General features: G+C 45.9%; 2 protein-coding genes and 2 pseudogenes across 6 annotated transcripts; 2 read left to right on the plus strand and 2 right to left on the minus strand.

Annotated features, from left to right (window-relative positions):
- Nucleotides 1-17,940: 17,940 nt before the first annotated feature.
- LOC100502533 (cryptochrome 2) lies at nucleotides 17,941-22,041 on the plus strand. Of its 3 annotated transcripts, none has more exons than XM_008679542.4 (5): nucleotides 17,941-18,905; nucleotides 19,475-19,690; nucleotides 19,763-20,469; nucleotides 20,555-21,392; nucleotides 21,595-21,959. In XM_008679542.4, the coding sequence occupies exons 1-4, from the start codon at nucleotides 18,554-18,556 to the stop codon at nucleotides 21,377-21,379; spliced, it is 2,100 nt and encodes a 699-aa protein (XP_008677764.1). In that variant the 5' UTR covers nucleotides 17,941-18,553; the 3' UTR covers nucleotides 21,380-21,392; nucleotides 21,595-21,959. The 3 variants fall into 3 exon arrangements, with proteins under 3 accessions (XP_008677764.1, XP_008677763.1, NP_001183937.1); XM_008679541.4 differs by having other exon boundaries at nucleotides 20,555-21,375; NM_001197008.1 differs by having other exon boundaries at nucleotides 18,316-18,905; nucleotides 20,555-21,173; nucleotides 21,595-22,041.
- On the minus strand, nucleotides 19,157-44,024 carry LOC100277665 (CMP-sialic acid transporter 5). 2 transcript variants are annotated; one of them, XR_004857558.1, is made up of 9 exons: nucleotides 43,770-44,024; nucleotides 34,220-34,268; nucleotides 33,914-34,140; nucleotides 32,701-32,899; nucleotides 32,483-32,626; nucleotides 23,048-23,122; nucleotides 21,952-22,963; nucleotides 20,595-21,397; nucleotides 19,157-20,495 (listed from the first exon to the last, which is right to left on the minus strand). XR_004857558.1 is itself a non-coding variant. In NM_001416009.1 (7 exons), the coding sequence occupies exons 1-7, from the start codon at nucleotides 43,824-43,826 to the stop codon at nucleotides 22,802-22,804; spliced, it is 984 nt and encodes a 327-aa protein (NP_001402938.1). In that variant the 5' UTR covers nucleotides 43,827-43,922; the 3' UTR covers nucleotides 22,383-22,801. The 2 variants fall into 2 exon arrangements, 1 of the variants encoding a protein (NP_001402938.1); NM_001416009.1 differs by lacking the exons at nucleotides 19,157-20,495; nucleotides 20,595-21,397 and having other exon boundaries at nucleotides 22,383-22,963; nucleotides 43,699-43,922.
- Nucleotides 44,025-44,046: 22 nt separating this feature from the next.
- Nucleotides 44,047-45,565, minus strand: LOC103655492 (uncharacterized; annotated as a pseudogene).
- A 2,904-nt stretch (nucleotides 45,566-48,469) lies between these two features.
- On the plus strand, nucleotides 48,470-51,981 carry LOC100502001 (uncharacterized; annotated as a pseudogene). The gene is given in 4 exon segments (NR_169063.1): nucleotides 48,470-48,915; nucleotides 50,304-50,965; nucleotides 51,275-51,356; nucleotides 51,823-51,981. The product of NR_169063.1 is annotated as an uncharacterized protein (transcript).
- The last annotated feature ends 19,528 nt before the right edge of the window (nucleotides 51,982-71,509 follow it).

The raw sequence follows: 71,509 nt of genomic DNA on the forward strand, positions 1-71,509 counted from the left end.
ATTAATTCCTCCACTTTTATTATATGTTACAAACTGGGTGTTACAAATCCTACCCCCCTTAAAAATAATCTCGTCCTCGAGATTTAGGAAGAACTAGGGAAAAGGTGGGGAAAATCTATGCGAAGCTCTTCTTCTCTTTCCCAAGTTGCTTCATCTTCACCGTGGTGACTCCATTGCACTTTGCACATCTTTATCACCTTATTTCTTGTAACTCGAGTCAATGTATCAAGAATCTTGATCGGGTACTCCGTGTAAGTTAAATCACCCTAAACCCTGAGCTCTTCCATTGGTAACTGTTCCTCAGGGACACGGAGACATTTCCTCAGTTGAGATACATGGAACACGTTATGCACATCCGATAGAGTAGCTGGTAGCTCGAGTTGGTATGCCATCTCCCCAACTCGCCTAAAGATCAATAATGGTCCAATATAGCGAGGAGACAATTTGCCCTTAACTTTGAATCTCCTCATTCCACGAAGTGGTGACACCTTGAGGTACACATAATCTCCTTCTTCAAATTCCAGTGGTCTTCTTCTATTATCAGCATAGCTCTTCTGTCTGGTTTGAGCTACCCTCAAATTTTCTCGAATTATACGGACTTGTTCTTCCGCTTCTTGAATCAGTTCAGGCCCAAAGAACTGTCTTTCTCCAGTCTGGTCCCAATATAGAGGAGTCCTGCACTTTCTCCCATATAAAGCTTCAAAAGGTGACATCTTCAGACTAGCCTGATAGCTATTATTATATGAGAACTCAGCATAAGGTAGACTCTTATCCCAACTTCCTCCATGCTGAAGGGCACATGCTCTCAACATATCTTCCAATACTTGATTAGTCCTTTCAGTCTGTCCATCAGTCTGAGGGTGATAAGCCGTACTAAAATTCAACTTCGTGCTCAGGTTCTCATGAAAGCTTCTCCAAAATCTTGAGGTAAACTGCGAACCTCGATCAGACACGATCTTCTTTGGTACTCCATGTAAACACACAATCCGAGCCATATATAACTCTGCTAGCTGAGAACCTTTATAAGTAGTCTTGACAGGAATGAAGTGAGTCACTTTAGTCAATCTATCCACAATCACCCATATAGCATCATATCCTTTCTGGGTGCGAGGCAATCCAGTAATGAAATACATACCAATCTCTTCCCATTTCCATTCGGGTATCTTCAGTGGGTGCAATAGTCCAGCAGGCCTCTCATGTTCAGCCTTAACTCTTTGACATACATTGCACATAGCCACATGTGCAGCCACATCTCTCTTCAATCTATACCACCAATACTTCCGCTTCAAATCCTGATACATCTTAGTACTACCAGGATGAATAGAATAATCTGAATCATGGGCCTCCTTTAAAATAGTCTCTCAAAGGCTTTCAATATCAGGAACACACATCCTATCCTTGAACCATATAGTGCCTTGCTCATCTTCCGTAAATTCCAGAACTCGACCTTCAGTAATCAGATCCTTAATCTCTTTTATTTTAGCATCATCAAGTTGACCTTTACGGATTTCTTGCTCCAAAGTAGGTTCCACATCAATAGTAACTCCTTCAGTATGAGCAACTATCCCCAGGTTAAGTCTCCTGAAATCCTCAACAATCTCATCGGGTAGCTGGGCAACAACAGCTGAATGAACATGCTCATTTCGACTCAAGGCATCTGTAACCAAATTTGCCTTGCCCGGGTGATAGTGAATCTCTAAATCATAATCATTAATAAGCTCCAACCAACGGCGTTGCCTAAGGTTGAGATCCTTCTGAGTGAATATATACTTCAAACTATTATGATCCGTGTATACTTGACACTTGGTTCCCATAATACAATATCTCCAAATCTTAAGCGCATGCACGACGGCTGCCAGTTCTAAGTCATGTGTCATGTGTTGGGTAGTTCAATTCATGTTTCCGTGTAGGTGATCACATGTCCTTCTTGCATGAGCACACATCCCAATCCTTGGCCACATGCATCACAGTAAATATCAAGTCCTTTCTATAGGTCTGGCATAACCAACACTGGTGGTGACATTAATCTCTTCTTTAATTGTTCAAAGCTATCTTGGCATTTCTCGTTCCACTTAAATTCTCTTCCTTTCTCCAGAAGCGAAGTCATAGGCTTAGCAATCTTAGAAAATCCTTCAATAAATCTCCGATAATATCCCGCTAGTCTCAAGAAACTTCGAATCTCAGTAACTGTAGTGGGTACTCTCCACTCCATTATCTCTTTAACCTTAGCAGGATCCACTGATATTCCTCCATTAGAAATAATATGACCAAGAAATGGCACCTTGCCAATCTAAAACTCGCACTTGCTGATTTTGGCATATAGTTGGTTATCTCGTAGCTTCTATAGCACCAACCTCAGATGTTCCTCATGATCGCTATCACTCTGGGAATAAATAAGGATATCGTCGATGAATACCATGACAAATCTGTCCAAATACTCCATAAACACCTTATTCATCAAGTTCATAAAATAAGCTGGTGCATTGGTTAATCCAAATGACATAACAGTGAACTCATATAATCCATATCGAGTCAAGAATGTTGTCTTAGGAATATCCGATGGTCTAATCCTCATTTGATGATAACCTGATCGGAGATCAATCTTCGAGAATACCCTTGCACCTCTCATCCGATTAAATAAATCCTCAATGCAGGGTAATGGATACTTGTTCTTCACAGCGACATCATTGAGAGTCCTACAATCCACGCACATCTCTGGCGATCCATCTTTCCTCTGTACAATTAGAACCGGTGCTCCCCAAGGTGAGGAACTCGAACGAATGTACCCAGCCTCTTGTAACTCTGTTAATTGCTTCTTAAGTTCCTTTAGTTCTTCTACAGACATCTTGTATGGCTGTTTAGAATTAGGAGCAGTCCCAGGTAAGAGATCCATGACAAACTCAACTTCCCTATCTGGTGGCATCCCTAGTAACTCCTCTGGAAAGACATTCGAAAAATCTCTAACCACATGGATATTGTCACCCACCAACTTCTCATCTACTAAAAATGTAGCTAGTCTGATGGTGGTAGTTATTGCAACTTCAACTTCAAATCTTTGTCCTTTGGAACTGGTGAGTTCTACGGTTCCCTTAGCACAGTGTATATACTGCCTTTGCCTTTCTTAACCATGACATACCAAGGATCACGTCTATAGTGCCCTCTTCTAACACTATAGGGGTAGCCCATCGGGGTTAGAAATACAGGGTAAGAAAGGAAGAATTGTAGACAAGGCGAGTAATTACGAGAAATGTTACTGCGGGGGATTTATTAGCTAAGTAGATTATTGTGTCACCCACTAAAGCTGATACATTACCTTATGGTGGTACATGCTAAGATGCCCAACTATAATGTTTCAATCAATCAAAAAAGCAAATCAAGCATTTATCATCAGAACAATCAACCAATCATTTTTAAATAAAAGAAAATAGTTTTAAATTTTGTCTTAGGTTCTCTATCTCTTAAAAAGATCATAGTGGTAGGATTCCAAGGTGTGAAATCCATCTTGTCTTAGAGTAGAAAAGATAAGATTAATCAGAGTAGAATAGCAAAAGGTGAGACAAGATCAAGATGAGATGAGTATAGAATGAGTCATAGTAAGGTAAGTAGGAAAGGGTTTGTCCATTTCTATCTAGGTCTCATCCTACAGTCAACATTTCCTCTGATACCACTTCTGTCACACCCGGCTTTAAGGAACAAAGTCAGGTGCATCTCATACATGTGCCAAGAAGACAACATATATAATAACAGAGTGTATAGAGATAAATGTCACAAAACATCAGAGTATTATAACATATCGGAAGTCTAATTACAAAATAAAAGATAAATATAAAACAAACTAAGGATCGTCGGCGCCAATGTCAACTGAGAAACGCCACCTAGATCAGATCAAACTCCTCGCCTTGTGGCTCCTCCTGAACCACCTGCTCTTCTCCTGTGGGGGGGTGTGAGACAGCAAGGGTGAGCTCACACATGATCATAGCTCAACAAGTTGTGGGGAACCAGTGGACATGAACTCACAAAGGTGGGAGATCATGTGATGTGTAAGGCTAATCAATGACAGGGGTTAAAGCTGAGCATTGCTTTTAAGTAGTTGGTCAAAATTTTATTAGCAATTACTAAGTGTAAGTAAATACCAAACCTTGAGTAAAGTAATAGAAAAAAATTAATAATAAACCCATGCATATGCAAATGACAAAATTGAATTTAAGTTCCATAATTTAATCATCAGAGAGTCATGAGCTGCTCATGACCGTGAGCTCGGCTAGTATACCAGTTTTACACTCTGCAGAGGTTGTACCCTTTACCCACAAGTCATGTTACCCATCTGCCAAGGGGTCGCGACTCCCATACACCTCTATCTAGGAAGCGCGGCAGGGCAACACTACGAGGCCTTTACAAAGTTCCACTAGCTTTCGAAAACCCGCTACAGTTTATGGGAAGAGCACTTGCAAGAATCCCCCGTCTGACCGCCATCGCAGCTAAATCAACCCGAGAACCTCCTTGCATGCAACTCCCCTACTGCCCTTGCCCCTTTCGGGTAAGGTAGTCTTCCACTAGCTTTCCTAATTAGTCAGCCAAGGGCGTCCCATTAAACCCTTGTGGTGGCACGTGTTTCTCAAGTTAAGCTCTATGTTCCAATTAACATTAATGATCTCAACATGAACATAAATAGAATAACAAAAAGAATTGGAACATAGATGTAATAAATGATTATCCCAAAACCATGTAAAGCAATAGCAAACTACCCAAGTGATTCAGGGGTAAATAAGGTAATGAGATAAACAATCTAGGGTGACCTATCGGGTCCCATCAAAATTAACCTATGCATGAATAAGTGACATTAAAGAACATTATTGGGTAAAAAGTGGTCAAGGGCACAACTTGCCTTCAATGAGCTCCTGCTCCGCTACTTCTATCTGCTGCTCACCAGGATCCTCAGTCACGGTCTCTTCTACTCGCCATAATACAAACAAGCACAGTGTATAGATGAAATTAACATCACACCAAACATGTACACAAAATACACAGTAATAATCTACATATTAAAATAAAATCCTAGGAACAGGAATCATAATTTTTTGAGTTATAGATTTTAAGTTATGGATTTTCAAAGGTTTTATATGTTTAAAATGTATTAAGTGAGAGATTAAATTTCTTACTGTTTTCATGACAAAACAGAGACTCTAAGTGGTAGATAATACAATTACAAAATTTTAGGAACTGGAATCGACTCATTTGGACTTAAAATGGATTTTCTATGAATTTATCAAGTTCTAGGACTTATTTATATAATAAAAACATATTTTCTAATTCCTTTATTCAGTTTGTCATGGCACTGGACTGGGCGTCAAATTAATAAAAGTCCAGGGGGCTCGGGACAAGAAACCCGAGACACAGCGCATAGTGACTATGGACGGCGGGTTGATTTTAATGAAACCAAGGGGCTATTTTGCAGTTTTGGCTCGGCGAAGGGGTATCGGGCTATTACGGCCGCGAGATCAACAGCGGACGGCCGAGATTGAAACCATTCCATCTGAACCGGTACACAACCGCAGCCGTCCGATCCCTAGCGAATGCACCGGATTTAAATTAACTATATTGAATCGCGCTCGCTAGATCCGAAACGGACGTGCCGGATCAACTCTGCGAACCGGTACACCTACGATCTAATCGTAGTCGTCGAACACCAGATCTATGGCTCGCGTGCTATCTCCTATCTTACAGCCAACGCCGGCGACCGCGCCTGGCACCACGGCGGCGCGCCATGGCCGACTCACCCTTCTCAACCTACGGTGCACGACTGCTAGGTATGCTAGGTGCGAATTGAAATTGGGAAGAACGCGAACATGGGGAAGGGACCCATACCGTCAATCTCGCAGTGCAGCGCCCTGTCCACCGAGATGCGCGGATCCGCGGCAGAGGAAGAAGCACGGTGAGCAATTGAGGCTTATGCGGTCGCCAAATCCACCCGAAGACTCCACGGGTGGCTTCTCTCTAGCTTGGTGCAGGTTCTGGACCCGATCTCAGGCTTTGGGCGTCAATGGGGAGGAGGGTTCGCGGCGGCGCGGATTATCTGGCTGTCGGGTCACCGATTACCCACCCGCGCACGGCCTAGGCTCCGGTGAGTTCGCGTTTGGTTGACTCAGGGCGCCGAGCTGGTATTTAAGGACGCGGGCGTTGCTTGCTGGGTCAGCCGAGGCCAGAAATCGCGGTTCGGTCGTTGAGGTCGTTCCGCCATGCGCGCGAGGTAGGAGGAGGTGAGTACTGTGCTGTGGGCCCGGCACGCCAGAGGGTCACCCAGCGCACGCGCGTGGCACCCGGTTGTCTGACGGAGCGGCCCCAGCGATCAGCGGCACACGCTGTGCGATCAGCGCGCTCAAGGGCGTGGGCAGAGTGGGCTGCGCGTTGGTATTAGGTGATGGGCCGATCTGGGGAAGTCTGGCCCAGTTAGGGGTTTTATTATTTTTTTTTTACTTTCTTTTCTTTTCAAATTCAAACTTCAATTCAAATTCAAACTTTGTGGCACTTTGTACACTGGCTAATTATTTATTTTGATCATATCAACTGTGATGATGTTATTTTAATGATAATTTTATTTGTATTGAATAATATTCCTTTCTCTCCTCTATTTTCATGGTTTTATTTTCAAGTTAAACTGTAAATTCTATGGATCCATTGATATGCTATTAATGATACATTTATTTTATTAAGCACAAATGCACAATCAAATAAAAACTCTGCATGATGCAAGATTTATTTAGGTGTCTTGGGGGTATTTATTTAATTGTGTAAGTGGTGTGTTCACATATGATGGTAAGTAGAAATAACACACACACATATAGATGAAGGAATTAATTCCTCCCCTTTTATTATATGTTACAAACTGGGTGTTACATAACGTTGGAGAAACTGATTCTTGTGTGCATGAGGAAAAACGTGCCCTTGCCACTTCTCGCGACAACCTTGACAAGTTATACCGCGACGCCAGCAACTCGTTGACCATCTTGTAGAGGAGTCATCGTTTCACCATGGAAGACTTGGATAACCATCGTTATAAGCTGCAAGAGTCCCTGGATGATATGATTCGCCTTAGGCAATTGGTGTCGAGCAAGGATACTATCATCAAGGATCTGCGCGCCTCCAAGAGGTCAGTCGTCCAGGAGCTAGAGGTCGTTCGGTTGGCTGTCAAGGCTGCTAAAGAGACTTCTGCTACTCTGAGGGCCCAGCGCGACAAAGCTATGGACAAAGCTATTCGCGCGGGGCAGATCCTGATGAGGAGACCCGGTGTGGTTGTTCCTGACGACATAGTGGCTGACGTGAATGTCGCTCTAGATTCCTCGAGTCGCCCTTCTTCGTCGGTCGCTCCTGAGAAAAACATTACCAAATAGAAACACTGAGTATTTTGTATACGTGGTTAGTGTGCTCGGATATTCCGTTAGAAAACATTTTTCAGTACTGAATGCCGTTATTGTTTTTCCGTTGTTAGAATCCAATGGTATCTACAATTGCAAAAGTAAATTCAGTGCGATGGTTTTGAAGTCTCTTCGCATTTTTACGAGGCTTAGAGGTCGCCCTAGGATGAGTGATTGCAAACATGTTTGCGTCGGATCGAGTAGGCACGAGTGTACTGTGCCGATTTAAGTCATGGCCAACTTAAATCGACTGCTCTGTTGGTAGGGTATAGTAGTCACCCTGGGTTACGTGAGCATGAGCATGTCGCACCACCTTAAGCCGTTGCTGACTTAAGTCGATTGCTTCGTTAGTAGGGTATAGTGGTCACCCCGAGTTAAGTAAGCGTGAGCATGTCGCACCGCCTTAAGTCATTACCGACTTAAGCCGATTGCTCCGTTAGTAGGGTATAGTGGTCACCCCGAGTTAAGTAAGCGTGAGCATGTCGCACCGCCTTAAGTCATTGCCAACTTAAGCCGATTGCTCCGTTAGTAGGGTATAGTGGTCACCCCGAGTTAAGTAAGCGTGAGCATGTCGCACCGCCTTAAGTCATTGCCGACTTAAGCCGATTGCTCCGTTAGTAGGGTATAGTGGTCACCCCGAGTTAAGTAAGCATGCAGGTTGACAGTGAACAATTTGAGTGCCTTTGAAGTCTTTTTATTGATGATATATTTCCCAGTTTACAGAATACATTGTCGTCCCAATAGCTTTTGAGATATAGCTAGGGGTAAAATTTCCTGAGATGTTCTATGTTCCATGAGTTCCCAATTTCCGTGCCATCCATTTGAGTGAGACGATATGATCCAGGCCGAGTGACTTCTGCTACTATGAACGGTCCTTCCCATAGTGGCGAGAATTTGTGTCGTCCCTCCCCCGTTAGAATTCGGTGGAGGACGAGGTCTCCCACTGCAAAGGATCGATGTTGTATGGCCTTGTCATGATAGCGCCTCAGAGTTTGCTGATATCGGGCTGACTGAATCACCGTATTCAATCGTTCTTCTTCTAGTACATCAACATCCTCCAGCCTAGTAGCCTCAGCTTCTGCTATGTTTTCAAAGATTAACCTTGGTGCCCCAAACTTGAGATCAGCGGGTAGCACTGCCTCTGAACAAAGACCATAAAGAAAGGCGTGTTTCCATGCAGAGCTCGACTAGGTTGAGTTCTCAGGCTCCAAACAACATACGGCAGCTCTCTGATCCACTTTCATGTGAACTTTTCATTCTTGTCGAAGACTTTCTTTCTGAGCGCTTACAATATCATCTCGTTGGCTCTTTCCACTTGCCCGTTGGCTCTTGGGTGTGTCACCGAGGTATATTTGATCTTAATGCTTTTTTGTTCGCAGAAATCAAAAAATCTGAGCTCGTGAAATTGGATCCCAGGTCGGTTATGATGTTATTCGGTATTCCAAATCTGAATATTATGTCTTGTATGAATTCCACTAACTTAGCTGATGTTAGAGAAGCAATGGGTTTGAACTCTATCCATTTAGTGAATTTGTTGATAGCAACCAGTACATGAGTGTATCCTCCTTGAGCTTTCTTGAAAGGTCCAATCATATCCAATCCCTAGCATGCGAACGGCCAGGTTACAGGTATGGTTTGCAGTTGTTGCGCTGGTAGATGTTGTTGTTTTGATAAGTACTGGCAGGCTTCGCACCTCTGGACTAACTCGGCTGCATCACTCTTTGCTGTTGGCCAGTAGAAACCTGACCTGAAGACCTTCCCAACCAGGGTCTTGGATGCTGCGTGTACCCCGCATTGCCCAGCATGGACCTCATCCAGAAGTTGTTTTCCAATAGCTGAGAGAATGCATTTTATGAGGACTCCTGACGCGCCTCTTCTGTATAGTGTTTCCCCAATGAGAGCGTAATGAGCCGACTGTCTCGTAATGCGTTCGGCTGCATTTTTGTCATCTGGTTCCTCCTCATTCTTTATATACCTGATGATCGGCTCCCTCCAATCATCTGGCTCTGGTTGGCTCAGAATATTAAATTCCTCTACCCGATCCAGTGAAATGCTTGGGTGCAGTACTTCTTGGATGAAAACTCCAGGCGGGACCTGAGTCCGACTAGATCCTAGCTTGGACAATGTATCAGCTGCCGCGTTGTGGTCTCTCTCCACATGATGAAATTCCAGACCTTCAAATTTGTCTTCTAGTTTCCGGACAGCAGTGCAGTATTTTCCCATGGAATCATTTGAGCAATCCCATTCTTCGTTTATCTGACTTATGACCACAAGCGAATCTCCATATACCATCAGTCTCTTGATGCCCAGTGACATGGCAATGTTTAGTCCATGAATCAGAGCTTCGTATTTTGCTGCATTGTTGGATGCTGGAAATAACAATTGAAGAGCGTATTTGAGTTGTTCACCTCCAGGTGCAATAAAGAGGATCCCTGTGCTTGCTCCCTACAGCTTTAACGAGCCATCAAAATACATTCGCCATACTTCTGCGGTTTCTGGGTTATCCGGCACCTGTTGCTTGGTCCACTCTGATACGAAGTCAACCAGTGCTTGAGTTTTGATGGCAGTGCGAGGTCGAAATTCAATGTCATGAGATCCCAGTTCACAGGCCCACTTGGCTATTCTTCCGATGGCTTCTTTATTATGGAGAATATCCCCTATCGGAAATCTAGTGACTACTATGACTTTGTGGTCGTCGAAGTAGTGACGGAGCTTGCGTGCAGTTAGAAGTACTGCATATAATAGCTTCTGAACTTGAGGGTATTTCTTATTCAAGGGACCCAGAACTTCACTGATGAAATAGACAGGATGTTGTACTGGGTATGCATGTCCTTCTTCTGCTCGCTCGACTACCAACGCGGTGCTCACCACGTGAGTCGTGCAAGAGATGTATAATAGCAGATCTTCAGCCGGTTGAGTCGGCGTGGCTCGGCGCGGCGGTTTTAGTACTGGTGGTGTTGTTAAGAATTTTTTCAGCGCATCTAGGGCTTCCTGTGCTTCTGAAGTCCACTGGAATTTGTCTACCTTCTTGAGCAACTTATAGAACGGTAAGCCTTTTTCTCCCAGCCTTGATATGAATCTGCTCAGAGCTGCCATACATCTGGTAAGTCTTTGTACTTTCTTTTGTGATCATGGTGCTTCCATTCTCATGATAGCCTCGATTTTTTCCGGATTGGCCTCAATTCCCCGGTGGCTGACAATGAACCCGAGCAACTTTCCTGCCGGTACTCTGAAGACACATTTTTCGGGATTAAGCTTCCATCGATATCGTCGTAGACTGTTGAAGACCAGCTGTAAATCTTCAATGAAATTTTCTGAATCCTCTGTCTTGATCACCACATCATCCACATAAGCTTCCACACGCTTGCCCCAGTGGTCGGCTAAGCATGTCTGAATAGCTCTCTGATAAGTCGCTCTAGCGTTTTTGAGGCCGAACGGCATGGAGGTATAGCAGAAGGCTCCGAACGGGGTGATGAATGCTGTTTTTTCCTCGTCTTCTTTTGCCAAGCTAATCTGATGATACCTAGAGTAGCAATCCAAGAAAGACAACACAGAACATCTGGCGGTTGAGTCCACCACCTGGTCTATTCTAGGAAGTCCGAAGGGATCCTTCGAACAATGTTTGTTGAGATCCGTATAGTCGACGCACATGCGCCAATCCACTTTATTCTTTTTGAGTACAAGAACGGGATTAGCTAACCACTCAGGATGTAACACCTCTCTAATGAATCCGGCCGCGACCAAGCGAGCCAGCTCAGCACGGATGGCTTCTCTCTTGTCGGGCGTGAAGCGACGTAATTTTTGTCGGATTGGCCTTGCCTGGGGGTACACCTTCAATTTGTGCTTGGCTAGTTCTCTCGGGACTCCCGGCATATCCGCAGGTTGCCACGCGAATACGTCTCGGTTGTCTTGCAAAAACTGGACGAGCGCGCCTTCCTATTTGTCATCCAAGCTAGAACTGATGATAGCAGTCTTGCGCTCGTCGGCGAACCCAAGATTGATTCGCTTGGTTTCTTCAGTCGGCCGTATAGAGGTCACGGCTTGAGCTTCATTCGCGGGTACCGCGAGGTCTTCTTCAGGCTTTGAGTTCGCCTGCGCGGAAGAAGTCGTCGATGGTTTGGTGGTGAGGGTCACCTGAATGGCCACTCGGAAACATTCTGCGGCGCCTTGGAAGTCAGCGCGCACAGTTATGATCCCTTGTGGTCCTGGCATCTTCAATATCATGTATGTATAATGTGGAATGGGCATGAACTTCGCCAATCCAGGCTTCTCGATGATGGCGTTGTATCCACAGTCGAAGTTTGCCACCTCGAACCTCAGGAACTCGGTCTAGTAGTTTTCCGGAGTTTCGAAGGTGACCGGCATATAGATGTGGCCCAGTGGATATTCTCCTTCAATCGGCACGATGCCGAAGAAGGGTGTGTCCGACTCGTGGAGCTCTTTGAGGGGAACTCTCAAGCCTTGGAGCGTCCGGGGAAGGTGACGTTGATGCTACTTCCCCCATCCACTAATACCTTCTTTACCCTGCTCTCTCGGATCACCGGATCGACGAGGAGCGGGTACTTGCCTGGTGGTCGAAGTTGAGCCACTGATCTGCCCGGGTGAAGGTGATCGGGTGCTCAGACCATTGGTACGGGGCGGAAGGAAAGGTAGACGCCACCAATATCTGACGATCGTTGAGCTTTTGTTGTCTCTTGCTTTCTTGCAACCCGTGTCCGCCGAAGATGACGTTGACTTCTCTGTTGACACGCGGGAAGGCTCCACCTCCTCCCTCCTCCTGCTGCTGGGGTTGTCGTGGTTCTCCTGGTCCTCCTCGCGGCGGGGGAGGAGGTAGAGGTTGGAAGGGTCGGCCATTCCCCACGGAATGCTTGAAGTCTCTGTAGTTCCGGAGGGTGTGGCGCATGTCTTTGTGGTACGGGCACTGGGCGTCGAGGATGTCATCCAGCGTGCGTTCGCCTCCGCAAGGTCCTCCTCGGGCGCAAGAGGCGGGCGGTCTAGCGGCGTGGACCTCTTCACGAGGCCTCTTCTCCCAGCGTTTGTCGGGTTGCTGGATCGGGTCGCGTCGCGGTGCTGTCGATGCAGGCTTTGCTCCTTCGATGAGGTCTAGAGCTCGTTCATCGGCGGTGATGTAGAGGTCAGCTTCCCGTAATAGCTGCTCCGAAGTGGTCGGCGCCTTTTGTAATATGGCTCGGACGAAGGCTAAGTCATTGGATCCCTGGTAGAAGTCCTCGATCACTGCTGCTTCCGCAACCTCGGGGATACGATTTCTCATGGTCTGGAATCTTTTGAGGTACGACCGGAGAGTTTCGTCCCCCCGGCGCTTGATGGATTTGAGGTCCCATGGTTGCACCGGTTTGTCAGAAAGGGATTGGAAGTTGGCGGTGAAGCGCCGACTGAAGTCGCTCCAGTCGTCGATGCAGTGTTAGGGTAGGTGTCGCAGCCATTGCAGCGCGTCTTGCCTAAGGACGATAGGCAGGTACGCGGTCATCACGTCCTCAGTTGCCCCAGCGGCTCGGGCAGAAGTGGTGTAGACAGCCAGCCAGCCTCCCGGATCCTGCTTAGGTTCATATTTGTCGACGTTGGAGACCTTGAAGTTAGGGGGCCATTGAATGGCCCTGAGGCGTGGAGTAAGCACCGATACTCCACAGTTGTCTTCTTGTCGTCGGTGATGATGTATTTCCTGGGGAGGGGAGTGGTTGTCGTGGTGCCTCGACCGTACCCGGGTGGTGCCACCAGTTGAAGCCGTGGCCGACTCGGTCCTGGTGACCTGACTCTGTGCTGGGATGCCGTGATCCCGGTCGTACTCTTCCCGGCGATGAATCTCGTTCTTGTGCCGTCGTTCGCGTGAAGCGTTGATGGAGCTTCGTGCGTCCCGCCGGCTGTTGATGGCGTGTTGTAGATCGTTCGGCGGATGAGCGAGGGGTAGAAGGTGCTTGGCTGCTTGAGTGAACAGTCGCCGATAGCCCTCGGCGTCGGGAGTCCGGGGGAGGCCATCAGCTATCCGAGCCAACACTCCACCGACTTCACTCGGCGTGTTCATGGCTCGGGCGAATCGGGGTTCAGGTTGTGTCCGATGAGTGGATTTTCCCGACGTTGCCTCGTTTCCTGCTCGGCCTATTCTTGAGCCTGCCGACGGTCACGTCGTCGAGAGTTCCTTCTTTCTCTGAGGACCCGTTCTTCCGGAGTTTCTCCCACTTCTGAGACCTCGTCTCGCGATACGGGCTACGCCGGATCTCGTTCTCCGGCCTCGTGATGTCGTCGAATATTTCGGCATCGATTCCTCCGCCGGCGAGACTCCCGATGAAGAGGTTCTTCTCCTGGTGCAGTTGGTTCATCGTTGGAGATAGGATTCGATTCCACTCTTCCCCCGATGAAGAGGACGTAGGGGTAGAATGGAGCAGCTGTCGCGACGATCTTCTTTCTGTCCTCCTTTGAGGATGGAGGCACAGAAAGAGCAGCTTGACGACCCTTGGCCTCATTCACTTCTTTTCTCCTTGTGATCCGTGTCCATTTTTCTGTCGGAGAGGTGGACAGCGGTGTTCTCCGGGTAGACGGACCCTCGGCTCCTAACTTGCTGAAGGTGATCTTTTCTCGGAGCGCTGGAGGTTGCGCTTTTCCCTGTTTTGCTCCGATTTTCTCGGAGATCTTTGAGGAAGACTTTTTCTCTGGTGGATCCGCGATGCGATGCAGAGTTCCCTCCTCATCTACTACAGACGAGAAGGTTCCAAAGCAGTACACGGACCCGGGACGGAGGATGATCTTGTGCTGGAAGGTGACGGCCATTGAGCTAGCTTGGGTCGATGACACACCCCCTACCTGGCGCGCCAGCTGTCGGTGTTTTGGGTCCGACCGCGCACCCAGGGTTGCCCCTCAAGGTGCTTCTTGGAGTAGGACGGTGTTACCGACTGTAGCTCAATGGTTCGTGCTGGATGCATGAGAAGCAGTGGACAGTTGTGTACAGGTTCGGGCCGCTTTGAGATGTGTAACACCCTACGTCCTGGCGTGAGTATTTTATGTGATGGGTTACAAGGAGGTTCTCTAGTGTTGGAGACATAGAGAGTCGGGTGGATGGCTAAGTAATGAGGTAGGTGTCTTTGAAGGGGTGCCCCCTAATCCTTATATACTCGACCGTGGGGCATTACATGTGGATATGATAACAACGTGTGCCTAAATAATAGTGAACTGATTGAGTCTATCTTCCTATAATTCAGTCGACCCATCCTCGCTCGGTTCCGATGTACGGGGCTTCTGCGCGGGAAGGTCGGGTCACTGTTGTGATCATTGCTTGAATTCGTCGGGCCATCTGGGCTTGCGTCGATCTGATTTTGTGACGATCCGCTTCATTAGGCGTTCTTTCCCAGGCCAACTAAGGGATGACCTTGCGAATTATTGGGCCCACGGGCCTTTCGTGAGGTCTTTTATCCTTCTGGTGGACCTGGGGGATATCCGTCCCCCACACTAGCTCTGTCTCGGATACGGGAAGGTCCGTGGCGCTCGTGGATCATCTGCATGTTGTGGGGGGAACACGGGGCGCACTTGAGTACTCCGAATTGGTCGCCGGAGTTGTGGCGCCGCCGTGCACCGCATATCACGCGAGTCCCACCTCGGTGTCTGGTAAGCTTTCCCCCATCAAGTTGTCCAATGCTTTCGCACCATTTTTGCGCTAGGGTTTAGGGCAGATTCGTGTGCGTCCACGCACTTGGGCGCCGCGCCGGCGAGGTCGCAGCCGCTAGGGAGGGAGCGCCGCCCTGCTAGTCGCCGAAGGTGGAAGAAAACTGGCCAACCGTTAGATCCAGTAGGAACGCGTACGATTAGATCCGCGGTTGATAGCGTTTTAGCCGCCAGATGTAACTTGTGCGGCCAGGATTAGAATGCCAAATACCCCTTAACCGCATTATATCTGAGCCATAGGTTTTGGGATGGTTGGGTAGGATTAGATCGTGGGGTGGACGTGTGTGGGCCGCAGATCCATGATCCAAGGGGCCGCAGTTGATCGTTGTTTCCTTTAAGCACTAGCGTGACCTGGGACGTTGCTTGGTGATCCCGCGGTCCAAATAGCAAGATACCCCTTTAGCCATACATAATTGCAGAAGAGACCATGTCCTTTTTATGTATACACCTACCGTCCACCCGGGGGAAACCTGTGTCTCGGGATTGTTTCGCAGAGACCCCTGCCTTTCTCTAAAATCGTGTGCCCAGTCCAGTGAATCGATTAATTAGATAAATAGTCAGAGAAATTGAATTTTAAATACAAAAATAATTCCAAAGAACTTATATAATTCATATTAAATTCATTTTAGCTCCAAAATAATCGATTCCAATTTATATAATTTTATAAAATTGTTGTTTATCGATTAGTACCACTGTTTTGACATGAAAGTCACAATAAAATTTATATCTTATTTAATCTTGTACAAAACACATAGAATCTCTGGAAATTCATAACTTAAAATCTATAACTTCGATTTGATCTGTTCAAGTTGCGTTAGTCTCGTATAAATATTTACTATGCAATCACAGCATTTATTATACCATGTCTCGTTATTTTATAATTATATCGGTATTTAACTAATGTTGGTTAGTCTGGTTAAACTCCTTATATATAAACTACTGGAATATGATCTATATTTAATTTATAACTTAGATTAAAGTTGAGATAATTATTTATAGAATAACCTCTTATATGATTTATATTAACCAATTTATATAGTTTAATATTTTAATAAATCCTCTATAAAATCATAACTCCTTAACCGTAACTCCGATTTTAATGATTCTCGATCTCGCGATCTCGTAGCAACGCGTAGATTATTATTACTTAGTTTGTATTTATGTTTGGTGTGATGTTAGTTCTGTCTATACCATGTTTTTTGCATTGCTACGACTAGCAGTGAGGTCACGAGGATCAGAAGAATCACCCTGGTAACTGGAATCTCAAGTGTCAGGCAAGTTGTGCCCTTGATCACTTTTGTTATCCAATAATATTCTTTATTATCACTATTCAATGCATAGGTTTAATTTTGATGTGACCCAATAGGTCACCCTACTCTATTTATCCTTTTACCTTGTTTACCCCTAAATCACTTGGGTAGTTTTGCTATTGCTTTATATGGTTTTGGGTTAATATTTCATTATATCCATGTTCCAATTATTTCGTTATTCTATTTATGTTCACGTCAAGATCATTAATGTTAATTGGAACATTGAGCTTAACTTGAGAAACACGTGCCACCACAAGGGTGGAATGGGACGCCCTTGGCTGACTAATTAGGAAAGCTAGTGGAAGACTACCTTACCCGAAAGGGGCAAGGGTAGTAGGGGAGTTGCATGCAAGAAGGTTCTCGGGTTGATTTTGCTGCGATGGCGGTCAGATGGGGGATTCTTGCAAGTGCTCTTCCCATAAACTGTAGCGGGTTTTCGGAAGCTAGTGGAACTTTGTAAAGGCCTTGTAGTGGATCCCTAGCCATTCACCTCGGTAGTGTCTAAGGGCCTTGCAAACCCTGGCGACATGGGATTTACTATGGTTTGGTATTAATTTTGTTCTATTATTATTTATTATGGTTTGGTATTTACTTACATTTAGTAATTGCTAATAAAATTTTGACCAACTTATTAAAAGCAATGCTCAGCTTAAACCCCTATTGCTGATCAGCTTTGCACATTACATGAACTCCCATCTTTAGTGAGTTCATACACATTATTCCCCACAACTTGTTGACCGATGAACACGTGTGAGCTCACCCTTGCTATCTCACACCCCCACAAGAAAAGAATAGGTGGTTCAAGAGTAGCCACACAACGAGGTGTTCGATTCGATCTAGGTGGCGTCTTCTAGTTGACTTGCGCCAAGGATGATCCTTAGTTTGTTTTATATTTATATTTTATTTTGTAAGACTCCCGCTATGTAATAAGTACTCTGGTTATATTGTGACATTTATCTCTATACACTCTGTTATTATATATGTTGTCTTCTTGGCGCATGTATGAGATGCACCCGGCTTTGTTTCTTAAAACCGGGTGTGACATCGCCCTTTGATTATCTCCAACAGCTCTTCTATCACGTCCTATATCATATCTTTATTTTAAACTTTAATCTGTAAATAGTGATATCTACAGTGCTATTTTACACGGTCAAATGTACGATCTGCTGAAGATAGCCTAATTAGCCTCAATATTAGATGACAGAGTACCATGTTTTATAGAATATTATTTTTAGATAATTTTTAAACCTTAGAAAGTTTTTTATACATAATAGAAAATAAGTTTATTTTTTAAAAATTACTTTTACATCCGATCGGACGTGGCAAAAAAAAGTTACAAGCGATAATGCCAGTGGCTAAGGGGGTGATTGACAGTGCTCTAGGTTCCAGGCTCAGTGTTAAGTTATGTTGTATACTATAAATTTAAACATTTTTAAAAATATATTTTTAACCTGAATATAAAACAAAATAACTTATTTATGTCTTCTAAAAGTTTATAACTTCAGTTTTATGATTTTCTAAAGTTCCTAATAACATGCTTCATAAACTTGACCAAATTTTATGAGTTGAACGGGAATCTAATGGCCCACGCAAAATGGGAAAACAAAAGGAAAACAAAAATGGAGAGGGAATATGTTATGGGAAAGGCCAAGCGCAGGCGAGCACGAGGAGATAAATGGCAAAGAGGACGAGGCAAGAGCAAATCCGAACCAACCAATCCCAATATCCGCAGGCCTCCCTCTGCACTGGACCACACCACACCCTCGCCTTTCCCGCAACCCAGAGCCCCTCTGCCAATCTCTGCACAACATCATCGATTCCCCAGGCGAAAAAAAATACTCTGGACCCTTTTTTTCAATCAGATTTTCAATCAGAGGAGGGTAGATTGGATTTGTCAGATTATCCGATCTCCACTGCAGCCTCTCTGAAGAGAAGAGGCCCATCCAGTCCAGCCTTTCCGCAGTTCCTGGAGCAATCCTGGCTCAGTGCGTGAAGCAGCTTGATTCGCCTGCGCAACTGATAGTCATAGAAGGGAGCCAAGAGCTTGTTCTTGGCTGCTTGACCGATTCTTGATTGAGCTGCTGCGGATCTTGCCAAAGGGCCAAGAGCTTGCTGTGTCTGGAATTCTTGGTCAGCCGTGCCGGATAGGGTGAGGGTGCCATGACAGCATCGCAGTCCTCGATGAGCGGCGGCGGGGAGCCGGGGGTGCGGACGGTGGTCTGGTTCAGGCGAGACCTGCGTGTGGAGGACAACCCGGCGCTGGCGGCGGCCGCTCGGACGGCCGGGGAGGTCGTGCCGGCGTACGTGTGGTCGCCAGAGGAGGACGGGCCCTACTACCCCGGCAGGGTGTCCCGGTGGTGGCTCAGCCAAAGCCTGAAGCACCTCGACGCCTCGCTCCGCCGGCTCGGCGCCTGCCGCCTCGTCACCCGCCGCTCCAGCGACGCTGTCGTCGCGCTGATCGACCTAGTCCGCAGCACCGGCGCCACCCACCTCTTTTTCAACCGACTCTACGGTTCGATCCCCCCTCTCTGTCTCTCTCTGCTCTGCTCTAGGTGTTGTTTTACGCCTTGCTACATGTTGCAGCTGTTCTTGGCTTCTTGCCACAGTATATGCAAATCGTCAGCTTGACTTCGTGTCAAAAATCGATTTTTTATCATGGTATTCTAGCCTTGCTCTATCGGGTTTGGTTGAACGGGATCCCGTACTTCACTATCTAAATAGTAAATCACAGGATATATATACAGAATTTTAGAGAAGAGGATCTTTCCATGAACAGTTTCGCTTTCGTATATCTGCCATTAATGGATATCTCATATACTCCACACGTAAACCAACTCCAAGCTTAGTTTAGCAATTAGCATCCTGCCTTACTGACTTTGGTCGCCGTCGCCGTCGCCCTCCTTAATTCCAAAAAGTCCTTGCACCCAGCCAATTGTACTCACCAAACAAAACAACCTGCATCTTTCTTCTTTGGAGTTTCCTTTTCTCCCAAGAACCATCAATAAAAATAAACTTTGGGGCCCGGTTGACACGAACGGTCCTCGATTCCTCACCGATCGCTGTCTCGTGCCCGCCGTGCAGACCCGCTATCGCTGGTCCGGGACCACCGCGTGAAGGAGCAGCTGTCGGCGGAGGGCATCACTGTGCAGTCCTTCAACGCCGATCTGCTGTACGAGCCGTGGGAGGTCCTCGACGACGACGGCTTCCCCTTCACCATGTTCGCGCCATTCTGGAACAGGTGCCTGTGCATGCCGGACCCTGCCGCACCACTGCTGCCGCCCAAGAGGATCAATTCAGGTATCCAAATGCATTTGCCTACAGAGTTCTAATGGCCACACTGGATGACGTGAAAAATGCTGAGCTCCACAGGTGACCTGTCGAGGTGTCCGTGGGACGAGCTCATCTTTGAAGACGAGTCCGAGAAGGGCAGCAATGCGCTGCTCGCACGAGCGTGGTCACCAGGGTGGCAGAACGCTGACAAGGCGCTAACGGCCTTCCTCGACGGTCCGCTGGTCGACTACTCCGCGAACCACAAGAAGGCCGACAGCGCCAGCACGTCCCTGCTGTCTCCGTACCTGCACTTCGGCGAGCTCAGCGTCCGCAAGGTCTTCCACCAGGTGCGGATGAAGCAGCTGATGTGGAGCAACGACGGCGACCGCGCCGGCGAGGAGAGCTGCACGCTATTCCTCCGCGCCATCGGCCTGCGGGAGTACTCGAGGTACCTCACCTTCAACCACCCCTGCAGCCTTGAGAAGCCCCTTCTGTCGCACCTCAGGTTCTTCCCCTGGGTCGTCGATGAGGTGCACTTCAAGGTCTGGAGACAAGGGAGGACTGGCTACCCTCTTGTCGACGCTGGCATGAGGGAGCTCTGGGCCACCGGCTGGGTTCACGACCGGATACGTGTCGTTGTCTCTAGCTTCTTCGTCAAGGTGCTCCAGCTGCCATGGCGCTGGGGCATGAAGTACTTCTGGGACACCTTGCTGGATGCTGACCTTGAGAGTGACGCACTAGGCTGGCAGTACATTTCTGGGTCTCTCCCTGATGGCCGTGAGCTTGACCGCATTGACAACCCTCAGGTACCTTTGCTCTATTCAGTCTTTCCCTGAGCAATAAAGCAGCACAAAGATGATTATATGAAACTGAATTCTGCAACGTGTTCAGTTTGAAGGGTACAAGTTTGATCCGCACGGGGAGTACGTACGGCGATGGCTACCGGAGCTGGCGAGGCTGCCGACGGAATGGATACACCACCCCTGGGATGCACCTGAGTCTGTGCTTCAGGCTGCAGGAGTCGAGCTAGGCTCCAACTACCCACGCCCCATTGTGGAGTTAGATGCAGCCAATTCCAGGTTGCAGGGTGCCCTGTCAGAGATGTGGGAGCTTGAGGCAGCCTCTTGTGCTGCCATCGAGAACGGGATGGAAGAAGGCCTCGGCGATTCCACAGATGAGCCGCCGATCGACTTCCCTCAAGAATTACGGATGGAAGTGGACCGACAACCAGCTCAACCTGCTATCATCCACACGCCGGTAGTGGCTGGTTGGAGACGAGAAGACCAGAGGGTGCCTAGCATGACTTCCTCGTTAATTAGAGCTGAGACCGAACTCACTGCAGACTTTGGCAACACCAGTGAGGACAGTAGGCCAGAAGTGCCGTCAAACATTCATCTGCAGGCTCGGGCGGAGAGGGAAGAAACAGTTGACGGTGCCACTGGCAATACTGTCAGGGTGAATGGCAACCAACAGCAGCAGAATCTTCAGAACAACATGCACCGCGTGCTAGGTATCGCTCCATCAATTTCAGAGGCATCGAGCAGCTGGACGGGTAGGGAAGGTGGATTGGTACCGGTCTGGTCACCTCCGGCAGCTTCAGTACATTCTGATCCATATACTGCCGACGAGGCTGACATTTCGAGTAGGAGTTATTTGGACAGGCATCAGCAATCAAATACGATGATGAACTGGAGTCAACTCTCTCAGTCATTGTGAGTTCAGTTGCACGGTAACCTATTTTCAAAGAAAAAATGCTTTGTCATAAACTGAAAATTTGGAGCTTATAGCAAAAGGTAGACAGTAGTTGTCTAAAGCCATTGTTAATGTGGCACCAAAAATTAGCTGACAACTTGAATTTGATGTGTAGTAGCTGAGTAGAACATTCCAAATGCCCACTAATGATCCCTTTTTTCACAAATCTCTCAATGCAGGACAACAGGATGGGAAGTGGATAATTAGTGCTGTGTGACCGGATTTAATTGATTAGGAGTTCGGCAGAGAGAATTATATTATACATATGTAAATTATCACATTTTGTTCGTCTATATAGCCTTGGTGTGCATGCAAGTCATCGAACATGCAGCTTCTTGGATGCAATAATTGTTGTGAACCTAGTTGTGTAGAACCTTGTGGTTTAGGTTGCTAGGTGCCCACAAGATATGTATTATTCGTCAGATAAGAGTTTTCTAGCATCAGGTTCATTTTGTATCTGGTTATTGTCATATTGCAGTTCTTGGTGATGGGATAGTCAACACAGGTGTATTCTCAGTTTTATAGACAGCACTTACCTTTTATCTGTGACAACGAGGACTCAAAGGGAACATCTTGGCAGTGAGATTGTGTGCCACTCTTACCTTCTGCTCCTTTGCCTCAATAAAGAAGTTACCTGAAACTTTTTCACAATGCACCATGGTGAATTAATCAGGAGATATGAAAGACAATGGACGTTTAGGATGGCAAACAATGAGATTTACTAGAGGTAACATAAATGATTTACAAGGATTCCCCATCTTATGATACGTAGAAAAACTACCAGACATATAACCGAAGACAACATAGATAATTAAGCAATCGCATGGCGACTCTCTACACCATAAGCTGGGCTGGGACAGCGAGCACTGCACATGTTGCTTTGCCCTGGCCTAGTGGGAACCACAGCAATCACAATTGAGAAGCAAAACCATCTGAATTAGACGAGTCATTGCAGGATAAAATATGACAACTAACATAGTGCAGATTCCGAATGAGAAGGATTGACGCAAAATAATTAGTTCTTAGTTTCTGTCATCATAAATAACATATTCAAAATTCACAAATCAGTCTATAAATAACAATCCATGAAAGGCAGACACAGTAGGTTCATCATGCTGTGCAAGTAAACACCATTAATATGAAACCTCCTTCCAGATGTTACATGCAAGCATGTCAACTGCCTGCTGAAACTGATTCCAGGCTACTGTACTGCTAATTTAATTATATATCTAGATCAGTAGATAATTGAAAATAGATTCACGAACAGGCAACTCTTCAAGAGTCACATCTGGCCCACTTGACGGTGCAAATTCCAGCCTTGTGGACAAAATAAGGTTAGCATTACATCCTGCTGATGATACTTCCCATCTCTGACAATTATGTGCATCAGACTTTCTTCTTCTTATCCACATATGGATACTTCTGGTAGATGAATATGCTTGTCGCAACAAGTGGTAATGCCATCAGGCAGTAGAGTGATGGTGGCTTCCCATCATACACGAATTGTAGCAGTGCAGTTACAAGGAGAGCTGAGACTATAACAAAACCCTGAAAAAAGGTCCAGTTCCCAGATGTCAATGAAAGACATGGCTGTTTTTCACTTAATGTCAGTGTAAGCACTTGCCGACTTGCCTTTCTAATACCACCTGCGTAAGTTGTGACAAGACCAACAAGAATTCCACCCACGGCATTCATTAATACCGGTACCTGAGGTAAAGAATGGTGATTAGAGACCACACATCAATAAAGATATGTTGCAGCTTTTGCTTCCATCTGTGTGGGATGTTACAGATGTACTTTACAGTCAATGCAGGACATATGGCCTTCAAAAGATTGGCATTAAAAATTGAGGCATAGAAGGAGGCAATGCCTATTTTAATAATTTGGTCCTTGAGAAAATGTTAACTTGCACTAAAGACAGTGAAGCAATATCCTAGTAGATCCTCAAAGATCAATATTTACCTACTGGCTATTTTGGATCAGTCAAGCAACAGATGCAAACATCAATATGGACAAGCCTAATTATCAAGGCTAAAATGACAGCTCCTCATAAACTTTCACCTCACTCTGCCCTCTATGTTTTTCATGGTTACTGTCCCTACCACAAGGGCTACATTTTCCTGTCGGGTCTCTGCCAGCTGTCTCTTCCCCACCCGACTGCTCCCTACAGTTTTCTAGACAGGCGGGTGAGCCACGCCAATCTGCCCCACCTCGTCGCCCAGCCCTTCGCCACCAGGGCTCCCACTACTGGTCATTCCTACGGCTAGGTGTACTCAAGATGTTGACCTGCTGCCCTGATGTCTTGCACAACAATAGCCCCAACGCCTATTGTTCCTGCGGGACCAGATGTAGCGCCCACTGTTCCTGCTGGAGCAGTTGTCATGCCTCTGCGGTCAGTCAACACAGCATGAAACCTGCGGCAAGCACGGTCTTCGGTTCCCAGCACTCTTCGAAGCATCGACACTTTCTCCAGTTCCACGCAACTACTGTGCTGCTCTCACTGATCCACATTAGCGTGCTGATATGGAACAGAAGTATGATGCCCGCGTTGGGAACAACACTTGGGATCTCATTCCTTAGCCCCCGCATTCCAATGTAGTGACATGGAAGTGTGTGTTGAAACACAAGTTTTGCACTAATAGTTCTCTTGAGCGCTATAAAGTGTGATGGGTTCTTCGCGTATTCACTCAACGCGTATTCACTCAACGTCCTGGCATCTACTTCTCTAAAACCTTTTGTCTCGTGGTCAAGCTTACTACCATTTGGATAGTCCTCTTGTTGGCTCTTTTGCATGGTAAAGATGAGTTGGTAGCTAGTAAAGATGAGATGTTGGAAGCTTTGACTAAGGAGCTATCTTTAGCCAAAACCACCATGGAGAAGAAAGAAATTGAACTTTCTCCTACAAAATCCTCCATGGTTGATCTTGTGAGCCAAAGATGCACTTGAGGCAAACTTTTTATGTTTGGAAGTTCATTGTCAAGAACTAAAAGTGCAACTTGACACTCTCAAGAGCATCACCACCTCCTTAACAACGGATCCTTGTTCTAGCTCATCCACCACTAAAACTTGCAAAAAAATGTATGAAATATTATGTAAATGCTTGTTTGACTAACCATGGAAAGCAAGGTATATTGAAGAGTCAAGCTAAGAATGTTATCAAGAAGGCGTGCTCCAACAACGATGGGTTAAGAAGAGTTGAGGTTATGTACAAGCCCATAAGAAACAACCATGGAAAAAGGGCACTTGGTTACAACTCATCAAAGGTAAACCCTAGTGTAGAGAACAAGGGGTGGAAATCTCCCAAGTTTGTGGGAGGTACAAACTTATATGATGCCTTGGGGAGAATCCACTTATCAAGCACCAAACCAACTCAAACCCATGACAAGGTAAACATAGGTAATACAAAAGGCAAAACGAAGGAGATCATTCCAACAAATGGAGAAAAGGCTCTAATTCCTTACTCTAGTTCTTATTTATGCGATTATATATTGACTTGGGACCACGGTAAGATGGTTGTCAAGTATGTGAGTGCCTACACAAAGAAGAAAACTATGAGAAGTGTGTAGGTACCCAAGGCTTTTACAACTAACTTCATAGGATCCATTTCAATTTGGGTACCTAAATATAAAGTCTAACTTGTTTTGTAGGTCTACTCCTGTGGCTCAAGCTGAATGCTTGACAGTGGATGCACAAATCATATAACTGAAGAAAAAGATATGTTCAACTCTTCACAACTAGTCCAAGAATCACAAGAAATTGTATTTGGGGATAGCGACAAGAGTGAAGTGATTGGTAACATTCCTATTACAAGTCACCAATCCCTTTCAAATGTTTTGATTATTTAAGTTACAATTTGTTATCCGTTTCACAACTTTATGGAATGTGTTTTGATTTGCCGGCTAGCTCATGTTGGGATGATCATATTGTCAGACTAACAAATGTTGTGTTTGAGAAAGACAGGATTTATGGAGTGTGTCAAGCCGGCACCACCCAAAGAATGTAGTTACGACAAAAAGGCCATTGGAGTTGCTACATATGGACCTATTCAAACTAGTGGCATGCATAAGCTTCAGCGATAACAAATATGATTTAGTTATTGTCGATGATTATTCTCACTTCACTTGGGTTTTCTTTTTGAGTTATAAAGGTGAAACTCAAGAAATACTCAAAAATTCATGAAGCGCCCAAAATGAGTTTGAGTTGAAGATCGGTGGCGTCGTCGAAAAGACCGGTGGTGGTTCAGGTCCCCGCGCCCATGCTGGAATCTCCGACGGCGAGCGCGGGAATTGCAGCTGATGGAGCGGTACGGATGGCGCCGTTAGGGCTGGCTGTGGTGAAGCCGCCATTGTCGCGCTGGCCACAGACGGCGACGGCAGTGTGGGCTACGGCTGGGTGCCCGCCAGGTGGAGCTTGATCTCGGACAGATCAGCTTGCAGTGCCGCCAAGTTCGTGGAGAAGTGGAGGATGGCCGTTGTGAGCTGTTCGTTCGTCATCGTGGGCAGATCGTATGACGACCCGACGGTGGGAAGGCCCAGCGTGGAGGTCAGAGCGAGCGCGGCGGTGGTGGAGGGTGCCGCGGTGTGCGGCGTGGTGGCTGGAGGCACCGCGACCATGGAGGCTGGTGAGGATTGCGACGAAGAACTCATGGTGGCCGGAGGAACGAAGGTCTCTGGTACCAAATTGGTAGGATTGTGGATCCTACCAGGGATCTCCCTTAGCCTATAAGGATGAACAGCTGCGCGAGGGAGATGGGGGCGGCGGTGCTGGGGCGCCGTGGCTGACCTAGGCTGCGCGACCAGAGGGATTGATTCCAACTCCTGGCTCCCTCAGGGAAGCCAGAATAATCTGATTCTGCTTAATTCTACAGATGACCTCTTACAAGTATTTATATCTCAGCTGATGCTTATCTGATCTAAGGATAAGAGCTATGAGATCTCTTCTAATCCCTATCCAACTAACTAGAGATAATCTCTCCTTTTTATTAGCTACCCTATCCAACTAACTAGAGATAATCTCTCTTTTTTATTAGCTAACCCTTATCTAATCTATCCTAGCTGATCTCCCGGCCGCATGTGGCATGTGGCCTGGCCGTGGGCCTTAGCCCTCCTAGCCACTAATGGCCCTGTGCCTGGTGTAGGGGATGTCGGTCATAATAGGAGGACAGTCCGCACAGCATCTCTGCTGTAGGACAACAGCAACAGCAGTCTTTTGACTGCAAGGACAGCGTGCTGCACAGCAACAGTCTTTTGACTGCAAGGACAGCGTGCTGCAGGCATCTCCTTTTCCATTTTTCAGCTTTTGGAGGACAGCAGCTTGCTGCAGTTTTTGTTTTGACTAGAGTACAACAGCACCTAATGGTTAGTGCAGTTTGTAGGACAACATATTCGCATCTCTAGGAAGCATATGCTGCAGCCCCTTAGGCTATAAATATGTATCCCAACCCTTAGACGGGTGTGGCATTGTGTAGTCTTTGAGAAAATTGCCCCAACTCATAGTGACATCCTCTCGATGAGAGTAAGAGTCTTGTTGCTTACAATTGGTATCAAAGCCAGGTTGTCTTGTAGCCTAAACATCTCTTGTTCATCTCCTTCCCGTGTCTCTCTCTATACTCAGTCGGCAGCAAGAGCTCCAATTGTTCCTTCCTCTCCTGCTCGGACGAGCAGCCTTTCATCTGGGAGAGCCTCTTCCACACGCAGCGACCCCTCGCTAGCACACCATGTCTCTTCGCTCGATCACTTCGAGTGTGCGGTGCCACCAGGAGGCCGAGGTTGCCGCGGCATAAGAACGCGAGCGAGCAACGGCAGCTGCTTCAGCGACAGCAGCGAGGGCAGCACAACTAGCGGCTGCGGAACTGGCAGCAGCAAGAGAGGAAGTAGAAGCAGCGGAGGCGGCGGATGCTGCCCGTGCGGCGGCGGCAGAGCTCGAGGCTCTGCGCGGCAGTAGCGCTGACAGCTCTGTTTCCGGCAACGGCAGCACCAATGACGAGCTCAGGCTGGCAAGGGAGGCAGCACAAATGCAGACGGCTCAATGGGCAGCCACGCACCCCCATGGGGGCGCGCGTGGCAGTAGCCTAGATAGGCACAGACGCGCCGACGGCACTCCGGGCGAGAACGTACGCGGCGGCAGCCCAGATGGGCGAGGACGCGCCGACGGTGCCCCCGGTGGCGGCAGCCGGGTCGACGGAGATCGTGGCCTCTACAGGCGGCGCGGTTCTCCCTCCCCGGATCGGTACCATGGTCACCGTGGGGTCCAGGCCGTTGTCAGGGACATCGGTCCCAGCGGTGGGTGGCCTACCCTCACCAAGACCAACTACATCGAGTGGGTCGCGGTAATGAGGGTACGGCTCCAGGTTCGCCACATGTGGGAAGCAGTTCGGTACGGCGACGTCGACTACTACGAGGATCGACAGGCGCTAGATGTCCTCATTGCTGCAGTCCCGCCCGAGATGCAGTTTTCGTTTTCCCAGAAGCGGACTGCCAAGGAAGCCTGGGATGCCATCGCTGCGACCCGTATCGGCAGCGACCGTGCTCTCAAGACCACACTACAGGCTCTTCGCAAGGAGTGGGAGAACCTGGCCTTCAAGCCAGATGAGGATGTTGAAAACTTTGCTCTTCGCCTCAACACTCTGTTGCAGAAGATGGTGCAGTTCGACGACGACACCTATGATGAGGAGAGAGTCGTCGAGAAGCTCTTCCGTTGCATCCCCGAGAAGTACAAGCAGATCGCTCGCTCAATCGAGTCTCTGCTAGACCTCACCACGATGACGATCGAAGAAGCGATTGCTCGTCTCAAGGTCGTCGACGGCGACGAACCACAGGCCCTCTTTAGGCCTATCACCATCGAAAGGAAGCTACATCTCACTAGGGAGCAGTGGGAGGCCTGCCAGGGTGACAAGAAGGGGGAGTCCTCGACACGGGGCCGCAAACGCGGCAATCCACGCAAGGCGCGTGGAGGCGCCCAGGCCGGGGCGCGAGGACAAGCTGAGGGTGGTGCTCGCGGAAGCGCCCAAGGTGGCGTCGTCGGCAACAAGAAGCCGGCACGAGATGACGGCTGTCACAACTGTGGCAAGCTTGGCCACTGGGCTAGGGAATGTCGACAGCCACGATGTGGCCAGGCCAACGTCGCACAGGCGGAGGAGGAAGCTCTGCTCCTAGCACACGCAAGCATCAAGCTACCTCCAGCGGCACCGGCCGCAGCGGCACTCCTCCACCTTGATGAGTCGAAAGCACACGCTTTCCTCGGCGATGGCTCTAGCAATGACATGATCGAAGGATGGTGCCTCGACACCAGCGCCACTCATCACATGACCGACCAACGGGAGTTCTTCACGGAGCTCGACTCTAGCGTCCGAGGGTCCGTCAAGTTTGGGGATGCCTTCGGCGTAGAGATCAAGGGCGACGGCTCAGTCGTATTCACCGTCGCGTCTGATGAGCACAGGCTGCTCACCGAAGTCTACTACATCCCTGCGTTGAGGAACTCTATCATCAGCTTAGGACAGCTGGATGAGAACGGTTCGCGCGTGGAGGTCAAGAAAGGAGTCATGAGCATCTGGGACCCCTCTCGTCGCCTTCTTGCCAAGGTACACAGGAGTCCAAATCGGCTTTACATCCTAAATGTGAAGGTGGCACAACCTTGCTGCCTTGCTTCTCGTCGGGACGACGGGACATGACAGTGGCACGAGCGTTTCAGGCATCTTAACTCCGAGGCCCTGAAGCGGCTCAGTGCCAAGTAGATGGTACGAGACCTGCCGTGCCTTAACCATGTGGAGCAATTCTGCGATGTCTGCGTGTTGGCAAAGCAGAGACGGCTCCCCTTTCCCCAGCAGTCGAGCTTTCGAGCCAATGAGAGGCTCGAGCTCATGCATGGGAACTTGTGTGGCCCGGTAACATCAGCCACACCAGGAGGATGACGCTACTTCTTGCTGCTCGTCGACGACCTCTCCCGCTACATGTGAGTGATGGTCCTTGGCAGCAAGGGAGAGGCTGCGAACGCCATCAGGCATGTGCAGGTCGCTGCGGAGGCGGAGTGCGGCCACAAGCTACGCGTGCTGCGCACCGACAATGGCGGTGAATTCACAGCGACTGAGTTCGCGTCATACTAAGCGGATAAGGGCGTTCAACGCCACTACTCCGCGCCGTATAGCCCGCAGCAGAACGGCATCGTCGAGCGGCGCAACCAGACGGTTATGGGGATGGCTCGGGCTCTCCTCAAGCAGAGGGGAATGTCGGCTGTCTTCTGAGGAGAGGCAGTGGTGACAGCGGTCTACATCCTCAACCGCTCGCCCACCAAGGCACTCAACGCAATGACACCGATGAGGCTTGGCATGGGCGCAAGCCGACGGTCTCTCACCTACGGGTCTTTGGCTGCCTCGCGTTCACCAAGGAGCTTGGCCACATAGGCAAGCTCGACGACAGGAGCACCCTAGGGGTGTTCATTGGCTACGCGGAGGGCTCAAAGGCCTACCGCATCCTTGACCCAGGAACACTACGTGTGCGCATGGCGCGCGACGTAGTGTTCGATGAAGGGCGAGGATGGACCTGGGACAAGGCGGTGGACGACGGCACGACTACGACGTACGACGACTTCACCATCGAGTACGTCCACTTTGAAGGAGCCGGGGGAGTAGGCGACCCTTCTCCGAATAGGCCTACCCTAGCCCCCAAGTCTCCACCGACTTCAACGCCACGCTCTCCAGCTCCGGCTACAACGAGCTCTTCGCCACAACGCAATCCAGCCACGACTCCGGCTCCAGCGAGCTCTCCGTCACCACGTACTCCAGCACCGACGGTACCCACTCCGGGAACGTCTTCTCCGATGCCAGCTCGTGTCGAGCACGACCCAGTGGAGCTCGTGACCCCGCTCTCCCACGACGAGGAGCGCGTCGACGCGTGCTATGACGGCGAGCCGTTGCTGTATCGAAAGGTGGAGGGCCTTCTCATCGACCCGTCGGTGTCGGGCCTGGCGTCTCGCATTCTGGCGGAAGAGTTGCATCTTGCATGCGACGATGGCGAGCCTCGGTCTTTCGCGGAGGCCGAGAAACACGCAGCTTGGTGTGCCGCGATACAGTTGGAGATGGACGCGGTTGAGACAAACCGCACCTGAGAGCTCGTTGATCTCCCTCATGGTCATCGCACGATCACCCTTAAGTGGGTGTTCAAACTGAAGAGGGATGAAAGCCAACGCCATTGTCAAGCATAAGGCTCGCTTGGTGGCACGCAGTTTCTTACAGCAGGAGGGGATCAACTTCGACGATGCTTTCGCCCTCGTGGCACGGATGGAATCCGTGTGACTCCTTGCGCTGTCAGCCCATGAGGGCTGGCACGTTCATCACATGGACGTCAAGTCGGCGTTTCTTAACGGCAACTTAAAGGAGGAGGTCTACGTACATCAACCGCCAGGTTTTGCGATCCGTGGCAAGGAGGGCAAGGTATTGCGCCTACGCAAGGCCCTCTACGGCTTGCGACATGCACCGAGGGCGTGGAACGCCAAACTGGATTCCACGCTCAAGAGGATGGGCTTCATGCCAAGCCCGCACGAGGCGGCCATCTATCGGCGGGGCAATGGAGAAAATGGCCTGCTAGTGGGTGTCTACGTCGACGATTTGGTGACCACCGGTGCCAAAGATGCAGAGGTGACGGCGTTTAAGGAAGAGATGAAGGCCACCTTCCAGATGAGTGACCTAGGGCATCTCTCCTTCTGCCTAGGGATTGAGGTGCACCAGAGTGACTCTGGGATCACACTTCGCCAGACCGCCTACGCCAGGCGCATTGTTGAGCTGGATGGGCTCACTAATTGCAACCTAGCTCTGACTCCGATAGAGGAGAGGCTAAAACTGAGTCGTGACAGCACGGCGGAGGAGGTGGACGCTACTCAGTACCGGTGTCTTGTGGGGAGCCTTTGCTGCCTCGTCCACACACGACCGGATCTGGCATACTCTGTCGGCTAAGTTAGTCAGTTCCTGCAGCGACTGACGACGGAGCACGAGCAGGCTATGAAGAGGATCGTCCACTATGTTGCGGGGACTCTTGACCATGGTCTCTACTACCCAAGGTGCCCTGGGGAGGCACACCTTGTCGGGTACAGCGACAGCGACCACGCCGGCGACATCGACACCAGCAAGAGCACAAGAGGGATCCTCTTCTTCCTCGGCAAGTGCCCCATCAGCTGGCAGTCGGTCAAGCAGCAGGTGGTGGCTATGTCCAGCTGCGAGACCGAGTACATAGCGGCCTTCACTGCTTCAACTCAGGCACTCTAGCTTGCTCGCCTGCTCGGTGATCTCCTCGGAAGAGACGTTGGAACAGTGGAACTCCGGGTGGACAGCCAGTCCGCCCTGGCGTTGGCCAAGAACCCCGTGTTCCATGAACGGAGCAAACACATCCGGGTGAGGTACCACTTCATTCGTGACTGTTTGACAGAAGGGAGCATCATGGTGCGCTACATCAACACCAAGGATCAATTTGCGGACCTGCTAACCAAGCTCCTTGGGAGGATCAAGTTCCTTGAGCTTTTTTCCAGGTCCGGAATGGCTCAACTTTCCCACAAGGCGACGCACAAGACTTAGGGGGAGAACAATGGAATAAGTCATGTGGTCTTCGTGTGGAGGACAGCATCTCTAATTTTGTGGTGTGGAGGACAGTCCGCACAGCATCTTTGTTGTAGGACAGCAGCAGCAACAGTCTTTTGACTGCAAGGACAGCGTGCTGCAGGTATCTCCTTTTTTCCATTTTTCAGCTTTTGGAGGACAGCAGCTTGCTGCAGTTTTTCTGTTGACTAGAATACAACAACACCTAGTAGTTAGTGCAGTTTGTAGGACAGAATATTCGTATCTCTAGGAAGCATATGCTGCAGCCCCTTGGGCTATAAATATGTATTCCAACCCTTAGACGGATATTGCATTGTGTAGTGTTTGAGAAAATAAACAGAAAATTGCCCCAGCTCATAGTGTCATCCTCTCGATGAGAGTAAGAGTCCCGTTGCTTACACACGCAGCCTTCAACTTGGGACATGTCCAATTATTACCCAATAGTGATAGGGGAAAAAACCATAATGGAGTACTCAGTTACTCACCATGGTCCAGAAAGTCCATTCATGGAAAACCCCATATTTCCTTATGGCTTCTCCATCTGGTGACCGATAGGTACTTGCTAACAAGCACACACTTCCAATAAATGACATTTCTATAGTCATCATGTAAGAGGTATGCTTTTTAACCTGAAGCATTAGTGAACATGTTAGTACTAGCCATAAACTGCATCCTGGAAAATAACAAGGTACGAAAGTCCAACCTGAGATGCCCACTGACATAATGAAGAGGCCAAACCAGACAGCATAGAAGCGACTGTAACCGGAATGATCCCATATAGCAAGATATAGTCAGAGCCACCACCATTTGAACCTTTGCTAGTACTCTCCCCAACACTTAAAAGAACAGCGGCACTAATTAAGAGGGCCAATGCTAAAATTTGCTTGGATGATTGCTTTTGCCTGCACAATGTTGCAAAAGGAAATCAAACTAATGAGTGCTGGAATTACTAGTCCAGATCTGCATGATGTTGCAAAAGGAAATCAAACTACTGAGTGCTGGTAGTTGTTTGTTTAATCAGAGAGTTAATGACGTGATATTGTGGATGGAGAAGTTTCAAAATGAACATAAGAGTCCCAAGTTACATGTAGTAAGTGATCAGTAGTAAACTATAAACCCAAGTGCTGATTACTAAGACAATCTACCCAAAAATAACTTCAAACCAAATTCTTCGAAAACAGTCTAAATAGACCACAAAATTGACTAATTCCCTAACATGCTAATTCTATATCATCCAGGGTTGAGGATGAAACTCCATGTTGAGATTTCATTTTTCATAATCCATTAACCACTATTTGTTCTGCACAACCTTGAGGCCTCCCGCCCCTCACCCCTTCATTTTTTTTATGAAAACTATGCTACCAACCTTGAGCTAAAAAGGCATGAACGACTAGGCTCATTGAATTATTAGCTTGTGACTTATTTAGGGGGTGTTTGGGATGGCTCCAGTGTGGAGCTGTAGTTTATAATATCAATTTAAATAGTTTTAAAAATGATTTTAATCTAAATAATAAACAAAATGGTTTATCTAAATGTCTTCTAAAGGCTTACAACTCCAGCTCCACGATTTTTTAGAGCAACTAATGACTTGCTCCACCAACTACACCAAATTTCCTCGAGCTAGAGCTATCCCAAACAGAGACTTAATATGTATAGTTTGCATATGGACTTCCAGATAATCAACATTTTGCAGTTAAACTTTAGAGCACCAGACAAGTTTTAAGAACTGCCACTTTTCATTAGGTGAACATCTTCTGGTCTCAGGCACGGCGTCGACAGGATCAAATGACTCTGCAAGTATTCAATACTAAGGAAGTTCGAACTATAATGCTTGCATGCATGTTTTGGTAGTTACTTCTTCAGATGTTCTTCAACCTGAGTATTTTTTTGAAATTGAAATGCAAATAGGGACATACCCCAAAATAAGAAATGTGAAAAATGATGTCCACAAAAGCTTAGTCTGGTTAAGGATTGAAAAGGTCAAGGAATCCAGATTCTTGAATGATACTTGCAGCAGACTATTCTGAAGGGCATAGATAGCAGCAGGCAGTCCAGACGCAGTCAGTGATCCAATGAGGGTCCAATTACTGAACTGTTTTTTCAGACTACCGTCTGCAATCAATAAAATGATTGCACAAATAACCTATACAGATGAAAAGGAAATCAGAAACACCCAGGTGAAAAACATGTCATAATGATCATACTAAAAACTAGTGCCAGACCTTTGCTGCTTCCGTTGCAAGAACGAGTGAAGTCACTATAGTATCTTGGCTGCAGCGGTAGAAACAACAAAGGTTTAGTACGTAGAAAATGGTATTTTGTTTCCCTTTCATCATAAATAGCTGTGGAAAGAATGAAATTTCATAAATAACAAAAAACCTTGCATCTCAAAGCCATGAATCAGCATTGCTGAAAATTTTGTTATGAACTCATGCACTTTTTATAGGTTGGTTAAGGTATTACCAAAGAAAGGAGCAATGTCCATCTGATTCATCTACACCCCATGGTTCATCCAGCTAATCTATACCATGGTCACATAAATGAACCTATCTCTTTGATCTTGAACAAGCAAATTTATTACCCTATCTTATTTATCGAGCAAATATCAACTGACTAGAACAGTATAATATCCTAACTAGAATAAGCATCGATCAAATATTTTTTAGTGGAACCAGGCAGGAGCTCTGCTTAATCAATTAAAACTTAAAAAGGGAGCAAATAAAAGGTATACACCACTGTCGCAAACCTGATAAACATTCAGGCACGAGGTGTGAATAAACATCCAGGACCTGATGCTGAGAAAAGGAAGAAAATGGAAATGCACAATAGGGATTCTCAAGGTGCTACAAAAAGGGTGCTTCTACATTGGTTAATGTCTTCCATGGTGCAGAATGCCACTTCATCCACATAGAGCGATGAATGTTCAAAGATGCATCTGTTTCTCTCTTTCCAAATATTCCACATGATGTAGATTACTAGATTATGACCCCGTTGAGCTCATGATGTGAAGATTTTGGTGTGGCTTTGGAGGTTTCATGCCACCAATTGGATAGGTTTGTGAAGTCATCTAGCACGACATTATGTGGGAGGTCCAAGTCAAGTATGGAGAGTACTCACATTCAAACAAAGTTTGAGAATGGACAGTTAAGGCAGAGGTGTAATGCCTTTTATGTACCGGTGTGACATACAGAACATGTGGGGTGGGGTGGCCAGCCCCTATTAGCAAGGTGTTCTGCCGTGGGAATTTTATTATGGACTACCGTCCAAGCAAAGAATTTGCACTTGTTTTGGCGGTTGGGCCTTGGCCTTCCACACAAAGTTGGGGTCAAATGGCGAGAAGGAGCCCTTGAATTGTGGCAATCCTTACAACAACAACAACATAGCCTTTTAGTCTCAAGCAAGTTGGGGTGGGCTAGAGTTGAAACCCAACAAGATGTTACGAAAAGGAGAAAGAGAGAGAAAGGGGGGAAAAGTTTTTGAGAGCACTAAAAGGAAAAAGGCCTAATTACGGATCGGGCATGTGGATAGCTTCTTTCCAAGCACTTCTATCTAAACACAACTCCATTGGGGTATTCCATTCCTTCAAGTCCCTTTTGATTGCCTCCTCCCATGTGAAGTTTGGTCGACCTCTACCTCTCTTCACATTATTGTCTCGTCTTATGATGTTTCTATGCACTGGTGCCTCTGGGGGTCTCCGGTGGACATGACCAAACCATCTCAACCGGTGTTGAATAAGCTTTTCTTCAATTTGCGCTACTCCTAGCCGATCGCGTATGTCATCGTTTCTCACTCGGTCCAATCTTGTGTGCCCACATATCCAACGCAACATACGCATCTCTGCGACACTTAGTTGTTGGATATGTCGTCTCTTAGTAGGCCAACACTCAGCCCCATATAACATAGCAGGCCAAATCGTTGTCCTGTAGAACTTGCCTTTCAACTTCTGTAGCACTCTCTTGTCGCATAGGACTCCTGATGCTTGACACCATTTCATCCACCCCGCTTTGATTCTATGGCTAACATCTTCATCAATATCACCATCTCTCTGAAGCATCAATCCCAAATAACAGAAGGTGTCCTTCTTTGGTACTACCTGGCCTCTCAAACTTACATCTACATCCTCACCAATGTTTACAAGTCGGGCGACCAGCTGGTCGAGTGAGAGGGGCGACCAGGCGACTAATCGCGATTAGGGCGACGATTAGTCGACCTAATCGGTCCTGGTCGACCTCTGGTCGTCCGTTAGTCGTCCGTTAGTCGTCCTATAGATTTAAGGACATATGTATATGTATATAACTATATATTAACTATATAAACATTGTATTTCTGCAATAATATAGGCATAATTAGTAGCAGACTAGCAGTAATTCAGTAAAAGTGTAAAACAGAATCCATCCAAAGTCCAAACTGAAAGTAATATTGGCATAATTACTTGCAGTAATTCAGTAAAAAGTACAGCAGGAACCTGCTGGCTGCTACCTAGAGCAGATCAGCATCCAAACAAATCGCGCTAGAGCATCCAAACTGCATTACCTGCTGGCTGGAGCACTTGGAGGCTGGAGCAGAGACGTTGGCAGAAACCAGAGAGGACAGAGGAGAGGAGTAGGGTTTTTGGCGGCTGGGAAGGGTTCTGGCGGGTTTCTGGCGGCTGGGAGGGGTCCTGGTGGCTGGGAGGGTTTTTGGAGGGGCGGGCTACTGTAGATGGGCCAAAAACCAGAGTGAAGCCCAGTACCAAAACTGCAACGACCAAAAACGACCAGGAAGTGTTCGACCAGACGACTAATCGCCCAGGTCGACGACTAGTCGGACGACTAGAAACCCTAATCGCGTCGTCCTCCTAATCGCCCTCTTCCAGGCGACCAGCCCGACTAATCGCGATTAATCGCGATTAGTCGGACGACTTGTAAACACTGATCCTCACTAATTGTAGTATCAAAGTCACATCTCATATATTCGGTTTTGGTACTGCTAATTCTAAATCCTTTTGACTCTAGGGTCTGACACCATAACTCTAGCTTTCTATTTACTCCTTCCTGGCTTTCATCTATTAGAACTACATCGTTAGCGAAAAGCATACACCAATGGATATCTCCTTGTATATCCCTCGTGACCTCATCTATCACTAAGGCAAATAGATAAGGGCTCAAAGCTGAACCTTGATGTCTATGTTAATCAGAAAAACATTTGTATCACCATCAGTTGTTCGGACGCTAGTCACAACCTTGTCATTCCTCTCAGGCGATGCTCAATAACTCTCTCCCATAGAATGGTGGCAATCCTTACTGAGACATAAATATCTGGCCAATCGGACCTTATCCCAGGCACAGCGAAGGGCCATTTATTCTCACTTTTGGAGTGGCCTTATGAAAATTAAGGATCTATTCATTAGTAAAGGTACCTTTCAGGTACATGATGGGTCCCAAGATGATTGGCTCAGGTTGGGAGCGTTGAAATTTCGATTCCCGCTTCTATATAATCTAGTAAGGAAGAAGAACACAACTGTTGCTTAAGTTTTCTCCACGGTACCCTTAAACAAATCCTTTTGCAGAGGATTGGTCCATCAGTTGAGGGTCCAATGGTTTCAATTAGTGACGCTGGTGGCACATACTAATTTGAATACTAATAGGGATTCGTTCAGATGGAATTTGACTGCTAATGGGTTGTTTACTGTTCATTCCATGTATCATGCAACTCTCAACAATGGGGTGGGAGTGGATAACAGGGACCTTTGGAAACTTAAGATACCTTTGAAAATAAAAGTTTTTATGTGGTACCTCAAAAGAGGTGTAACTTTAATAAAGGATAACTTGGCTAGGAGGAAGTGGAATGGTAATAAGACATGTTGCTTTTGTAGCAGACCGGAGACAATAAAACACCTGTTTTTAGTGTTTGTATGCATCTTTCATATGACGTTTGTTACAGATAAGTACGGAGTTGAGGCCTCCCCGAGATGCTAATGATTTGTTTGGGGTCTGGGCGAGGGGGCTGCTAGCCAGATCACGCCACTTACTATTAACCGTTGCATCTGCAATATGTTGGGCTATTTGGTTAAGTATGAATGATGTGGTTTTTAATAAATCGTCTCCTTGTTTGCAGATAACCTTCAGGGCAACTTATTGGTGCCACTTCTGGATTCAGCTTCAGCCTAAAAGGGAGGACCAAGAGCTAATAAAGTCTTCGTGTCGTAATGTGGAGATGGTGCTACTACGGTTCTTTCGCAATTTTGGATGGGGATCTTCGTTGCGTTTAACCGTGCAGTAGCTTTGATTTAGTATTTGGTGTTCTTTGGTGAGGTCATGTGAGAGGTCAAGGCAGGTTGCTGCCTTCAGTTGTAATAATTGGTCGTAACCTCATTTGAGACCAAGGTCGAACTATGTGTCCATTATCTAAAAAAGGAACCATCTCTTGTCCATCTCCGATGGTGTTGGGGTTGTTTGGCAGAAGCTCGGTCTATTGGACTTGTGACCAAAGATCGACAAATTCAGCAACATGGACCACCAAAGAAACTTTGCGGCGGAGAATGTGAATCCACCTCTCACCCGAGAGTTCAATGACAACAGAGTTGTTCTTGCACCTAATCAGCCTGAACAAGGACGGTGTTTTGTATTTGGGTGCACTTCAGTTGAGCCAGTCGTTTTTCAAAAAATGGGCCTTGTTGCCCTCTCCAATTGAAATGATGGCAGGCTTCAAAAAGCTTAAGGTCAGAGTCGTTGCATGGAAGTTCAAAGCCAGCCCATGGTTTGGACTCTGCAGCCCAGTCCAACCAAAGCCACTGTAGGCGAAGTGCACAGATGAATTTTTGGAGGTCCAAGATGCCAAGTCTGCCCAAATTGCAGGGGTGCATGCGGTGTTTCCAAGCTACACGACATTGGCCTCCACTCGCATTGCCATGCCCCCATCCAAAGAAAAGAACAGCAACTGGAGAGGTGAAAACCATGAGTGTGTATCTTAGAATTGATGAGAGAACCGAGTTGATCAAAGTCAGACAGCTTTTCCAGCTAGGTAGTCTTGCCCCGGTTTTGTGGTGGTAGGCTGAAGATGTGCTTTGGTGAGTTTTTTTAGGACCGAGATAACGGCAAGGCAACGACGGAGCCCAAAAAAAATAGGAGGGACTGACTTAAACAGCTACAACGATATAATCCCACTAAATTACTCACAAAAGACATACTTAATAGTTTGAAGTAGTATTATATTAAAACATCAAAGTAATATTACATTAAAAACATCGATTAACGATAAAAACCATAAAATACATAATGAGATTATATTATGTACGTTTCAAATTTTAGGAGAGAACTCCGTCTATGTTGATTGGAAGACTTCCTTAAGTCGTTTCAACATAGCCGGTCCCAAGCCCGGTAAAGGAGGAGGGTTGTGTTAGGTCCGGCAAACCAACGTAAAAACCAGCCAAATCTTATGGAGATGAAACCACAAAGAAAATCGTTGGGGCGTAACCCTCTTAGCGACGCGCCATATCGGAACTCGGGTATGGTGTTAAATGAGCAAGGGTCGGGCCGTCACCCCTTAAGTGACGCGCCGTCTCTTGATCTGGAGCCGGTGATAAATGAGCAAGGATCGGGTCGTCGCATCCTTAGTGGCGCGCTACATCGGCGCCCGGGTGTAGTGGAAAATGAGCAAGGGTCTTTGCATCTTCCTCGGCGGGTGCGAAGGGTAAGGAAGTTAGTCGAGCCAACTAGGGTCCGTGTAGGTAGTTGGAACGTAGGTTCCTTAACAGGTAAGTTACGAGAAATAGTTGACGTTGCGGTGAGGAGACGAGTAAATATTTTATGCGTTCAAGAGACCAAGTGGAAAGGACAGAAGGCGAAGGAAGTGGAAGGTACAGGCTTCAAGTTGTGGTACACGGGGACTGCAACAAACAAGAATGGAGTAGGCGTCTTGATCGATAAGAGCCTTAAAGATGGAGTAGTAGATGTTAAGAGGGTAGGAGATAGAATCATCCTAGTCAAACTGGTCATTGGGGACTTGGTTCTCAATGTTATCAGCGCGTATGCTCCTCAAGTAGGCCTTAATGAGAACTCAAAGAGGGAGTTCTGGGAAGGCCTGGAGGACATGGTTAGTAGTGTGCCAGTTGGCGAGAAGCTCTTCATAGGAGGAGATCTCAATGGCCATGTGGGTACATCTAGCACCAGTTTCGAGGGTGTGCATGGAGGCTTCGGCTTTGGGACTAGGAATCAAGAAGAGAGGAAATCCTGAACTTTGCCCTAGCCTATGACATGTTTATAGCAAACACTTTCTTTAGGAAGAGGACATCCCACCTGGTGACCTTCAGTAGTGGCCAACACACTAGCCAGATTGATTTCGTCCTCTTGAGAAAAGAGGACAGGCATGCCTGCTTAGATTGCAAGGTTATACCTGGAGAGTGTGTGGTAACCCAACATAAGCTTGTCGCAGCTGACTTCCGTTTTAAGATTCGTTTACAACGGAATAAGCATAACAAGGTCACTAGAACAAAGTGGTGGAAGCTTAAAGGGGATGTGGCCCAAACTTTCAAGGAGAGAGTTATCGAGGAGGGCCCTTGGGCAGAAGAGGGAGACTCAAATATCATGTGGAGGAAGATGGCGATGTGCATCCGAAAGATAGCTTCAGAAGAATTTGGGTTGAGTCAAGGAAACAGAAGGGAAGTTAAAGACACTTGGTGGTGGAACGAAGATGTCCAAAAGGCTATCAAGGAGAAGAAAGATTGCTACAAACGCTTACATCATGACAAGTGTGCAGAAAACATAGAGAAGTATAGGATAGCGAAGAAGTCTGCAAAGCGAGCGGTTAGTAGAGCCCGGGGTCAAGCCTTTGACAACCTTTATCAACGGTTGGACACAAAGCAGGGAGAAAAGGATATCTATAGGATGGCCAAGATTCGTGAAAGGAAGACAAGGGATGTCAACCAAGTCAAATGCATCAAGGATGAAGCAAACCAACTATTAGTGAAGAATGAAGAGATCAAGAATAGATGGAAGGAGTACTTCAACAAATTGTTCAATGGAGGGAATGAGAGTTCTACAATAGAATTGGACGAACCATTCGATGACAACAACAGGGGTTTTGTACGAAGGATACAAGAATATGAAGTTAAGGAGGCGCTAAAAAGGATGAAGGTAGGAAAGGCGATGGGCCCTGATGGTATCCCTATCGAGGTATGGAGATGCCTTGGAGACATAGCGATAGTATGGCTGACTAAGCTTTTCAACACCATCTTTCGGACAAACAGAATGCCCGACGAGTGGCGGCGGAGTACATTAGTACCAATCTTCAAGAACAAAGGAGATGTTCAAAGTTGTACTAATTACCGTGGAATTAAGCTCATGAGCCATACAATGAAGCTATGGGAGAGAGTCATTGAACACCGCCTGCGAAAGCTGACGAGCGTGACCCAAAATCAGTTTGGTTTCATGCCCGGGAGATCAACTATGGAGGCCATTTTCTTACTAAGACAACTTATGGAGAGATTCAGAGAACAAAAGAAAGACCTGCATATGGTCTTCATAGACTTGGAGAAGGCTTATGACAAAGTACCCAGGAGTGTAATGTGGTGGGCCTTGGAAAAACACAAAGTAGCAACAAAGTACATTAATCTTATTAAAGATATGTATACTAATGTTGTGACAAGTGTCCGAACAAGTGATGGGGACACCGATGACTTTCCAATTAACATAGGACTACATTAAGGGTCGGCTTTGAGCCCTTATCTTTTCGCTTTGGTGATAGATGAGGTCACAAGGGACATACAAGGAGATATACCGTGGTGTATGCTTTTTGCCGATGATGTGGTACTTATTGAGGAGAGTAGGAGTGGTGTTTCGCAAAAGTTGGAATTGTGGAGGCAGACGCTGGAAGCAAAAGGTTTTAGGCTTAGTAGGTCTAAAACGGAGTATATGAAGTGTGATTTCAGTGCCATGGGGTATGAAGATGGCGATGTTAGTCTTGATGGGCAAGTGGTACCCAAGAAAGACACTTTTCGTTACTTAGGATCAATGCTTCAGAAGGATGGAGACATCGATGAGGATGTCAGTCATAGAATTAAAGCTGGATGGTTGAAGTGGCGGCAAGCGGCGGGTGTCTTATGCGACCCCCGGGTGCCACACAAACTAAAAGGCAAATTCTACAGGACAGCAATCCGGCCGGCTATGTTGTATGGAGCAGAATGTTGGCCCACTAAAAGACGACATGTCCAACAACTATGTGTGGCAGAGATGCGTATGTTGCGCTGGATATGTGGTCACACAAGGAGAGACCGAGTCCGGAATGATGACATACGAGAGAGAGTAGGAGTGGCGCCAATTGAGGAGAAGCTTATGCAACATCGTTTGAGATGGTTTGGACATATCCAACGAAGACCTGAAGAGGCACCAGTGCATATCGGAATAATTAGGCGTCCCGAGAATGTGAAGAGAGGTAGAGGTCGACCAACCTTGACGTGGACAGGGGCTGTGAAGAGGGACCTGAAGGAGTGGAATATTGATAAAGAGCTCGCCGTGGATAGGAAGGGGTGGAAGTGTGCAATTCACGTGCCAGAACCTTGATTTATAGTCTCGCTTTTCCTCCTTAATCGTTTGACCTTTTCTTGTGCCCATTTAGACCTTGCTGGTTCTTGTGGGTTTTATCTCTTTTATGTGTTCCTCCGTTTCGTCGTTTTCGGTTCTCCTTTGCCTTTGTTTCCCCTTTTTTCTTTGGGGGTTGAGCTCTGAGGTTTTCATACGGGGTTTCATCTCTAGCCTACCCCAACGTGCTTGAGACAAAAGGCTTTGTTGTTGTTGTTGTTGTTGTTGTTGTTGTTTCAAATTTTAGGAGAGGCTTTAGTGGGACTCCATGTACTCGGGAGCTGTAGGGGAGCCCCACCTACCCTACCGCTAGATCCGTCCCTGCGGCAAGGTAAAGACCAGAGCTGCCCTAAAAACCGCAATATGATTTGGTCAATGTAGACTCCCTCAGTTAATTGGGAGGATGGTGCCTTTTTGTAGGATCATGACCAGCCCATAAGCCTGTCCAAAAGTGTCGAGGGTGTGGCAAACGGTGTCCAACTCCAGCAGGCTGAGGTTGATGAAAATAGCTGCATCATCTGCATATAGGGAAATGTGAAGACTGAGCTCTTGTGAGCCAATCGCCATGAGCATACCTTGTTCTGGCCACTCGATGTGATGAAGCGGATCAATTGCTAGGATAAAGAGCATCCATGAGAGGGGGCTACCTCGAATTCCCTGGGATGTTGTTGAGGAGAGCCCGGAAGGTTGCTGTTCACAAAAGGTTCCAGCCTGCTTGCAAGAAGTTTGGCGACGATTTTTGCAATGCTGTGCATAAGGCTAATGGGCAGTAATCCCCCACATGTAGGGCATCATTATTTCGGAAGGGGAACGATGTGTGCTGTATTAACCATCCAGAAGCTCCCAGGTCTCAGATTATGGAAGCAGCCAAAAGCTTCTATGTCATATCAAATGTACCCCAATTTCCGTGAATAGCTGAAATGCTACTGCATAGACTCCCACGCTTCCACAATGTGGATGTCTACCAAGCGAGCAACTAGAATTCGCTCATTGCGCGACTCCAAAATTGCACATGCCTTTCTGAAAGGAAAAGCTATGGTCTGGAAAAAAAAGGAATCCAAGCACGAGCGTTCTAGGGTACCAAAGCGTTTGGAGAATCAACTAGGGAAGGCACCCTGGCCGGCGCGTGCGAGGGATGGGTTTACCGGACAAAGCGCTTGGAGATGAGGGGCTGGGCGCCGTACTGCAAGGTGAGGAGCACCAGATAGAGCGTCACCTTGCGCCGGCTCGGCGCGGCCGCGGCCGCGGCCGCCGGAGTGGACGAGGCACCCATGCGGGCTCCGGCGCGCTCGCCCGGCGGGCCGCCTCTGTTTCGGAAATTTTCCTTTCGTTGATCGAGCACGCGCTACTCGCGAAACAAAAAAAACCCGTGAGTTTGGTCTTGATTTGACTAGAACATGGGGCGCCCATACGGACGCCCTATCGGGATAACTGGGTATTGTAGAGGAATTTAATTAACTCTTTATCACATAAGTTCCTTATTCAGAAAAGCACTAAGAAAAAAACTCAGAAAATGAAAAAAACATAAACCAGGAGGCAGTGTTCTTTAAGACAGTAAGGCAGGCGTTGCCACCAGCGCGCTCAAACTCAAGCATCCCGTTTTCAATGCTAAAATCAGTAGGATCTGCCAAATGTCCAGAATTCTGCTGGAGTAGGATATCTATCTTTGAAAACTTATCATATGGAAGCAGAGGCGACGACGAGACTTTGATATGCTGGTAAACGAAACCGATCAAACGAAGAAACGGGTGCCTGATAGCTACTGCTACCTGCATGAAAAAGATGCAGTTTAAGCTTTATTCTTAGTCTTTTTAAAATTTTGACTGAGTATATCAATACCTTTTTGGAATGTTTTTTTAATATTAATACACAAAATATAGGTATATACTGTAAAAAATACATTTCATGAGGAAACCAATGCAAATAATTTAGTATCATAAACATTAATAATTGTATATAAAAATAACTAAATGTAAAATGGTTTGACTAATTATTATATTAGAATTATATTCATGACTAAATTTGAAGCTGAAGAGATACATTCTATGGATAGAGAAATTTCTCCTTGTTTTGTGAGCAGCTCAAAGGCACCACCGTGCTTGTGGGATGGTTTCACACGCTGCCGCTTTTGTCCCAAGCGGAACGACAACTTCTCCCTATTCTCCGGCACGCCTCTCTTGCCATTACCGTCCATCATCGTTACCACTTGCCCTGTGTCCTTCTCGTCATCCGCTGCCACCTAGCAGCGAACGCGCAACCGTTCCTCCCAACCCTCCGGGAAGCAGGGAAGCCAATGTGGAACGTGGTTCAGCGGTGGCTGCCTCCCCGCCGCCGCGAAGCTCTCCCACCCGTCGACGGAGCCGCAACCCGGATCCCTCCTCGGCAGGGGCTTCGGGAACGGGACCTCCCTCACCGCAGCGACGAACTGGGCGAGCTCCGCGAGCGCGCCGGAACAGAGCAACGGCCGCGTGGGGTCGGCCGCGCCGGGGAAGCCGCCGAGCGCGTGATCCTCGAGCGCGAGGACGGCGTCGGTGACGTTGGGCTCCGTGCGGCCGCGGGCCTCGGCGAAAGCTGCGGCGGTGTGGCCCAGGGACGCGATGTAGCGGCCAGCGATGTCGGAGAGGGCGCGGAGCGCGGCAGGTCTCACGAGACTCACGACAGTGCCGCTCGGGAGGCCGGGAGGGACGACGTGGGAGAGAGAAGTCTGAGAGGAGAGAGATTTGGACCTGTGCGGTGGCCTGTCCAGAGACTTCGCGTCCGTCGGACGCAGCTCGAGTCCGACACGCCGCCACGCGTCCACGCGCGAGTGCTGGAGTGTCCGTGGAGTGCGGAGAGGCGCTGAAACCCCATGGGGTTTTAATACTTTAGATTTGGTGCTGGGACTGGGACACGGACAGGGACAGGGACAGGGAGGGAACCAGGACAAAAGACCGGACCCTGGACGAGCACTCCGGCAAGTCGCTCCCACGTTTGCACTTGCACGGCAGGGGAGGCAATCGGAGACAATTGCATATTTGAGACTCGCGACAATGTCCTGTTTGTTTTAGCTTTTTGGAGCTTCTAGCTACCAAAAGTTGTCGCGGGCTGTTAAACGCTCAGCTTTTCAGTCAGCTTTTATAAAATTCGTTTAGGTAAAAACCATTCAACATCAACATAAACACATAATCGGTTAAGTCGCTTTCTAGATCCTGAATCCTATGGACACATTTATCTTCCTCCGCACGTGTTGACGCCTTTTCGGAGCGCCAAATACTCAAGAAGAACCGGCGGCGGTGCTCTCTGGTCAGGCGCGGACGGTCCGCGGCCTGGGGCCGGACGGTCCGCGGCCTGGCGCAGGGGCTAGGTTTTCCTGCCTGACGTCCGGAAGGTCCGCGCCCTGGGGCCAGACGGTCCGCGCGTGCGCAGGGGCGGCGGAAGATCGCCGGCGGCGCCTGGATCTCGCTCCCGGGAGGGACCCCGTCGGGGAGGAGAGATCCTAGGGGTTGTCTAGGCTCGGGCCGGCTGACCTAGACTCCTCTAATCGACGTAGAGTCGAGGAGAGGCGGAGAATTTGGGGATCGAGAGGCTAAACTAGAACTAGACTAGAACTACTCCTAATTGTACTGGAAATAAATGCGAATAAAAGTTGTATTGATTCAATTGATGCTTACAAATCGGCCGTAGACCTCTCTATTTATAGAGGAGGGGGGCTGGACCCTTTACACAACTGATTTCGAGCTAATTCCGCGAATATAGCTAACAACCGTAGCACAAAACTCGAAACCGTAATCTGTTCTGCGCACGCGCGGACCGTCCGGCCCACAGGCGCGGACTGTCCGGACCGCGGACTGTCCGGACCGCGGACCGTCCGGCCTCAGGGCCGGACCGTCCGCCAGCTCTTTTTTGGTTCAAACATATGCCCCCCTGCCTTTTGGTGGAGCTGGGCGAACCAAAAGCAACTAACTCGATGTGATCACATCGGTTCTCTTAGGCATCTTGCCACATACTAGGATGGTACTGTTTGAGGAAACGCCCATTCAAAGCCTTTGGTAAATCCTTGCCTTGTAATGTTTGTAGTAAATAGGCGTTACCAGACATTACCTGTTTTACTTTATAAGGACCCTCCCAGCTTGGCGACCATTTCCCAAACTTCCGGTCTTTATTCCTTAGAGGCAAGATGGTCTTCCACACCAGATCCCCTACTTGAAATGACTTTGCTTTGACCTTCTTATTGTAGGCCCTGGCTACCATAATCTTGTCCTTTTCTATTGCTCCCAAAGCTATCACCCTCTTGTCGGTCACTTCATCAATATTATCCATCATTGAATTATAATAATCAGTGACAGTTAGATCATTTTGTCTGGCGAACCTAACAGCATTCAAACTTATTTCCACAGGCAATACTGCTTCCTGCCCATAGACAAGCTCAAAAGGAGATACTTTAGTAGCACTATGTTTAGATATTCTATGAGCCCATAAAGCTTCGGACAAAATCTTATGCCAATGTTTAGGATTATCATATATCTTCTTTTTATCAAACTAATCAATGTCCTATTACTAGACTCGGCCTGTCCATTGGCCTGAGCATAATATGGAGATGAATTAAGCAGCTTAATTCTGTATAATTCAGCAAATTCACGTACCTCCTTTGACATAAAAGAAGTCCCTTGATCTGTAGTCAAGGTCTGGGGAATGCCGAATCTATGAATAATATGCTCAAGTATGAACTCAATTACCTCCTTGTGTGTCATGTTTTTCAGAGCAACGGCTTCAGTCCATTTGGTAAAGTAGTCAGTGGCAACTAACACGAACCGATGCCCCTTTGATGATGAAGGATGAATTTCTCCAATAAAGTCTAATCCTCATCCTCTGAAAGGCCAAGGCTTGATGATAGGATGTAATTCGGCTGCAGGGACCAACTGTAGGTCACCAAATTTTTGACACACTTGGCAACCCTTGTAGTACTTGAAACAATCAGCTATCATGTTAGGCCAATAAAAACCAGACCTTCGCAACAGCCATTTCATCTTTGGAGCCGATTGATGGGTACCACAAATTCCTTCATGCACTTCGGCCATGGCTAATATAGCATCATCTGGGCCCAAGCACTTAAGCAGGACGTCGTTGACTATTCGGCGGTAGAGTTCATCACTCATCAAAACATACTTGAAAGCTGTACGCCGAATATTCTTATCTGTCCTGACATTGGGATTTCGTAAATAATTTGTTATGGGCGTTCTCCAATCACTTGCATCGGCTTCATTATCAGCCGAATCGACTAGGAGAACCTTCACTACAAGAAACTGATAAATGTTCGTGGGTTTTGTTAAGAACGTGGGTACCGACGTTCTTATATTAGTTAAGTTCATAGGGTTTTTAAAAACGTGGGTACCCACGTTCTTAAATTAAGTTCGTGGGCCCTAGCCAAAACCGTCGAATTTAATCTGTTAGAAACGTGGGTACCCACGTTCTTAGATTAAGTTCGTGGGCCAACTCGACACCGTCGAACTTAACCCAAAATACCAAATCCCTATCCCGCGCCGTGGGTCTCTCTCTCACCAGCTCTCAGCCCACCCACCGCCAGCCCGATAAGCGCGCCGCCTGTTCAGCGCGCCACCGCCGCCTTCGCCTGTTCAGCGCGCCGCCGTCGCCAGATCAGCGCTCTGCCGCTGCCAGATCAGCGCGCCACCGCCAGCCCGCCCACCGCGCCGCCGCCAGCCCACCGCACCGCCGCCGCCAGCCCGCCCACTGCACTTTCCTCTGTCGACATCACCATCTCGACTGTCGTTGGACAGCGGGAGGGCCCTCCAGGTTTCATCCCCTTCCCTTCTTTAAGCATCATCTGTATATCTTTAAGCCAGATCACCACTCGCTCGGTCACCGCACCCGGATGGGGCACACCGCCGCCGTTGCGGCCGCGGCCGCCGAACCCGCTCTCGGACTCACCAAGCCCAACGCCGTCGAGCCGCCTCAGGTCTATCTGCTGCACAGAGGCCCAAGAATTCGGTGCAGTAGCTAATGGCTTGTATCTCCTTGCAGGCAAGTGGACAAAGACTGTGAATTACTGGAGGCAGAGAGGATCATGGATTACAGTCTTTTGGTCGGTATTCACTTCAAGGACAGATGCAAAGATAAGTTAAAACGATGCATGCTTCTCACACATGCTTGGAGCTGCAAGATGCATTTGGAGTTAGGAGACTGAAAAATCTATTTGGTTGTTACAGCATCAATGGTGACAATGGTTGTTACAGACTGCATTTGGAGCATCAAATTTCTATTGTGGGGTTCAGGATACTTACCTGTTTCATAAGGGCTTCACATCTTATCTAATGTGGTGGTCAAACAACCTTCCTGATATTTATTCCTAACTATGCAGAATACTGGTACATATACAACTTCCTTTGAAACAACTGATCAGTTTGTTCTTGTGATCCCTTTTATGCATTTATTTGGCAGCTTAGTTCCAAATGGTTTGTCATAAGTTACTGATTTACATTTGAAGTCAGATATATTGTTGTACACTGCCACACTTGCAGCATGTGTTTGGTTGAGGGGTGACGAGGGATGGGTCAATTCCAGCATGTGATCCCTTAGATTCGGGTTCTCCTTGCCTTCTGAAAATGAGCGGATGGGGTAGATCCTTTTCGACACCGTTGTCTTTCTTGGCGTCTTGGGGTAATCCAGAACACAGGTTGGGATCCAAAACAGGGACAGGACAATTCCATTCCCTCTAGTCCCCAAACCAAACACATGCTACAATCTTCAATGTGTTCTTGATATGATCATGCTACATAGCCTTAATGTGTTTGCCTTTTAGACAAGGTTTTCGTTTCTTTTATTTGCATACCTTTGGTATCTTTCCACCACTATGTAGACTGCTGGTTTGTGACCCTTATCATTATCATCATTAGTGCATTTGATTATAGAACTTTGTTATGCTGCATATGTAGCTCATATATATGGTCAGAAAGTCAACTGTGGAAGTTACAAAATTATTTGTTTTTTGGTCACTAAGCAAGAACTGATTTCTGCCATGTAGGCATGTCCCTTCTGGTATCCTTTTGAGCAATGTGTGCTGCTTCAAAGTATTTGTTCTTTTCTACAATTTTTTTCATTTCTCATTATTTCTGGGTTTTGTTCAATAGCTATTCTGTTTGTTCTGATTTCTGAATGTTTTCTCTATGCATATTGTTTTGTTTGAACTAATTGCGGCTCTTTATAAATGGTTAACAATTCCTTTCTCATTATTTCTGGGTTTTGCTCAATAGCTATTCTGTTTTTTTTTCATTTCTCATTTTTTTGGATTACAGTGAAGTTGCAGGAATACAATCTCAAGTCTTATTGTATTTTTGGACTTTGGTGCTCATCTGCTACAGGTTCAGACATTGCATCAGTTTATTCACTAGCTAGTAGTAGCAGCGATGCAGACATGCCTTCTTTGCTGTCGCATTCTTGCCCTTGCATAATTTCTAGGACAACCTCCTCCCCACTCTTTATCACTTTATATGGCTGGAGCCTGGAGGCAGTCTTCGGCCTCAAAACACTAGCAGCTTGTGTGCGATCAGCTTTTGAGCATAGTGTGGTTTCTATGTTCCTTAGTAGAACGAACTATTATGCAATAGAATTAGCTTGACTATCAAACAAATGAAGTGTTTGTTCATTGTATTTGTGTTATGTAGTTTTCACATATATTTTGAAAGTTTTTTCTTCCTTATTTGCACATATATTTGTGGTTCTCGTTATTAAATAAACCCTATATTATTTTTTACAGCTAATGGCTATCCAGACTCGGAGGAGAAAAATGGTTCTCAGAAATATGATGTCTTCTTTCATTTTTATGTTTTATTACATTTGGGTACTACTACTCATCTCATATAAGAGGAAGTGTTGGAAAATAGAGAGAAGGATAAGAGTTAGAGAACTTAGAAGCAAAATGGTTCTCAGAAAGATATCATCTAGGAGGCTTCACTGTGCAAAATCCACCACGAAGCACAGAAGAATATTTTAACTTGTGCCATGCTAGAGCTAGAAATATTATTGAGAGAGCCTTTGGAAGGCTAAAGGGTCGCTGGGCTATTTTAAGGTCTCCGTCATTTTTTCCGGTCATCGCGTGGAAGAGGAAAAAGTAAAAGGGTGTGGACTTATTTTGAGGATGAAGCATTGGTGAAGGCACTCTATGAGCTATCCCTTGATCCAAAGTGGAAAAGTGAGGGTAGTTTCAAGAATGGTTATCTATCTGTCCTAGAAGTTACACTTGCTGAAAAAATTCCAGGTTGTGGCCTCACTTCAATTCCACATATTGAGTCTAGGGTCAGACACTTTAGAACAAAGTATGGTGCAATTGAGGTTATGCTAGCAAATAGTGGGTTTTCTTGGGATGAGAACAGGAAGATGGTACAATGTGAGAAGCAACAATATGAGGACCATTGTAAGGTAAATTAGCTGGCTATGATGTTTTCATGTTCTTTACATAGCCCACTGTGCTATTTTCAAGTTCTTTACATAGTTGGTTGTTGTTTTCATCTAGGAAACTGTTGTACTATTTTCACCTAGGAACAAAGTATGGTCATACATATAAACAATATAAACAACCATGGTTGTACTGTTTATTACATAGCTGATTGTGAATAGAGCTTCGCTAATAACCTGGAGTATAATTCTTTGTTACTTGGCAGTATAATTCTGTTTTGTACTTGGAAATTGCTAGATCTTATACTGATTTGTTATACTTATTTCTTGCAGAGATATCCTGATGCAAAGAGATGACCATGCTTTTTGCACTTCCAGAGACTCTAAGGAGGGAGTTCATACTACATATGATCCAGTAAGTATGTGTATGTTCAGTTATTGGCTTCACCATTGCGGCTGTCCCATTGTCACCATTGATGTTGTCTGTAACAATTAAATAGATTTTCTAGTCTCTTAACATCAAACGCGTCTTGCAGTTCATATTCTTGTTGTTCAGTAATAATACTTGCCTTTGCTATATATGCTTGTACTCAAGTTTGAATCTTTTTTCCCAGTGCCCCCTTAAAATTTATTTTTGTATTGTGGGGTTATTATTTTCTTTTTGTTTTTTTACATTTGCTAAAAAAGGATCGTTCTTTTCTGAGTTGAGGCCACAGCCGCACAGGTGACGGGTGTCCAGGGTGTTGTGGATCGATGCTAAGCAATTATGCATTATGCAGTTGTTTATGTGATAAATTGTTTTGGGGCGTAGGGGCTGGACGGTTCCATGATACAGTTGTTTATTTTTGTTTACGTAATGAATTATGCCTTTTATTGTTTAGATTCATGTTCTCGTTGAGGACCTGTTAGTTACAACCAAGGAGGTTCAACAGGAACAAAAGATTCCAGAGGAATGTGGTGGTTATCAGCCTATGATGAATCAACCTCAACTATGAGATAATGACAGTATTGTGATTCTGAATTTGGAAATATATGCTGTGACCGACCTTTGACCCCAGCGTTTTTGGCTGGAGCCTTTTCACTGCTAGATGCCTGGATTCCCCATGCTTGAGCGATGCTGAAAGTTCTGCCATGGTACCATTGTTTATGTAGTTGTGATTTGGATTTTTTTGTTTGGGGGGGGCGGTGCGGAGCTTAAGTGCATAGTGTGAAACGGTGTAGTCAATTGTCAAACAACTGCATAAAGGCAAGGAAGAAACACAAACAAAAAAACACTCAGAAAAAAAACTGAAAGCAAACCTAAACACGAAGAACAAAACATAAAAAGAACACAAGGCCAGAAACTTCTAAGACTCCCCCACGCGTGCATCGTCCAGCGGACTGCTTCTCCCTCCCTCCCTCCATTCCTGGCATGGCATTGCTCATCAGCTCTAGCATTGTTTGGTACTGTAGCTGTGGACCCGTTAATAATTGTTAGTAGATGAAAAATTGATAGAGAATCTTTTATCTTCACCTTCAAAAGATGATGCACATTGAAAGAAGTGAGGCCCTATTGCTGAATTTGAGAAGAACTCGAAGCTAGCTATTTTGGACCAGGCCAAGGTGACTGACTTCAGTGATAGGATCATTCGAAAGCTTAAAAACTGAGTTGGCTTGTACTCTATTATCAGACTTCTATGAAGTTTAAAAACCATGTAGCCGGACAGTTGGCTTTGCTACATACAATAGATTTTACTCTGTTATTAGATCTTCATACAATGGATTTTACTTTGTTATCAGACTTTCAAAATGAGATGGCTTGTACTCTATTATCAAATCTTCATACACTGCATGATTTTAAATAACACGGTGTTGCGTCTTGAAATGAAGTTTGTTTTCACTCTCATATTCATGTTCATGCACAAATATGGAAGCCACATTTTGTGTTTATCATGCTTTCCTATATCTTTGTGTACATGTGATTTAATGTCAGTTGTGTATTTATGAGAATTTTGGTTTATTTTGTAGGATTCCGGCTCTCATCAAGTGACTCCTCCCCCTCACGTTGACTTTGCGGACAGATGTCTCAATTCTAGTGGTGGAGCTACGAACAACAATCCGATGTCCTGATCGAGAGCGATGGAGTTAATGTTTGAACTTGTGTGTTTGAACTTGTGAACTAAAAATGTGAACTATGGATGTGAACTTGTATGAATTTGTGAACTATATATTTGGACTTGTGTGAATTTGTGAAATGAACATATATCAATGTGTTTGAAATATGTATTGTATGTGATATATTGTGTTGCATGTGATATTATGTGTGTCTAATTTTTCATTTTTGTATTTTTTATTTTTTTCTAGAAAAGGGTTAAGAACGTGGGTACCCACGTTCTTAAGGTTAAGAACGTGGGTACCGTCGAACTTATTGTGCAGTCCTCGCAGACCCACGCAGGGTTAAGAACGTGGGTGCCCACGTTCTTAAGGTTAAGAACGTGGGTACCGTCGAACTTATTGTTCAGTCCGCGTAGACCTCCGCAAGACACATAAGTTCGACGGCCACGTGACCCCGTCGAACTTAACCTTAAGAACGTGGGTACCGTCGAACTTATGGGAAAAAATTCGACGGCCCCCGTCGAACTTAAAAACGCACGTTCTTAATGTTAAGTTCGACGGTACCCACGTTCTTAATGTTAAGTTCGACGGTACCCACGTTCTTATGGTTAAGTTCGACGGGGCCGTCGAACTTACTTCTCTAAGTTCGTCCAAAAATCACCGTCGGCTATATTCGTCGGTAAACCCACGTTCTTACGGTAAGTTCGACGGCTTATTACATTAAGTTCGACGGTTTTTCACCCACGTTCTTTAACCAGTTTCTTGTAGTGCTTCCTGGCAACCTCGGACGGTCCGGCGCCTTCACGCGGACGGTCCGCGGCCTGTTGATTTGGCCCTGCACTGGTTATCAGATTTTCAGTGCTGTGAAATCTCCCTCGCTTTATCCGATAACCTGATGCATCTTGTGTTAAATTGTTGGCTCTATGATTCTCAACTCTAGAGATATGCCGAATACTGAATTCGTCAAAAGAATGGATTATGCTCCAACATTTTTCAAGGTAACTATTTAAAGTACCATCAAAACACTGATATTCTTCTAACACCTGTTGGACGACCAGCTGAGAATCACCAAATGCCTTCACATGTTTTACTCCCATACAATTTAAGAGTTCCAAACCGAATAAGAGGGCCTCATATTCGGCTTGATTATTAGTGCAATAAGTTTTCAATCGGCTAGAGAAGTCAAAGGAGACATTACTTGGTGAAACAAGCACAATGCCAATTCCTTGCCCTTCATTGCAAACCGATCCATCAAAATATAAAGTCCAAGGAGTAATAGTGAGGTATGACAGGTCTAGTTCATGAATATCATTAACCCGATGTTCTACAATGAAATCCGCTATGACTTGGCCTTTCATAGATTTCAATGGTTCATAGGCCAAGTCATATTCTATGAGTGCATAAGCCCACTTACCAATTCTACCACTCATAATTGGGTTATGCAACATGTATTTGATCACATCGGCTTGACCAGAAACAGTGCAATGACTAGACAATAAATAACATCTACATTTGGTGCATGCAAAAAACAAGCATAAGCATAACTTTTCAATAAAAGTGTACCTTGTTTCAGCATCCACCAACCTTCGACTTAGATATGTCACCACATGCTCCTTCCCCTCAGTTTCTTGTGTCAGAACAGCCCCAATGACCTTATCCTCAGCTGCAATGTATAATCGGAATGGTACTCCTGCTCGTGGTGCTTTTAATACGGGAGCCGAAGATAAGTATTTTTTGATGAGATCAAATGCTTCTTGCTGTTCTGCCCCCAAGCGAATTCGGCATCATTCTTAAGCCGAAGAATAGGGGTGAACGCATCAATCTTCCCGGCTAGGTTAGAAATAAACCTTTGTAAATAATTTACCTTGCCGAGAAACCTCTGTACCTCGACTTTACAGGTCGGAGGTCCCACATTCCGAATAGACTTGATTCGGTCAGGGTCTATCTCTATACCATGTTCATGTATGACAAATCCTAAAAACTTACCAGCCGACACTCCAAAAGCACATTTACGTGGGTTCATTTTCAAACCATACTGACGCATTTTATCAAAGGCTTTGCGCAAATCAACTATATGAGAACTAAACTCAGCCGATTTGACTACAATATCATCAATGTAAACTTCCACAGTGTTTCCTAACAATTCATGGAAGATCAAATTCATAGCCCTCTGATAAGTAGCACTAGCATTTTTCAGACCAAATGTCATGACAACCCACTCAAATAAACCAATGAAGCCTGGACATATAAAGGCCGTTTTAGACGCATCTTCTTCGACCATGAAAATCTGATTATATCCGGCATTACCATCAAGGAAGCTAATAATTCTATTTCCTGATGCATTATTGATTAATGTGTCGGCTATAGGCATGGGATATTCGTCTTTAGGAGTTGCTCTATTTAAATTGCGAAAATCAATGCATACTCTGAGTTTACCTGACTCCTTCTTCTCCACCGGCACAATATTGGAGACCCACTCTGCGTATCTGCAAGGTCTGATAAAATCAGCTTCTAGCAGCCGGTGGATTTCGTCCTTGATGCGTGGGAGAAGATCTGGACGAAATGTTCTAGCTCTTTGCTTGAAAGGTCTGAAACCAGATTTAATAGGCAGCCGATGCTCTACGATCTCTCGGCTTAATCCAGGCATTTCAGTATAATTCCAAGCAAAGCAATCTGAATATTCCTTCAATAGACCGATCATCTCATCTCTAGGATTGGTCTCCAAGGTCTTGTTTACAAAAGTCGGCCTTGGAGTTTTACCATCTCCTATGTCAATCTCCTCCAAAGGATCGGCCGATGTAAACCCCTGTCCTAGTTTATCAAGATCTCTGAATTCCTCTATTATGTTTCCCACAGAGGAATTAGAAGATCTTTGTGTGACGGCGGACTCTCCGGTCTCGGGGACCGGATCATCCGTAATACTATCCTTTTGCTGTGATGTATGTTCGGTCTTAAAGTCCGAACCATTTTGTGAAAGACCAGACCATCCGGCCTTGGAAGCCAAACTGTCCGTGGTCAGAGACTCATGAGTTTTGTGTGTATTCATCATTTAAACTTTATTTAGGATTTAGCCGATTCTCCATCGGCTCTAGCATTACAGGAATGAAACCTTTCTTATCTATACTTATGAATTGATAATCAGAAAAATCTACTCCTGTGAGACATGTAGCAGTCTCATAAGTCCAGAGTACAGGGGCATCGGCCACAGCGATGCAGGCCGATACATCAGCATGTACTTGTTCTATGTCATCGCCTACCCATTGTATTAGCATTTGATGTAATGTAGAAGGTATACATTGATTGGCGTGAATCCAATCTCTGCCTAGAATTAAACTGTAATTTCCTTCTACATCAGCGACGAAGAATGCAGCAGCAAGGGTCTTAGTCTCGATGGTTAATTCAACGGACGTGACTCCCCTAGCTTTGATCGAACTATCAGTTCCAACACCGCTGAGGGTCATGTTGGTCTTGACAAGTTCGTCATCTTGTTTACCTAATTTTCTGTATAATGAATAAGGCATTAGATTTACAGCCGCCCCTCCGTCTACCAACATCTTAGCAATCGGTATCCCATCAATGTGACCGCGCACGAAGAGCGGCTTTAAATGATTTACCGATTCCTTTGGTTTAGTAAAGGCGGCTTCTTTAGGACCAAAATCAAACTGGGCAACAACAGGTTCATCGTCGCCAATGATAGTACAATCGGCAGAAAATGTAATAATATTTACATCCATACCTGGGCGTTCTGGAGAAGCCTCGTAGTCGACCAGGTCTTCTCCTAGCAGGTCGTCCTCTTCCATTGATGTTGTCGTGTCGTTGGAGGCTTCCTGGTGAACGGCGGACGGTCCGCGCGCAGGGGCCGGACAGTCCGCGCCTGGTGCAGATTGACTTTCTATTTCTGTGGCCGTTTGTTTTTTCTCAACGGCCTTCGGTCTCCATTTCTTTTGCGGTGGCGGGTATAGTGGATGTGTGTCATTAAATGTCTTTTCCGCCTCCTTCTCCTGGCTCTCCTTTGCTCTTAAGCGCTGTAATTTTCTCTTTTGGGATCGTGTCAATCCCGCTGGGCACCATCGAGGCATGGAGTATTTTGGATCGGCTGTTTTGATGGTAGCCGTATCCTTTTCTGTTGTGTTGGCCGATTCGCTGAAAATCATCGGCCCTTTATTGTCTCCCTGTATGACAACATCTGCAGTGCCTATTTTGATGATGTCCTTTTTTGTTGTTCTTTGAGTTGCTACAGGCATATGCCCCCCTGCCGGATTGGTCGGCCTAGGAGGCCGAGTAGTCCGGCAATCTTGTTGGGCCTGTGCCTGGTGACCGGATTCAGCAGCGCTCAATCGGTCTTGCACTGGTGGCGCCAACCTATCAAAAACGGATGTTTGGGGTGCCCCCCAGGCGGGGTACTGTGGCATTCCAAATGGATATGGTGGCATGCCCCACATTTGATTTGGGACATATGGTGGAGGTAAGTATGTGTATGGATATGGCATAGATGGATAAGGAGGTGGAGGGGTCCATGTTGGCATGTTAGGTCTCAATTGTACAATAGGACCTTTCATTTCTTCCGATTGGTGAGGTGGTCCAATCGGCCTGACCTGACGTTGCTCATGAATGGGTGAGCGGGGTCGCTTCGGTGGCCGGTCACTGGGGCCAGCCTTCTTTTTCACATATTTAGACAACAATTGATCGAAAGTCGGGCCAGGCTTGATCAGCCGACCAGCTGCTTTAAATGTATTTGTTTTCCACGTACCTATCTCTGGTCATCGTGGTTTGAAGGTACGTGGTCGCTGCGAGTCCTGAGCATGGCCGGACCGTCCGCCAGAGTCCTCCGGACCGTCCGGAGAAGCGTCGGACCGTCCGCGTCGAGACGGCGGACTGTCCGTGATGCACAGCACAGGTTCCCGCAACTGTCTCCCTGTCTGCGCTTGCCCCCCAGTGCTAGAGGCTGTGATGGTCACCTTCAGGGTCTCCCCTCCATCGGGAGTCTTCTCAGCCACCACTTTCCTGCAAGAAACTTTACAATCCCCATCGGCCCTTTTAGCATTGCTGATGATTGTTTCCTTGCTTTTGCCTTTATCGACTGTATTTGGCCGAACCAGGACTTTCTTGCCCTCGAAGTCAATCATGTTCATCGGAAAGGGCTCTGTATCCACCTGCATTTCCTAAAATTTCAATCGTCCTTCGTTAATGGCCGATTGAATCTGTCGCCGAAATACATTACAATCATTAGTGGCATGAGAAAATGAGTTATGCCACTTGCAGTACGCACGACGTTTTAGCTCATCGGCGGATGGAAAATTGTGATTTATTTTAATATTGCCATTTTTAAGTAACTCATCAAATATTTTATCACATTTACCAACATTAAATGTAAACTTTACCTCCTCTTGCCGTTTATTTTGAACCAGTTGTAAGGAAGCACAAGCCGAAGATTTGGCCTGCTTTGGCCAAACCATTTCAGCAGCGTACACTTCTGCTGATTCGTCATCTGAGCTACTTTGGTCACATTCTACTATGTGTACGTTGTGACGCATTGTTTTAGCAGTTTCTTTGCTCCGGCTTTCGCAAGCCAAAGCTCTCTGGTGTAACTGTGCTAGTGTAAAAAATTGGATGCCTTCTAATCTTTCTTTTAAATAATATCGCAAACCATTAAAGGCTAATCCTACTAGCTGTTTCTCTGCTAAATGAATTTGAAAGCATCGATTTCTTGTATCTCGGAATCTCCGGATGTAATCATTAACTGATTCATCTTTTGTCTGTCGCAACGACACTAAATCTACCAAATCCAGCTCATAGTCACCGGAGAAAAAATGATCATGAAATTTTTGTTCTAGATCCCCCATGATGAAATGGAATTAGGAGGTAAAGTGACATACCATGCAAACACGGTTCCTGTTAGAGATAATGAAAACAAGCGCACGCGAAATGCCTCTGTGTCGGCCAACTCTCCCAATTGTGCTAAGAACTGGCCTATATGTTCACGCGTGTTTTTCCCTTGATCACCCGAAAATTTTGTGAATTCGGGTATTCTAGTTCCCTGTGGGTACGGGTGGTGATCAAATCGGCTATCATAAGGTTTCCGATATGATTGCCCCCCAGGGATCATGCTTACTCCGAGCTTATCTCGGAACGCCCCGGCTATTTCTTCCCTTACTATATCAATGGCAGCCGGTGCAAGACCACCGGCTCTCTGGTCAAACATAGGTGGGGTTGGTTGCATGTTAGCATGTTGTCGTTCCCCCCATTGGTTTGAACTACGTGGTGCATTTCCATTTGCCCTATATGGCTCATAGGTTTGATCGTTTCTTTCCGGCCTTCTAGGTGGGGCCGGAAAGCTTTCCTAGGCTCTGGATCCTGAATTAATGGGCTGGTGCATTGCATAGTGTGATGGGAAGTGTTGCTGGGACGGGCGAGGATTCAGGTAATAATCCTCCTTAAAAGACTCATGTGCGGACTGTCCGGACATTGGCCCGGACCGTCCGTGATTATGTGCGGACCGTCCGTCGTTGTACGCGGACCGTCCGACTGGGTAGTTTAGATTTTGTGTCGTGTGTGGTGGTTCGGGCGCATATCTAGGTAACTCATTAAAAATCGGCCCGACTGTTGTTGGTCCGGACGGTCCGTGCTCACGTGCGGACGGTCCGGGCATGCGCAGATCGACTGATTTGCTGCCGATTTGCGGTTGCTCAGGGTATGTATCCATCGGCATCCCATAAAGGGGTTGTGACTGGTCGTGACAACCTATAGCCGATGTGTTACGTGTGTTACCTCCTAACTCAACCTCGTGCGAAGGAAAATTTGTGATACTAGATTTATCAAATGCACGTACTAGTCTCTTAAGATCGCTTTGCATACCCCCTATGATGTTCTGCATTTGTTCACGCTGATCTTCTACATAATTTCTAAGAGATTGCAGATCGTTGGTATTACTTACATTGGGGATATCTGGCGTGGGTTGGAGCGAAGCCGGATCCATCGCCCGATGCCGGACGACCTTGTTGTTCCTGTCCACTTTGAAGTTGGCCAAGAACTTTGCTTTCGCCTCCTGGATCATCCGCTCCTTGTGCTCCTCGAACTGGAGCTGCTCGTCAGCCGGCAAGGTTTCCCAAGTCGGCTCTATGATGTTGCTTGGAGAAATATCAGAGTTATCCCTTGAACCGGCCATTGAGGGCCGATTTGATAAGCTTAGATATGTATGTCCCCAGCGGAGTCGCCAAAAAGTATGTTGACGCCTTTTCGGAGCGCCAAATACTCAAGAAGAACCGGCGGCGGTGCTCTCTGGTCAGGCGCGGACGGTCCGCGGCCTGGGGCCGGACGGTCCGCGACCTGGCGCAGGGGCTAGGTTTTCCTGCCTGACGTCCGGACGGTCCGCGCCCTGGGGCCGGACGGTCCGCGCATGCGCAGGGGCGGCGGAAGATCGCCGGCGGCGCCTGGATCTCGCTCCCGGGAGGGACCCCGTCGGGGAGGAGAGATCCTAGGGGTTGTCTAGGCTCGGGCCGGCCGACCTACACTCCTCTAATCGACGTAGAGTCGAGGAGAGGCGGAGAATTTGGGGATCGAGAGGCTAAACTAGAACTAGACTAGAACTACTCCTAATTGTACTGGAAATAAATGCGAATAGAAGTTGTATTGATTCAATTGATGCTTACAAATCGGCCGTAGACCTCTCTATTTATAGAGGAGGGGGCTGGACCCTTTACACAACTGATTCCGAGCTAATTCCGCGAATATAGCTAACAACCGTAGCACAAAACTCGGAACCCTAATCTGTTCTGCGCACGCGCGGACCGTCCGGCCCACAGGCGCGGACTGTCCGGACCGCGGACCGTCCGGCCTCAGGGCCGGACCGTCTGCCAGCTCTTTTTTGGTTCAAACAGCACGTAATCCTAATGATACTCATATTCTCTACACAGCCAGATTCTCCCCACAATCAGATTCTCAAAAAAGTTGGTAAAAAAAAGCTGGTCAGAAAAAAGCTGAACCAAATAGGCCCAATATCATCCGAAAGATTTAATCCATAAAAAATGATACTACAAATATTCTCTAATTAATTATACTATCATTTAACGTATATCCTTCCTTTTTATAATCTCATCTCGGGTCCTTTTTATAATCTCATCTCGGGTATTTTCTCTCTAACAAAACAGTTTTACCTCTTATTAATTATACACATTTATTTTATTATTTGAAGATATGGCCACCAGAAAACACGAACAAACAGAACCCTGCAGTTGATGCTCGCTGACAGGTGCTGCACGCGAACAGCTGCTCCTGCTCGCCAAACAGCTCGGCAACTGGTGGTGCTCGCCAACAGAGATGGTCACAGATAGCAGTATCGTTAGAGATGCCAACAGCAGTATGGTCATGGACAGGAGTAGGACACTAACAATAGCATGAACAACATAGAGGACCATTACTCAAAATAGTGGATTCATCTCATAAATGTTAAATAGTCATAAATATTCAAAAATATGTGACGAGTTTACATCTCATCATAAAAAGGTTATGAGTTTATATTAAAAAAGGTTTACATCTCAGAAAAATAGGACTTGAGACAATATATGTAACACCCCAAAATATCATTTTGGGTAATTTAGAAAAAGTTTATATCAAAATTTAAATAATTATGTTTTGAAATAAGGGATTAAATGGAAAAAAGGAAAAGGCCTCCAATGAGTTATTCTTCCTCCAAAAAACTTATACTTCGAAATATTCTCTGAAGGATTACACAAAATTGTTGCTTAATATAGATTTCATGGGTATCTATGAATAGGTAATAAGCACTTAATTTTTAAATAAGGACATTTTTATTTTATTTTAAAAGGGGTCTTTAGTTATCTCATTGTGATTTGTTCTTTATTGAGCCATATAGCATTTACTTAGAGAAAATAAAATCACATATATTTATACTTTACATCATGCTGTCCTTTTTTATTGTGCATATTTAAATCTGAAACATCAACATAGAATTGAGTTTAAAATTTGAGAATTAAATTTGAAAATAGAAATGAGAAATAAGAAAGAGGAAAAATAAAAAAAGAAAAGGGAAAGGACCCCTTTTTCTCCTGTTGGGCCGATTCCCCCCTCCCCCCTCGGTCCATCTGGCTCACCGTTCCGCCAGCCCACTCTACTCACACGTGTGCTTCCGCTCTGCACATCACACTGGCCTGAGGGGCCCGCTTGTCGGCCACCCATACGCACGTGCCTGATCTATCTCTCTGTCGCGTGGGCCCGTCTGCCAGGTCCTTCTTCCCTCTATCAAGCGCTGCGGCTTCCGCACCCCAACAAGTCCGCGAGATCCTCTCCTCGCCCCGCGCTCATCCAAACTCGGTCTCCGGGGGTATATAAACGAGCCGTCTGCAACCTCCCTCATCCATAGAACCACAAACCCGAAGCCGCCATGAAATAATACGGTGCAGTGGGCCTCATCGTCGTGGAGAGGGATCCGTTGCACTTGAGCTTCGCCCTCACTGTCGCTCTGACCTTGGCGTGTACTCGCGGGTGATCGGCGGGGTCCGTGGTACCTTCTCGTATGTTATTGCACACGGTGGTGATCCCATCCATGGGGAATTACTCGCCGGTGCGATTGAGTCGCCATGGAGCTGCACCACGTCGTGGCCGGGAGCCTCTGCGCCATAATCGCCGTTAAAAAGTCCTTCATGTTGTTCACCATGCCTTACTCTCCGTGTGGCACCCATTAATTCTTGGATTTAGGCCTCGGTGCGTCGAGCATGGCCACGCCGGCGTACTGCGCCGTCGTGGGGATGGTCTGCACCACCGCTCGGTCGACTGGAGGTGAGAGAGGGAGTGAGGGCCGTCAGATCTGATGCGGGCGGCTAGGATCATATCGAGCGTACCCTTTCACGAGATTAAATCCTAGTCGTGGAATCTTGATCGAGTGGTGTTGATCAGATCGCAGCATAATTCATCCGAGCGTCGATCATTGATCATTTGGTCTCATTGGCTTATCGGTTCGTTTTAAATGAAATCGAATCCTAGCGTTTGTTTTCTAATCGGACGGTTGTAGTGACCCGATACCCCTTCAGCCGTAGATATTTGCAATCAAGACCCTGTATTTTTAGTTTATCAACCTGCGGTCCTGAGCTATAGAAAGATCATCACCGTCAGATCCTAGATTCTTTGATTTAAACCCTGGATTCCTCTATAATTATGGCCACAGCCTAATGGTTAAAAAAATGAGTAAAATTAATAAAGAGAAGGATTTTTAGTATAAAAATAATTCCAGAAACTTGTTTAATTCATATTTAATTCATTTTAACTCCTTTTTATCCATTCTAATTGCATTAGTCTCATATTAATATTGTCTATCATCTGATAACCTTGTTTTGTCATGAAACACAGATTAAAATTATGCACTTAATTTATTCTATATTAAACACCTAAATCTTCAGAAAATCATAACTTTAACCGTAACTCTGATTTTAGTGGTTCTTGAACCTAGGATCTCGTTACGATGCGTAAAACATTATTATGCAGTTTGTTCTTATGTTTGGTGTGATGTTAATTTTGCATATACCATGTTTATTTGTATTGCTACGAATAGCAGCGAGGTTACGAGTCACTTGAAGACCAAGTTAGTACCTAGGAATCTCGAGTATAAGGCAAATTGTGTCCTTGATCACTTTTCATTACCTAATAATGTTCCTATTAATCACTATGACATGCTCAGGTTAATTTGATGGGACATAATAGGTTTCCCTAGCATTGTTATTCCCCACCTTGCAAACAGATGAGCTATTGGGTAGATTTGCTATTGCTCTACCTGGTTTTGGAAAATTAATGGTTTATCATGATCATGTTCCAATTATGTTTTTGTTTTAATTATTGTTCATGATAAGATCATCATGTTAATTGTAACATGGAGAACCACCCGGAAAATCAGTGCTACCAGAAGGGTGGTATGGGACGCCCTTGGCTGACTAATTAGGAAAGCTAGTGGAAGACTACCTTACCCGAAAGGGGCAAGGGTGGTAGAGGAGCTGCGTATAGGGAGGTTCTCGGGTCAATCATGCTGCGATGGCTTTTCGGACGAGGGATTCCTATATTGCCCTTCTCAGAAACCGTAGTGGATTTTCGGAAGCTAATGGAACTTTATAAACACCTCATAGTGGTACCCTGCCTCGTCTCCTCGGCAGAGATGAATGGGAAGTCACGATCCCTTGGCAAATGGGTAACACGACTTGTGGGTAAAGATGTGCAACCTCTGCAGAGTGTAAAACTAGTATATCAGACGTGCTCACTGTCATGAGCGGCTCGGACACTCACATGATTAATCTATGGAATTAAACTTAATTTGTCATATGCATTGCATTGTGGGTATTGTTATTAATTTGATCTCTTATTTATTTGGGTCAGTATCTACTTACACTTAGTAACTACTAATAAAATTTTGACCAACTTTAAAAGAAAAGCTCAGGTTTAACCATCTCCTTTGGTAAGCCTTACACTTCACATGAGCTCCCACCTTTGGTGAGTTCATGCACACATTATTCCCCATAACTTGTTGAGCTATGAACGTATGTGATCTCACCTTTGCTGTACTCACATCCCCAGGTCAAGAACATGTACCACTGGATGAGGCACATGAAAGATGTTGTGATGAGTTCATGAGTGGTCTAGGCCATCATCTCCCAGTCAACTATGGTTGCTGGATCGATGTATTTGTATGATGTAATTATTTATTTATTTTGTACAGAACTCCGTTATATATTAAAGATGTGACATTCATTTCTGTAACACCCCTAGTGTTACCAGAAATAAAACTTTGGCATGACATCATTTCCATTGGTGTTTCATTATGAATGCTACACCTAGAGTGCATCCACTAGGTAAAAATTTCAAAACAAACTTGTGATGTGATGACTTGACTTGATTAAAGAGATTTTTGTCCATATAATAGGGTACTTCTCCAAGGATTTGAAGTATGAGGGTGTGTGAGATGAGAACTAGTATATGGTCCCAAAGATTAGTAAAGAGGTTCAAGAAAGGCTAAACTTAGAGAGTTTAAGTGCCACTTAAACCCTAGAACACTTAAGACCCTGATAAAAACCCTAATTAGTGCTCTATAAGGTGACTCTAATTTCTATGCACTTTTGGACCAAAGTTCATATATCAAAGTGGTAGAGTAACAAAAACTAAGCAACTTTTACATTTGGAGATTTCCAAGTTTTGTGGAACAAATTGGAGTAAATTGCAAAAAGGTCCCAAAGGCACCCATATGGTTAAGTCTGAAAACAATGTGATCAGGCCAGGTTTAAGCCTTAACATTTCTTAATCTATAGGGATTTTGCCATGGGTCACTACAACAAATTTGTAGAGTTATTATAGTAGTCCAAGTTTAATTAGAGGATTGAGCCCAAGAACTGTACATAAATTGGAGTAAAAGGAACTAGAAGTTGGACTGTGAGTCGAGTATCAGTTTGACATCAAACTGACAGTGGTATTGGATCACCTTTGGAATCAAATTGTGATCAATCCAGTGAATGCTTGACCAAGATCTATGTAACAAAGTTGGAGCTGGTATGTAGGGGAACAACTTTGCTATAGTCGACTTGGTGGTTTGTTGAATGAAAATTGAAGAAAAATGACTCTCAATTTGCTGTGTCAAGCACTCTGAATTCAGTATGACATGAACAGTAAACTGAACAAGATTGAGTTCAGTGTGTCCGCCGCCGATGTTCCTTCGCTGTGATTCGAGCTCGCGCCACAATAGGTGTCGTCGAGACGTGGATCAATGAAGTGGTAAAAGATCTTTGGTTCAGATTCGGTGATCGAGTTACCGCTCTAGCCACATACACCACGTGTCCTCACCGTGCTTCATTCATCGCCTCCGTAGCAAGACACCGGACGCTCCGGCCATCCATGCAGCTGGTTGGAGGCCCTCGTGTTGAACTGTCGTATGGGGTTCGCGGTAAGTCCGCCACGTTATTGGCCTAAGGACACCGTTAAGGCTAACGTGGAGCTCCTTGGGCTATCGTCGCCACCGTGGTTCTACGGTCAAATTGACCACCGTCGTGGTGACTCCCTTTAAATTGAGCTTGCCCTCAGTCCTGCCTCTCTGTTATGCACCCAAGCCACCCTTTGTTTCCCTCGTTCAACCGTTGATAGCCAAGAACACCAGGTTCTTCCCATCGTTGGTCACCAGCGCCGCCGAGTGGTGCCCCCGCGTGGTCAGCCTTTCCTAAGGTTGGTCATGTTTGTTTGACCCGTGTTTCGTAATCTATAGGTTATGGTGAAGCTTATGCGCTTGCCCGTTTGAACTCTACCGCGCAGGGTTACCTGGAACACCGTTGTGTTATCCGGTGAACGCCGCTAAGGGCAGTGTCCACGTCGACCGGCCAAACCGTAGCTCCTCTGGACGAACTTAGGTGAGCACCATATTTTTGATGAATTACTGGTACTTGTCGTGACCTTGGATTGAACCCTACCGTGCTCGAGACCTCGGTACACCTCACCAGAGCTCGTCGATACGCTGTCAACGTGGCTAGTGAAGCTCTAGGTGGTTTGAGGTCGATTAACTTACGGAAAATAGGAGGTAAGTCTCGGGGATCACGTTGGTAGGCTCGGTTTCATCGGAGATGGTCGTCGTCGATGGGTCTAGGCGGCGGATGGTCGGGGTTAGACTGTGGACCGGAGTTTGTGAATAAAAGGGTAGCCGAGGGCCTATGTGCAACTGTCAATGAGTGGGATAAATAGTGTTTAGACCTGTTATCCATTTACCCAAATCGGCAGGGGTCTCCGCGCAAAATGCGCAGCGCAGGCGTGGGCGGCCTGAGCGGGGGCCGTTCCCCCTGGGTGGGTGGGCCGAGCCCGTATGTTTCGGCCTGTCGCCGTTGAATCTTTTTCCTTTTCTTTTATCTGACAACTAGTAAATTACACTAGAAAATGTAGGAAAATGATAAAATAGTGAAACCAGTTATTAAGAGTCCACAAAAATATGTAGTTCCTGTAAAAATTAGTTATAGGATTTTTGCAGCAACAAGTAGATTTTTGATTATTTAAAAGTACCCTTAAGAGGCGTGAAAGAATTTTAGAAATAAAAATCAGAGGTCTAAAAATCATAAAAATTGTTGGAAAAATTATATAACCTTAAAATAGCTCCTGATAAAAATTTTAGCCCGTTTGGAGTTGAATTACCCAGAGAACCAGAAACTAGCTAAGTATAAGTAATTAAAACCTAAATTTTGGTACTAATTTAGGGTTATATCAAACTTGAGTCATACATAGAGTTAAACAACAAAGTGACCAACTAGAACATATATAGTTCTCTAATGGTCTAAAGAAAGATTAATTTGATCCCTTTGGGCAAAGACTATACAACCTAGAAATATGAATATACTTGTTATATGTTTACTTAAGGTTATGTGAGCTTTCCACTTTTCCCTTAGTGAGAGTTTGCATAACATATCATTACATGAGCATTCATATACTTATAATTGACTTGTAGAGCGCCTAGAAGAAGAAATTGAAGTGGAAGTGGAAGAGGAGCCAGCTCCTCAATCTGATGTTTCTCCAACTAAAGGTGTTCCTAAAGGTCTTTCCGAAGGAGCTCTAGTAGGGTTTGCTGTCAACTGCAATATCCTAGTAGAAGAACCTGACTCTCCTCCTCGTCAAGGCAAGCCCTGGTGCATTTGCCACCTCCTTATTGTTTTAAAACTTTTATCACTTATATGCTGCATTAGGTGGTAGGAGTTGAATGATTAAACCTTTGCTGCATAACTTCCTAGAGCTATTGATTATCATCCTTGATACCTGATTTGAAAAGCTAGATGTGCTTAGTATGCTTATAGACAAGGAACAAAATGTTTTGATATATGAATCATGTTTTTACAAAGAAAAAGCCTGGAATGATGAAGGTATTAAAGGCCTTGATGACTTCATCATTTCAGTAGGGTACCTCTGACAGGTACCAAGTTTTCAGAAATAGTTTGATTGGAGACCAGATGCTGAGTAGGAAAGGTCGCCTGCCTGTGTTGTTTAAGGACCGCAACGATTGTTGGCCTGCTGATCTAGGACCCTTTAACTGGCCACATGCCTCATCATGGGTAAGCTTAGCCTAGGCTGGACCAATACCAGAAAGGCCAACCCGCAATGGGAGTGGAGAGATGGCGAGAATATCGTGTATCCACCTGGCAAAGGCTGGATGGTGGGGTACTAAGCTCTCGGTTGGCGGGGACCCATTCTGGTCTTGAGAAACCCGGGTGCGTGTTGACATATGCAAGGATTAAGTGCTACATATGTCGTGTGGTTGGAGATCCCTAGTTGGGTATTAATCGATTCAGATCGCCGAACTTCTCGTATATGAAGACTAGATCTTCGACCCTCATCGTAGATAACAAGTGCAACTAACGATGCTAAAATGAAGCTAGTGTAGGTCAAGTGAATGCTCTAGATTAGACAAATCTAGATTCAGGAAAGATACTTAACCTGTGAACTAAAAGTTTGGCATAAGGATCTCCTACTAGTAAGCTTTACTGCAAAACTGAGTCTTTGAACTTTGGTAAGCTTTACCTTGATTCCCAACAAACCAGCATAACCTTGAGAGTCTTTTCTTTAGTCGGGTCAGTGTTGCTGAGTAATTTTATACTCAGGGTTTTATTCCCATTATTGTTGCAGGAGAGACTATTAACACCTTTGAGTTTTGTTAAACTCACGATGGAGGCTTTTGTTTATGTTTATTATTTGTGTGCTGCGTGAAGATGGTTTCTTCCCATGTGTTGTAATAAGTTAGCACTTGACTCTACCTCGGGCATGTAATAATAATACATACTACTTGGTTTGTATCCTTAAAAGTTCGCTAATGTATATTATCCTATTGTAAAGTCTTCCGCTCAAACTCATGTGTTTAAAGCTTATGGTCATGTCTGGTTATTGTAATATTTGCAACTACGCGTGAATGGTCCTTGGAAATGAATGAGTTCATCGAAACTCGGCACCTCGAGTAGGTTATCTGATTCACTTACATATCCATCCAAGGCCTTGACGGCAAGGATTAGTGTACGTGGGCCCGATAACTTGGTTGGGTTGTGACAGTGTCTGTACCATGAGTCATCATATGTGTGAGACTTGATCCCTGCACACTTGGTGATTATTTCGCGCTCGGGTTTTGGACCCCTAAAACCCGGGTGTGACAATATCTCAACACAAAACAAAGAATTAACAAATCATTCAACCAATCTATAGTCTCCTCTTTGGAGTCTTCTTGTTTGGTGCAAACTAGCTGGAACTCTCACAGGACTTATGGTACTGGTCTGGGAAGAACTGCCCTCTCCTAATAAGAACGCAAGGCGACTGCACAATGAATATAGTAATAATTTGGTATATATAAGCATTATGTATATTTAAAGACAGTTGACCTCTCTTTTACCTTCTAGTGATCCTTCTTGGACTATCCCGTAATATTTCTTCACTAGTTGGCTTGTGTGGTGTGCAAAGTTCTCTTGGCTTAGCTTTTGTAACATTCCTTCTAGGTTGATTCTGCTTTCTACAAGTAAAATCAATAAATTGTATAATAATAAATTGTTTAAAATTTTAGAAGAAGAAAAAAATATACTTGCCTCTTTTTTGTAGTCCCATTGAGTGGACACTTGGAACTAGCTTGCCTGTAACCTTTTTCTCCACATCTAATGCAAGTCAATGGTTCTCTTGTCATTTTCTTTTTCTTTGCATTGATTGGAGCAACACCATTTTCGCCTTCGTTAGCACCTTCAACATTTTTCTTTATTTGGCCACCTTCCAGACATCCTTTTAGTCTTAGTTTTCTTTGTCTCCCTGCACTTCCCTTAGCAAGTGGTGCACCAACAGCAAAAGTAGTTCTACTTGTGGCCATTGGGTTTTATTAGTCAATGTCTCAATCTCTCTATAGTAAGCAGACTTGAATTTAATCACAGAGTAGTACTCATGCACAAATTATTCAAGGTCCACTTCTCGTTGTCTGGTTACAAATGCTAATACATGTTGACATGGTTTACTAGTGTGCTGCCATTCAAGACATGTACAAGTCCTTTGATTTAAGTTTACAATGTGCCTTTCAATTTCGTTGTTGTGGTCCCATATCTCTGCACTCCAATTAGCAGATGGTACAATTTCAAATGCCCCAACCCTCTAGTATTTGCTTTGAGCTGGACCATAATTGCTGGAAGTATCCTTTCTTCAGGCAGCATGTATCCAATAGTTCTTCGCTTGTTCCATAATTGGATTATCATCTCTCTAATCTTATCAACAATCTTAGCCGCATGCAAGTCTTTAATGTCTCTTATCCAGTTATTGAAGACCTCTGCTAAATTATTAGTAATGTAATCACATTTAATTTCTGTATTGAAAGCACATTTGTACCACTTCAACTTATGATTAGCTTGTAATCATTTCAACAATTCTATTTATTCATTCAGAATGGAGGCCATATGTTCATAGAATATGTCATCTCTATAAGCTCTTGTCGTAGGATACATCTTGCCAAACCCTCTAAAATTTTTCTGAAATTTTTTCATAAGATGGAGAAAGCATTCTCTTTGCTTTGCAGTTGGGAAAACATTCTTTACTGCATTCTCCAAACCCTTACAAGCATCTATGCAAACAGCAAGTAGTGGAGGATCACCTATTGCCTTCTTTAGTTGTTGCATAAACCAAGTCCAATTATTTTCTGTTTCAGAAGCTATGAAACCATAAGCAAGTGGATACATCCAATTATGTCCATCGACTCCTACAACTGCTGCCAAATGACCATTCCACCTTCCATTAATTGTTGTAGAATCTATACTCAAATAAGGCCTACAACCTTCCAAGAAACCATCAATGCATGGTTTTAGAGCATAGAAAAAACGATTGAAATATACTTGACCATCCACATCAAGTACATCAATCTCCACTACACTCCCAGGACACCTCTTAAGTACCTCAGCCTTCCATAAACAACAACTCAAAATTGTCTTCCCATTTACCATAAACTTCAGCAAGGGCATTTTCCTTACCCCACCACACGGTGTCATAAGAAATTGTGACAAGATATTGTTTTTGCAGCTTGTCCTGTAATTCCTCGGCACCCATTTTAGGAGATTCTATAAGAATAGTCACAACCTTACTAGGTACCCACTTCGGTGAACCAGAACAAAACTCCTTTATATTAGATCCAGATAGAACGGAGGATATTGCACAGGTTACAAATGCGGAAAACACCTTCCTAAGAACCCCTTTTCTGAAGATGAAATTTAAAAAGCCATTTTTGAGATGCATCATAACAAGGCACCTGGACCTGATGGCTTTCTGGCATAGTTCTATCAGAAATTCTAGGATGTAATCATGGAAGACTTGATTACTATGTTACACGAGTTATATGTTGGGGATCTGCCAATCTTTAGCTTGAATTTTGTTGTTATCACATTTATACCGAAAGCACAAGATGTCACTCCGATCCAACAATACCGACCTATTTGCCTTCTAAATGTTAGTTTCAAG

Source organism: Zea mays, chromosome 4 (assembly GCF_902167145.1).
Source record: "Zea mays cultivar B73 chromosome 4, Zm-B73-REFERENCE-NAM-5.0, whole genome shotgun sequence".
Taxonomy (NCBI): domain Eukaryota; kingdom Viridiplantae; phylum Streptophyta; class Magnoliopsida; order Poales; family Poaceae; genus Zea; species Zea mays.

Coding starts and splice junctions, on each gene's coding strand:
- LOC100502533 (XM_008679541.4), top strand. CDS start 18,554: ATGACAGCATCGCAGTCCTCGATGAGCGGCGGCGGGGAGCCGGGGGTG. Junction 19,691..19,762: donor GCCCAAGAGGATCAATTCAG/GTATCCAAATGC, acceptor TGAGCTCCACAG/GTGACCTGTCGAGGTGTCCG. Junction 21,376..21,594: donor AGTCAACTCTCTCAGTCATT/GTGAGTTCAGTT, acceptor CTCTCAATGCAG/GACAACAGGATGGGAAGTGG.
- LOC100277665 (NM_001416009.1), bottom strand. CDS start 43,826: ATGGGTGCCTCGTCCACTCCGGCGGCCGCGGCCGCGGCCGCGCCGAGC. Junction 34,141..34,219: donor TTGCAACGGAAGCAGCAAAG/GTCTGGCACTAG, acceptor TCATCTGTATAG/GTTATTTGTGCAATCATTTT. Junction 32,900..33,913: donor TTCACATTTCTTATTTTGGG/GTATGTCCCTAT, acceptor AACATTGTGCAG/GCAAAAGCAATCATCCAAGC.